At 52.3% G+C, this 71465-nt stretch overlaps 1 protein-coding gene across 1 annotated transcript; it reads right to left on the bottom strand.

Annotated features, from left to right (window-relative positions):
• Positions 1-25077: 25077 nt before the first annotated feature.
• Positions 25078-63917, bottom strand: Mn1 (MN1 proto-oncogene, transcriptional regulator). Its single transcript, XM_021162757.2, has 2 exons — positions 60162-63917; positions 25078-27453 (listed from the first exon to the last, which is right to left on the bottom strand). The coding sequence occupies exons 1-2, from the start codon at positions 63892-63894 to the stop codon at positions 27278-27280; spliced, it is 3909 nt and encodes a 1302-aa protein (XP_021018416.1). The 5' UTR covers positions 63895-63917; the 3' UTR covers positions 25078-27277.
• Positions 63918-71465: the final 7548 nt, after the last annotated feature.

Raw genomic sequence — 71465 nt, 5'->3', positions numbered from 1 at the left:
AGACTCGTCAGTATGCTGGTGTGCACCTGTCATCTCAGCACTCGGGAGGCTGGGGCAGGAGGATCAAGCCAACCTAGGTTACATGGTAAGACTCTGTCTCAAAACAAAACAAAACAAAATTTGAGGTCCCCTCCTCTACACACACACACACATTGTCATGAGTTGTGGGCATGCGAGTGGCTGCCATATCTTCGTAACAAAGACAAGAGTTGTTCCATGCTCTGTTCTGGGTGAGCAAGCTTGTTCTGGAGTGTTCTTATCAGATGTTCTGACTCTGACACATGGTGTCTACACCAGACTTCTCCTACACAAATTCCTGGGTTTGCTATGGGAGCTTCCCTCTGTTGTGTGCCTGCTGATCTTGGCCTCTCTCCTCCTCTGTGTGGGTGTCCTTACTGTGCATCATAGCAGCCGGCATTTCCCTTTCACACTCTTCAGCTCTGCACACAGGAATCCATCACTTGATTCCTGGCATCTCCTATAGAAATACCCAGCTAAAATATCCTTGGCTTCCTGCATCTCCTGTAGGAATACCCAGCTAAAATATCCTCTCCCTCCTGAGACCTCTTCCAGCCCCATGTGCATCTCTGACTCTGTTCTGTCATCCTGAGCCTTCCCACACTGGACTGGAAGGTTCCTGTGAGTGAGGATTGGATGTCTTCTACTAACCAGTGTGCTAGCCATCAGTAACAGGCAGCCATCTGGAGCTTGGGCTGGCTAAATAACAGGATCACCATGCCGAACTCCCAGGCCTGAGGAGAGACACTTGGAGAACTGTGGGAAGACCCATGGGATGAGAGCAATGCCCAGCTCTCCCTTGCGGCTGATCTGGAGGCACCACAGTGTCAGCCCCTTCCAGAGCATCACAGGAAAAAGCAGAAAGTTGAAGGGAAACCGATAGACATTTATTCCCTGCAGCTCAAAGTCCCCTTCTCCTCCTATTCCCAACCCCGTCCTGTGAAGGGAGCTGACCCTGCTAGGTTATCACTCTAGCTGGTCAATAGACTAAAAGAACCTGTTTCCTAGCCAAAGAAGATGTCTGTGTAGAGGCCACAAGGCTCCACCCATAGGAAAGGGCTTTTGTTACCTCTCAGGACCCTGTGGTCTCACTTGCAGGCCGGTCCCCAACTCAGCAGTCATTAATGGAGCTGCTAGTGAGTCCAATGCAGAAGAAAGCAGAACACACCCAGCTGTGCCCAGTGCAGGGAACAGCCGCTGGATTTTGGTGGATTCTGTGGAATAGCCAGTACATCCATACATCAGCCTGGAGGACCTCCTGCAGGTGACCCTGAGCTCAGAGCAGAAGAGGAGCCAGGGACAAAGAAAGGTACAGAGAAGCATAGGAAGGGAGCTGAGTAAAAAGCAACTGGCTCTCTCTGTGTCCTTTTGTTTGGTTTTAAATCAGGGCCTCACTATGTGGCCCTGGCCAGCCTCAAACTTTCGATCCTTCTACCTCTGTGCATGAGTGCTGGGACTTTCACGCCAAGCCAGACACGGGTGGATATATCTGGATTAGGGTGTGGATTGGGGTCCTCTGTCCTTCTTCCTCCATCTTCCCTGGCTCGTGCCTGGTTCAGCAACGGGTGCAACTGAGCACATTCTTTCTCCCCACATCTGCCTCCAGGTTCAAGAACAAGCAGGCCGGAGCTCAGAAAAGCTTAGAGAGTAAAAGGTCATCCAAGGTCACGCAGGCAGCCCAAGTTCTCTGCCTCCCCAGGAGTCCTTTGCTTCCCCTCCCAGGTCCACGGACCAACGCCTCATGGGAAGGAGGGTAGGCAGCCTCGCTCTGTACTGGCCCATATATAACCCTTCTTGCGCACCTTCCCCACATTAATAAATGGGGAACCGAGGGCTCATAAATCCCGGGGCTGCCAATGTCCCCGAGACCGGCTCTTTCTCCGGCCACGCACTAGTACTTTTTACAACCCATTAATTAGTCCCTCTAATAAAGTTTGACAAAATGATAACTTGCCCATGAAAAGCGTAATAAATACATTTTCCCTAACTTTCGACCATTCGAGCATGGCCACCTCATAAACCCTCTGCTACGGTTCACTGCCTGATTGTCTCTGTATTTCTCCATCAGTGCAGAAGTTGGGGGCCTGGGGTGTATCGGACCCAAGATAGCCCTGAAGGAGGATACCCAGGACCTCCAGGGAAACAGCCAAGGTCAGCACCTCCCTGCTCACGGACTGTTAATGGCTCCCCCAAATGCCAATCTACCTCCTGGCACTGACTTTAGTCCCGAGCTAAAACAGGAGCCTGAAGGATCCATTTCTGGGCATCATGATGTCTTTAGATCCATTCCCTTAAAGAGTGTTTTTATGAGGAAGTGTAGTATCATTGAAGAAAAATAGAGAGGGCACACAACACGCCCAAATAAAGGGGGACGTAGATTCATGGGAACGTGGCCCATGGCGACGTGACCCATGGGGGCGAGTTTCTGTAGGGCGTGGCTTGGCGGCGCATGGCCCAGTGGGGGTGTGGCTCCGTGGGGCACGGCCCCAGTGGGGGCGTAGCTTGTGGCGGTGTAGGCCAGTGGGTAGAGCTCTTGCCTGTATGCCTGCAACCCTGAGTTCAATCTCCAGTACTGCATAAACCTGGCACAGTGGTGCATGGAAAGGCAGAAGCAGGAGGACCGGAAGTGCAAGATCCTCCTGGACTACACAGTGAGTTAGAGGTCAGCCTGGGCTACATGAACCCCCTACCCTCCAAAAAAGAACAAAAGGAAGGAGAAACGGAGACCTTACAGAAGATGGGAGAAGTGTGCTAGTAGGCCTGACACTGCCCCGGCCTGTGCACTGTCCTGCTGAGCTGAGCCTAACGCTACCCCTCTCCTTGTCCTGTCAGAAGCCGTTAAAGATAGCAGCGCCAAGCTGACCTTGTAGACCAGCATCTGGAACCGGGTCCTAGGAGGGATTTCTTGTGAGTGACCTGTGTGGGTCTGGGGTGGGATCTGGTTGTAGGAGGGGCATAGGGTTAGCCTACTGCACTTCACTGCAGACCAGATGGACCCAAGCCCCTCCTACTTTACGTAGATGCCTGAAGACTATGGAAAGAGAGTACTACAGGTGAATTCAAATGGAAGTCTTGCTCATCTCCTTGCACACAGGAACACCCAGAACCCACTCCCTGCCCCATGAAGAGACAGAGATGCCAGCCAACAGAAGCAGGGCTCTGGGCACAAGCTAGCTTGCTGTCCCTGTTATTTTCAGCAGAAGTGTGAGCTCCCTTCAGCAACACTGGCATCAACCCCCCACAGGCCTGGGGACCCATCTCTTTGAAAGAATTTATGGCCATAATTTAGGAGTGAATTATGCCGGCTGGCACGGGGGGCAATGAGAATTGCCGGTCACATTAAACCCACCCCAGACACCCTTCAGCGCTGGAGCTGCCCTTTTAGAGCCTGTAAATAGAATAGCATGAAGCAGGCCCGAGGCTGTTCCCATGAGAAGGCCACTCTCTGAGGAGTTGGGATAGATCTGAGGTCTATCCTGGTGCCAGCAGCTCCACAGACACAGGTAGAAAGAAAGAAAAAAAAAAAAAAAAACCCAAGTCCAACCCAGACCCACAAATTTGCAGCCAGAGATGTGTGGCCGGCCACAGGCAAGTTAGGGTCACTCAGACTGCGGTGATGAAGACCCAGAGTGGGGATTTGAAAATCAAGGGAAGATTGTGGTGCACACTGGTGTCCCAGACATCAGCTGAGAACCCCTCTCCTTGGCCACAGAGCACGCACCCACCCACCGGGCCTGACAGAGGGCAGGATAGCCCCTCCCCCAGGAGCCTCTGGAATGATGCTGATGTGTGCTGTCTCCTGACCTGCCCACTTCCCAAAGGCTCTGCCTCTGAATGTCAGCGGCTGGGTTTCTCCTGAGGACTTGGGGTTCGTATTCAAACCATAGCCTGGCGAAATCCATGCAAGCCAACCCCATCACTCATCACCCACTCTGCCCCCACCACGTGTACACGGACTCCCATTTGCTGACTCCTAGAAATGTGCTTCCCAGGTCTCTACATGGTGTCACGAATCCACACCCATGCATGTGTGCACACACACATACATACACATGCATGCATGCACACACTCACTCGTGTGCACATCCCCATGAATACATATACATATGTCTGCACACACAAACTCACACATGTACACACACACACAGGCCACACACACTCACATACACACATGCACACAAACACATGCACACACTCGAATTATGCACACAGACTCATACGTACAGTCACACACATGTGCACACACCCATACATGCATATACATGTACACCCACATGCACACACAGTAACATGCACACATACATAGGCTCATAATAATATACACACATGTGTGTGTACTTGCACAAACTCACATATATACGCACACACTTGCATACACATTCACACATACATATATACACACAACCTCATGCACAGCCCTGCTCTGGTCTTTCTTGTCTCACTACTGATAAGTTTATGTCACTTGAGAAAGTTTCCTCTTGCATATTCATTCAGAGAACATATACCAACCAAGGTGGGGCCGGTACCAGGAGCTCTACAGGTGCCAGGGTTTGGAGGCAGGAACTGATAGAGGCCATGGAGGGGTGCTGCTTACTGGCTTGCTCACAATGGCTTGCTCAACCTGCTTTCTTATAGAACCCAGGACCACCAGCTCAGGGATGGCCCTGTCCACAACCGGGATGGCCACAACTACAATGGGCTGGACTCAAATTTATCCATCATTAAGTAAGAAAAGCACCGTGGTTGGTTTTTATTTTTTTCTCAGTTGAAGTTTCCTTTTCCCAAATGACTCTACCTTGTGTCAAGATGACATAAAACTTGCCAGGACAGGTGGCCCTGGCTGAGAGCTGGGCAGCGTGACTCTGGCTGTGTCTCAGAACCGTCCACCATGAATGGGAGCTGAAGAGCCACAGACAAGCATCAGTCACAGCTCTTTAGGCTGCCAAGTCCAAGGTCTAAGCCCCAGCAGTCCCAGGTGCTGCCAGTTCCTCAAAGCTGCTGGCCTAGTGTCCCTGCGTGTCAGAAGGGTCAAAGGTGCGCTTAGACACCAGTTCCCCTCAGAGGCTGGCCATCCCAACCTTGTCACCTCCAAAGGCTCCATCTCTTGATGCTGTCACTGTCCACTGTGTCCACATATAGCAGCATTTATCTATAGCCTGCTGAAGTGGATGTGGGTGCCTGTAAGGGTAGGGGTATAGCTCTCAGCAGAACTGTGTAGCCATGAGGGTCCTGCTAGAGGACAGTTGGGTCTCTATGCACATAGATACAGATGTCCTATGCTTCCTTACAGAAGGGCCACCCCTCAACATCCACCATGGTCAGTGTCACCAATGTGAAAGGACACGGGTGGCTTCCCTACAGAGCTTACAGAGCCTGTGTGCAGAAGATGAAAGGGAACACATGCATCCAGAGCGGGCAGGAACAAGCCCCAGTGTGTGTGCATGCTGAGCTATGCTGAGCCTGGGGCTGCTTGTTACTGAAACACAGCACATCCTTCACTGACTGATACAGAGATTGTGAGTCCAGAGAGTGAGGAGAAGAGGGAGCAGGAGGAAGAGAATAAATCAGAGCCTAAGCGAAATGTCCTGTACCGTGCTGTGTGGGGATGTTTGTTACTGAGCACATCCCAGCCTGTGCTAACTGATGTAGGAGTGTGAGTCTCTGTGGCTGAGGGAGGTGTGAAGGTAAGTGTTAGTGTGCATGTGCATGAGAGTGTGTGTGAGGATGTGAGTGGAGGTAAGAGGAGTCTGAGGAAGGGATTGGGAGCTTCAAGTGGACCCTTGTCCCAAGCCTGATGTTTCCAGGGCCCTGGATGGTGATTGTGCTGGGCAAATACACACACACGCAGATGCACACACACTGGAGACACATATGCACACGCACACAGGAGACACACACAACTGGAGACACACAACACACTGGAGACATGTATGCACATACACACATGCACACTGGAGATACACACTGGAGACACACATACACTGATGACATACACCAAAGGCACATATGCACACGCACACACACATGTACACACATGAATGCACACACACACCAGAGAGACACACATAGGAGACACATATGCACATGCACACATGTGCACACACACACTGGAGATACACATACACTGATGACATACACCAAAGGCACATATGCACACGCACACATGTGCACACACACACTGGAGATACACATTGGAGACATACACATAGGAGACACATATGGACATGCACACATGTGCACACACACACACAACTGGAGACACATATGCACATGCACACATGTGCACACATGCACACTGGAGATACATACTGGAGACATACACACTGGAGACACACCATCTGAAGACACACACCAGAGGCACATATGCACATGCACACACACATACACATACCAGAAACACAAACATAGGAGGCACATATGCACATGCGCACACACACTGGAGACACATACGCATGCATGCACATACACACGTTCACACACACATACCACACACACGTTCACACACACATACCACACACATGTTCACACACACTAAACAACACTGGCAAGCCTCTCCTCACATCTCTTGGCCTCTCCCCCCTGCCCACACCACCTCCCTATCTACCACATGATCTCCACCTGGTTGGTCAGCTGCAATACCTGTAACCCACCATACACATCACACACACACCCAGACTTTTCTCTCTGGTCACCAGAATGTTCTTCCTAAACCTCAGTAGGGCCCTGTAGAAGAAGCCCCCTGGGGATGACAGGCCAGCACCCTGGGGACTGGGAATTGTGTAAGGATTTGAAAGACAGAGCCAGCAGCTTTTGTTGCTGATCTCTGTTGAGAATTCTCCTGTCCACCTGTCCATCCTCCTTTGGAAGGGGGCTTGACTGTCACTGATAAACTCAGAGAGTCACCATGGAAACCAAGGGAGGTAAGGATAGGAAAACACATGAAACCTGATGAAGCAGGGACCAACAGAACTCGGTTGGAGGCAAGGCGCCCAGGCACTGGGTTAGGGGCCCTGTGCTCTCTGTTGCTCAGGGTTCTAAGCTCTGCCAGGGTGGGCACGCTGGCACGCAGAGTTGTGGCCAGTAATACTTTGTTTGGCTCTGTGTTTGTCTGTTCAGGTTTTGAGATAGGATCTCACTGTGTAGCCCAGGCTGGCCTCCAACTAGAGCTCTGGGTTCTAGAATAACAAAGACCACCTTGGCAAGCATTTCATAATTGCATTTATGAAGCTATATTTATCACCCCCTGGGTGGCTTGAGAAATGTCAAGGGTCAATTACCACCCCTGGTACAATTCTCACTTGACCCCGGAGTCTTCCTACTTTACCTCAAAATTCACAGCACAGGAAGAAGGAAAACAGCCAGCCCCTCCACAGTTCCTGACCCGGGACTGAAAGGGTTAATCTCCAAAGGCCTGTGCGCTGAGGTATAGACTGGTTTTCTTTTACTCCCTGATCCCCCAACACATTTACTGGATGCTAGGTGTGGGAAGTCATCTAGAGTGGGTTGAAATATTGGGAGACTGCGCATGGCTCTCAGGCCCACCCACCCACTCTACATAAGAAGCATGAAGACCTCCTTCAGATTTGGGTGTCCAAGGGAATCCTGAATCCAACTCCATGCAGGCAAGGTGACACTCCAATCCCTAGATAGTTCCCTTGCCCCACATGCCCGACCCTGCACTCATGTCAGACATTGCCAATTGATCCCTGAATGCTTTTTCAGGAAGCACTGGTTCCAGGCCCAAATTCTCAGGCCAACATTCCAGAGAACCACTCTCTTGGCACTCTCCATCCACAGAGGAAACAGAGGTGACTTTGGTCTGTTTTATAGAAGAGAAAGGTAGGATGCTCTGTCCTGGGGAGCCCATGAGGCCTGACGTGACTGACAGCTCCGGGAGAGTCCTGCTGCAGCAGGTGGGCTGGGGTGCCATGGGGCGCAGCTAGGCAGCTGGCACAGAACACCCCGTATCCCCTGCCCTTGCCGACTGGGCTCTGCCCACTGGCTTCCCACAGCTGCTCTTTTGAAAGCCTTGTATGGGAAGCTGTGGATACGGCTCCCTGTTCCCTCTTCAGGCCATTGTCCCTCCCTGGCGCCAGCCATGCCCCCACCCCCTTGGTTGCTTAATTAACAATATTACTAATGCCAAGAGGGAAGTCACAGATCCTCTATGGGACAGCTCCAGATCTGAGGATGAGCCGAGCCACAGGCCTCCAGGAAGCAGGGCTGGTGCCAGATGATGTCCCCTCCCCATTTCAAGAGCCCTGGTCTCTGCCAGCACTCAGCTGGTTTCCTTGGCCCCTCCTCCTAGGCTGCCATTGAGGCCAAGAAGACTTATCTGACAGATCTGGCTGGAGGCACCAGTGTGGAGGTTGGCCCATTCATACCTGTCTGAGGAATAGAGACAGGTTAAATGTTATGAAGAGGAATGACAGAACCACCCCTTGGTGGACTCAGAACCCAATGATCCCATGCTACAGCCACATGGGAGGAGCAGGACCTGGGCTGTGTGTCCAGTGCTCTGTGAGCGTGGAACAACCCACTTCTGTCTCTGTGTTTTAGAGTCTCCTGGGAGCGGGGATGTTGTCTGTTCCCTGCTCTGATACAGCACAAGCCATGCCCAGACTGAGCAGCCTAAAACCTACAGTCTGCAGCCACACAGAACTCTACACCCCAGAGTCAAGGTAAAGGGACGTGGGCTCCTGTAGGGGGAGCCTTGATGTTCTATGAGGCAGTGAGGATGGTTTATACTGTTGAGGGAATATTCAGAAAACACAACTTGCTGTATTCTTCAAAACAATGGCGAGGGGAGTCAATTATCACTCCCATTTGATCAATGTTGCTCAGAGAGGTTAGGACATTTACCCAAAGTCACAGAGTGAAGTGCCTGAAAAAAAAAAAAAACCCACAGGAGTCTGGCTTCACTACTCCATTGTCTTCAGACTTATTCTGTAGCCATAACATCTCCTCCACTAACATAACATTAGTCTCCACTGTGGACTAAGCTCAGGGTCCACTGAAGGCTGAGCTAACACAGTCTCCACTCCAGCCCCAGGCAACAAGGAATAGCAAAGTGACAGGTCCTGCTCTGCTCCCAGGTTCTATCTGGAATTCAAAGTTCCAAGAAGTGACTGAAAGTCCAGTGAAAGACTTCCCTGAGTCCATCCATTCCTGTGAGAAGGGAGATTGGTCCCTCACCCAGTGGGTCAGCATTTTTCTCTCAGGTCCTAGGGTCTGTTGTCTTGTTTCCTGGTGGCATCAACCCCACCCTAGCCCCAGGTCTGCCTGGAGATGTTTAAGACAATAACAGACAGTGAAGAGAGTGGTGGGTCTAAGCCAGGTGACCATCAGACAGGGCCAAGAGCAGGAACGGCAGGGCCAGCAAGAAGAACAGAGCTGGGGAGAGGGAAGGGGGCTCATACTGAGGAGGAAGGAGGGTATCAACTTCAAAAATACTGTGGTCAAGTTTTGTCTGTGTGTGCACACGCATGTGTGCATGTGTGTATATAAGTGTGTACCTGCATGTGTGTGTGAGTGTGCATGCATATATGTGTGTGTGTATGTGTGTGTATATATATATGTATATGTATACATACATACATACATACACACATACATACATATGGAGAGTGAGAGAGAGAGGCCAATCTCCTCCTCTTTTCCCTCTTCCTCCTCCTCTTCCTCTTCCTTCTCTTCTTCCTCCTCCTTCTCCTCTTGCTCATCTTCCTCCTCCTCCTCCTCCTCTTTCTCTTCCTTCTCTTCCTCCTTCTCCTTTTTGAGGAAGGTTCTCTCACTGGCTAGGCTGACTGGCCAACAAGGCCCAAGGGCCCTCCTCTCTGGTGCTGGGATTACAGCTCACACAAACAGCTTTTAAAATGTGTGTTCCAGGGATCAAAGTCATGCCCTCTCTCTTGCAAGGCAGCAGATCTGACCTTTTAAACAGAAGTGCCTCAGCCAGGGTGTGACAGCAGGCCTGGGGACAGGCAGGATTATGAGGTTCAGCCACTAAAGCAGAGGGAGATGTCTGTGCATGCCCTCTGAGGACAATGTCCCCAAGGTTCTGGCTGGGCTACTAAGAGGTCAGTCGGTTCTTGCTGGAACCCAGGGTTCCTGTCCTGAAGAAATTCCCACCAAGGAACTCAGAGGAACTCCAGGGAAGGTGGGTGACTTGGGGGAGGGAGGCAACATCACTCTGCCTGATCGTCATTCCTGAGCCTGCCATGCTCCTTCTTGGTGACTATGACATGAGCATGCTTTAACTATAAAAAGCAGAGTTAAAAATAGCTGGCTTGACGTGAGGCCCAGGGAAGAGAGAGACTCCCCCGCTCCACGCGCAGGAGTGACGTGGAGTCACCCAAGCTTCCAGAACTGTCACTGCTGCCTCCTCCTCCTAGCTGCAAGGACCTCAGCTTCATGGGTTTGCTGACACCCTGCTCAGAAGCCTTTCTACCACTTCATCACCTCCGAGAGACAGCATGGCCGCAGTGTCTCCCAGCTGCCATCTCCCTTCCCGGATGGCTTCTCCAGGCTACTGAAAGCATGCCCGAGAGTCAGGGTGGCAGTCCAGGGGACACTTATTCAAATTCTATATCTATGTTCTTGTTCAAATTCTATCCCTCTTTCTTTCTTGCTGCGTGATCTTGAATGACCTCTCCGTGGTGTCTCCATTTCCACATTGATGAAAAGCAGGGTCTAGAATACAGGAAAGATGAACGGCTTGTTCCGGAACATCACCTGCCAACCTGGTTCTGGAACAGCTCTGTACCTGTCATGTAGGTCCAGTGAGCACCCACTGCCCACAGCGAGATACTCAGCAGAGAGGGGAGTCAATGGGGAACAGCCAAGTGCCTTAAGGCTTGTTGATTGATGATCCATTTAGTATGATAAAACACATGACTCAATTCCTGTACACCTCTCGGTGAGGGACTGTGGGGCGGGGGGGGGCCCTGGGACAGCGTCCCTCAATGGTACAGAAGAGTAACCTAGAACATTAGGGTGACAAACACCCCTGCCAGAAGCAGGCGTGGGGACAAAGATGGTCTCGCAGGTACTTCACTGTGACTTCTGCAAATACCACACAGGAGCATATGGCTGAGGCTGACTCTCTCTCTCTCTCTCTCTCTCTCTCTCCCTCTCTCTCCCTCTCCTTGTTGTAACAGATCTGAATGCAAAGCGATACCACATCCTCAGAGCGCCCAGGGCTAGGCACACTTTGTAGCTGAGCTGGGCATCAGTCAGGAAGTCCTGCAGAGCAGAACTGGACTGCATCTCCTACCCAGGGTGATGCTATTGCTAGGTGACCTGAGCAGAGTGGCTGTAGCACTAGGGACCATGATCCTGTCCCATCTGCCTCCACCCCCAGAAAGTCCTTGCTTGGAGATGGCAGAGGGTCTGGCATGCAGTGTGTCACCTCACTGCACACAAATCGCATGGCTGAGCCAGGCAGAAGAGTACCCAGAATGCCACGCCCCGGGGGGGGGGGAACCCATGTGACTATTTACAAGGGTCCTCATGGTGAAACCATCCCAGGTTGAAATATTGGAAGGAGTGCAGCCATTGCGGGAAGCCCCGGACCGTCCCTCTTTATGGTCTGTCTGAAGAGACTAGACTGGCACAGAGCTGATGACATGATCCTTGTGAGCTGAGACCTGCAAACAACCTTGGTGTCTGTCAACTGAAGATTGCAAAATGACAACGTGATGCTGTACAGCTGGAATACTTCTCAGCCATTACAAAGAAAAAAAAATGACATCCTGTCATCAGAAAGCCTCACAGGTGGAGGTGGGATCCCGTATTAGATGGAGTAAGTCAGGCCCAGAGAGAGACACATCATGTGGCCTCCCTCATGTGTTCAAGGTCAAGGACATTGATCTCCCAGAAGCTGGGGATAAAACACTGACCACCAAAGATGAAAGAGCAAGGAGAGGTGGAGACACACAGCTTGTTTGGAGGGGTGATTCCATGCCTTACTAATCTCCACGTATGTTCAGTCTCCATGTGTGTGTGCATCAGCTAAAAATATAATCCCAGCTCTGATGGTAGCACGCATGTAATCCTAGCTCTGATGGTAGCACACATGTAACCTCAGCTCTGATGATAGTACACATGTACTCCCAGCTCTAATGGTAGCACACATGTAATCCCAGCTCTGATGGTAGTACACATGTAATCCCAGCTCTGATGGTAGCACACATGTGCCACTCATCTCTCAAAGCACAAAGTTAAAAAAAAAAAAATCTGCAATCAAGCTCTGATCATTTGAGGGACATCTTCTCCAAGCCACAGCAAGCAGAAGAGACACTATTGGAGTAGACTCTGAGCCCCTCACCCAGTGACTTCTGGTCCTACATGCTACCCTAGGAAAGGAGAGTGAGTGTCCCCAGCCTCCCAGAAAGAAGTGACTGACAACCCAAAACCCAGGACAAGCAAAAGAGAGAAACATAGGTTTGGTCCCCCACCCACTCACCCAACAGTATTGAGATTTCCATCCAAGGATCCCAGACAGCTGGAAACCAGCATTACATTAGGACACTGTCATCTGAACCCCTCTTCTGGAGTACCGAGGCTCACACTGCTATGTACGATCTGTGGAGGAGCCCACACCTCTAATAGCATGTCAGTAACCAGAGAGGTCAGGGCCTGGGACCCAGAAAATCGAGACTCCAGTTACCCTATGCAAGGACTCCAGGGCAAAGAGGAGCTTCCTGCATCCACAACAGACTCCTAAGCGCTGCTTCTGTGCCCTCGAGGGACTTGAGACCACGGTGGCAGCTGGATCCAGTGCTCAGGAGGGTGGATGCTGGGGGCTCCCCAGGATGCCTGGGCCTCCCCACTAAGCAGATGAATGGGAACACAGGTATCTAATTCTGTGCCCTGCAGGGCCTGACCACACACACACACACACACACACACACACACACTGTCCTCTCTGCCATCTTTACCTGAAGCGCTCAGCCAGGCGCAGAGCTATAGTCATGAGATATCAGGTGACTGCAGTGCTTTGCAAACATGGACTGTACTCTATGAGGAAGGTCTGTCTGTCAGGACACCACTGGATCACCACTCCACTGGCCACTGGGAGGGATACCTGTGTTTGGCTCACACTCTATGGATACGGTTCCTCAAGGCAGGGCAGCATCTTGGTGAGGAAGCTGAGAGACGAATGCTGGCCCTCACTTTCTCCTTTGTGTGTCCTGTACTGAAGATTTGTTTTCTTTAAAAAAAACGCAGTTATGTTATGTGAGTATGTTTTTCCTTTAATCCCAGGTGCTGCTTCAGATTGTCCACAGGCACTAACTGATTTGTCCTGTGCTCCAGGAGGGGTGCGATTCTGCCAGCTAAAGATAGTTTACATGTTGGAATTCTGGAGACTCTCGAGAGGGTATAAATGCCAGAGCTGAGAGACTGAGGGGGCTGCTGCTGCTGCTGCTGGTGGTGGTGGTTCCTGCTTCTGCATTTGCTGTTTGCCAGATTGCAACATGTTGCTAGTTGCAGGAATCTGATGCAGGAAGTAGTCAAATGTATGACTACAGAGTTCAGCCTTGGACCACAGCCCTTGGGCTGCTGCTCTCTACCTTCTGGGTGTGCTTCCCAGTTAACCCAATCTAGAAACTTCCTCGAAGACATACTCAGAGGCTTGTGGCTCTGACGAATCTAGATCCCACCAAATTGAGGATTTATAGTGACATCCCAATCACTACATAGTTCAGGCCTCCAGCTGTCTGTCCTGCCTCCAGCTGTCTGTCCTGCCTCAGCTGTCTGTCCTGCTTCCAGCTGTCTGTCCTGCTTCCAGCTGTCTGTCCTGCTTCTACTGTCTGTCCTGCCTCCAACTGTCTATCTTGCCTCTACTGTCTGTCCTGCCTCTATTGTCTGTCCTGCCTCCAGTTGTCTGTCCTGCCTCCAGCTGTCTGTCCTACCTCTGTTGTCTGTCCTACCTCCAACGATCTATCCTGCTTCTGCTGTCTGTCCTGCCTCTGTTATCTATCCTACCTCCAGCTGTCTGTCCTACCTCTGTTGTCTGTCCTACCTCCAACGATCTATCCTGCTTCTGCTGTCTGTCCTGCCTCTGCTACCTGAGTGCTGAGATTACAGGTGTGAGCTATCAGTCACGATCATTTATTTGATTTGTGGGCCAAAAGTTCATGTCACAGTGGCTGTGCATACTCAGCCACCATCTCCCATGGGCCTGACCCCCACTTCCTCACCTCTTAGAAACAACCCCAGTTAAACTTTTCCCAAGAAAATCCGTGCAGTCTTGCTGGACACTGAGCATCCCCAAACAAAATGTGTTGATTTAGCTCACAGTTCTCCTCCCCTGCCGTGGGGCTGGTGACTCAAACGTGTGTGGTAGACGTTGACCTTTGGCAGTGAAGTATTCTGAAAATGAGCAGAGACTACAGGCCCTCAAAGGTCCTGCTTGGAACTGGAACAAGCCCACTTCTACCACATGTGTTTGGCTAACACACAACCAAGCCAGCACAACAGACTTGCCCCCCTACCCCCACCCCCACCCTTTATCTCCTAACCCCTTCTCTCCAGATATCACACTGGAACTTAACCTTAAGTGTTGTTAACTGGGACTTAATCTTAAGTCCCAGTGGGATATCTGGAGAGAGGGGGTTAGGAGATAAAGGTGATGAAGTCATAACCGGTGGGCCCTGATAAAATTTGGCTGTGGCCTTAAGAAAAAGATCCCTCTTCCCCCCTTTCCTCTGCCCTTTCTTCCCTCCTCCCTTCCTCCTCCTCCCCCCCTCCTCCCCCCACCCCCTTCCCTTTCCATTTTCATCTCTTCGGTGTTCAAGAACCACAGTAAGAAAATGGCTGCCTGCCAGATGGTGATGGCTCACACCTTTAATCCCAGCACTCGGGAGGCAGAGGCAGTCAGATCTCTGTGAGTTCAAGGCCAGCTTGGACTATATAGTAAGTTCCAAGACAGCCAGGGCTACACAGAGAAACCCTGTCTCGAAAAGCAAAGAAAGAAAGAGGAGGAGGAGGAGGAGGAGGAGGAGGGGGAGGAGGAAGAGGAAGAGGAGGAAGAGGAGGAGGAGGGAGGAAGGGGGGAGGAAGAAGAGGAAGAGGAGGAGGAGGAAGGGGAGGAGGAGGAGGAGGAGGAGGAGGAAGGCGGTGGAGGTGGCAGAAGCCGAAGTACGCTGCAATGTGCAAGCTGCTGAAAGCTGGAAGGGAGTCCTCATCAGAAGCTCACTAATGAGTAGCTATCCTCCAAGTCAAGCAACACTGTCTTAGGGAATTCATCTCGAGGAATTGCCCCCTAACTAAAAGTCATCCCAGGTGGGCTGCTTGATGGTTTATGCCCATCTTAGCATAGAGAATGAGGTCCTCACCTGGGTATCCAGCTGCTCTGCCACTGGCCAATGCTTGGGAGGAAAGACTGTGGGTCAGAGAGGCTCCTTCTTGTGCTACCAGGGTAAGCCCTCTCTGTTGAGTAAACACTTTCCAGTGTAGCCGGCTTGGGGAGGAGCTCCTGCATTCCTGTAGGTAACCCCTCACCTTTGGTCGTGGGGAAGTTCAATAAACTCATTGGTTACCCAGAGGGAACTTTGGCGGACTCCATTTGTCACTGAACCCTGGGAGGAGTGGGTAGATGTTTTACTTCTCCCTCAAGGAAAGAATTTTAGCAACACCCACTGTGTGACTTTTAGCAACACCCACTGTGTGACATCTTTGTTGTTCTTGGGTTTTCTGTGGTTTGGGGGTTATTTTGTTTGGGGTTTGGTTTTGTTTGTCTGTTTTTTTCTGGTTGGTTTTCTTTTTTGTTTAGCTTTGTTTTATGAACCAATGAGTTCCACTGGGGTTGCTAAAAGAAGCCCGAACAGCTTGCTGGTGGCTCCACACTGAAGAAAATGCCTCCCTTCAGCTTCTGTTAGCCTCAGCAAGGGCAGGGCTTCCCCTTGATCTTGGGGGTGCAGCCCTCCGCCCCCAGTCAAAGGAGAGGCTTTTGTGTTGTCTACACCTCCTTGCGGGTGTCATGACTGATTGTGCCTCGATTCGAGGAACAGAAAGTCAGCCCGGTGCCGCACAGAGGAGCCAAAAGCCAAAGCGTAAAGAGGCGGGACAGTGGCCTTTCAGTCCACCTACATTGCAGAAGTCACACACACCAGCTATGAGAGATAACACCGGAGGGTAGGCTCTGTGTCTTCTAACCATTTGGCCTTTGGCAAGTCACTCAGCTCTCAAGCCAAATGGGGATTAAAAAGAGTGTCTGCTTCAGGAAGCCCCAAGGAGCTACAAGAAATGGAAGTGGCCAATGTTCCTGAGGTGAGGATCCCATTAATATTTGGGTACCAGGGACTCCAGAAAACTCACGGCAGAGGTGGCTTTGGTAAAAATGACTGCCAGGAGACCTGGAGTGAATGTCCAACAGCAGTGTGCCTCTGTATGTTTGTGAGACAGAAGGTGACAAATACCCTCTCCAGAGCTACTGGGGGGGGGGGTAAAAGACCCCAGAGCAATGGCTTTCAACCTGTGGGTCTCGACCCCTCATGGGGGGAGGGTGGCTGTACTGTGAGGCACTGTAGTAAAGGGTCAAGGCGTGAGAAAGGTTGAGAACCGCTGCCCCAGAGGCTCAGCTACTGTTGTGTCGTGTGGAGTGGTTCTGATGAGCAGCAGGTACTGATGTTGACTCTGGCTTCGAGAGACAAGGAGAAGCCCGAGCCACCAAGGTGCCATGGGTCCATCATCCACACCATCACCACCAGCAGCACGGCCACCATCATCACAATCACCATCATAATCGTCACCACCATCATCACCATCACCACCATCATCTCCATCAGCATCACCACCGTCATCACCAGCACCAGCACCAGCATCACCAATGGCCATACACAGAGCCTGACTGGCAGACTGACACTGGTCACTTTATCTCAAAGCCACCCTTCCTTAGGCAGGGACACTGGAGGACTCTTTCCTGACTCTGTCACTATTCCCTCTGTCTGCCAAACCGTTGCTCCTGCTCACCGTGTCCCTGCCACCCATACAGTGGATTCCCATACATCATGTGATGCTAAGACTCCCCTGAGGATCTCCTCCGACTTCTCACCCTACACAAGGACTTCCTTCTCAGACACACCTACTCCCCGGGTCTCCAGGACGAGATTCCACTGTGGTCTTCCAGCTCCCGTAGGTGCTGCCTGCAGAAGGGAACCCAGCTGGCTTCTTCACCCATAGCTATGCCCCGCTCCGGAAGGCCTGCAGTGGCTTGGGTGTGTTCACATAAGGGAGCCGAGCAAAAGAGACCTTAGCACAGGCTGGAGGTGCCTTCCCAGTGGCACAGGAAGAACCAGATGGCCTCAGGTTCCCTTGGGAATTAGGAAATAATTATCACAGAGGTTGGGGTGTGGCAATCTCCTGTGGGAGAGCCATTGTTGTCCACACGCAAGGCCCTCGGTTCCATCCCCAGCGCCACAAAAAGCAAGGCTGCACACAAAATCCCTCCTGTCTGTCCCACGAGGCGGCGGAGGGCGACCTCCCTTTCAGGACCCGCTTCCCAGGGGGCCACGTGACAGGGACAGGCCTCTTGGAAGAGACTCCTGCCCCCACTGAGCAAGGAAGCCTGCACTTTCAGGGCCTTTGCCTTTTATGGCTGCCGTGACATCATTTCTCCTTCTCCAGCAGACATTCCCATGCGGATCCGCCCCCACCCCTTCCTGTCGGTTGGGAGGACCTATTTCCTGGACCAGACAATGGCTGCTTGTGTGCACAGACCTTTAGCTGGGGAACAGCAGCCGGCACGGCCGGACCTGTGCTCCCTCGGCCCAGAGCTGGGGACCGGAGCAGCCCTGCTCAGGGACACGCTGCTGTCCCCGCCCCACCCATGCAAGGCTCTTGGGAAGACAGAAGCAGACTTTCCAAGCACGCCACGTGCAGGCAGTCCTGGGGCCTGTAGTCGGTGCCGGCACAACCTCCTTCCACTCCTCCCTTCGTGGGAGCCCAGCCCTGGAGCGCCTGATGTGGAGAGTTACAGTTAAGAGACTGTTTGGAGTCTCAGAAGAGACTTTGGAGTTTTAAACAGTGTTGAGGTTGTGAAAGACTATGGGGACTTTTGTAGTTAAATGCATTTTGCATTATGTTATGGCTGCAAACCCACAGGGCAGCCAGGGAGAGAAGCGTGCTGTTTCTGGAGAATTGCTCCCAAGGGCTGGTGGATTTGAATGTTTGGTCCCCAGTTGGCAGAGCTGTTTGAGAAGGATTAGGAGGTGTGGTCTTGCTGGAGGAGGTGTGGTCTTGCTGGAGGAGGTGTGTTATTGGGAGTTGGCTTTGAGCTTTCAGAAGCCCATACCACCAGGCTTCGAGTCTCTATGTCTGTCTATCTCTCTGTCTCTCTGTCTGTCTCTGCCTCTCTGTCTTTCTGTCTCTGTGTGTCTCTGTGTCTCTGTGTCTGTCTCTCCCTCTCCCTCTCCCCCTCCCCCTCTCCCTCTTTCTTTGTCTCTCTGACTCTGTCTCTCCCTCCCTCCTCTCCCTCCCTCCCTCCCTGCTCATGAATCTGATCTAAGCTCCCAGCTATACTGCTCCAGCAACATGTTTACCTGCCTCCTGCCATGCTCCCCACCACCATGACAGTCACCCTCTGAAATTAAGCAGGACTTCAATTAAATGCTTTCTTTTATAAGCTGCCCTGGTCATGGTGCCTCTTCACAGCATTAGAACAGTAACTATTACTATCGAGAGTAGTAGTATTTGTCCCAGATAACTACACATTGAAAACCTGGATCAACAGTGACTAGGTAAACAGACTGTGGTATGTCCATACAGTGAAATACTACTCAGCAATAAAAAGGCAGCAATTATTGTGGATAGGACAACCTTAAAGCATTATACAGAGGAGTAGGCATAGTTGGGTGTTCCTGTCAATGTCCATGCCATTAAAGGTCCCAGAGTAGATTCAGCTGCTCTGCATTGCACAGTGTTGGAGGGGATCTATCCAGGGATAGTTGGGAAAGAACTTTGTAGAGAGCTCATCCCCATGGAGGTCTGGGCTACAAAGGTGTTTGTGAAAGTAACAAATTAGACACTTAGGATCTGTGTGCTCTGTTTTGTGTAAGTCATACTCCAGCTTTTAACTCTGACTTTTCTTCTCAGTGCTGGGATTGAACTCAAGCATGTGCTCTCCTGAGGAGCTATGTGCCCAGTCAAGACTCAGATCTAAAATGTGACAAGGGTCACCACTGGGATTAACAACAAACAAAGGTTAATAATCAGACTCAGGGTGAAGGTGATTACCATGCGAGCCTGGACAACCTGACTGATCTCCAGAACCCATGTAAAGGTGGAAGGAGAGAAATGACTTCTTAGGGTTTTCCTCTGAGTGTCACATGTAAACCACATGTACACCACACTTGTATCACATGCGTATCACATGTAAAGGTGGAAGGGGATAAACACCTCCTTAGAGCTTTCCTGTGACTGTCACATGCACGTCACATGTACATCACATTGTACATCACATGTACATCACATGTAAAGGTGGAAGTCGAGAAATGACTCCTTACTATTCTCCTCTGATCCCCACATGTGCACATTCCAAGTACATCAGGTGTATATCACACACATACACACACACATCACTTGCACACTACATGCATATCACATATACATCACAGCACTCTCAACATCCCTATACACAGCACACTCACAAACAACAACAACAACAACTATATATGTGTGTGTGTGTGTATATATATATATATATATATATATATATATATATATATATATTCCATGCCTATAATCCCAGCTCTCAGGAGTTGAGGCAGGAGGACTGTGAGTTCAAAAACATCCTGGCCTATACAAAAATAATAACCAGACAACTCTTTCCGAGACTCAGATGCCACAGCACCACAGAGAGAGAAGTTAGCTCTTTATCAGAAATATATTGGCTAATATGTACATTTTTTTATTGGAAGTATATACCAAGATGAAAACTTGTTCAAAAATAGTTGTTACAGAATTCATCACGGTCCGAAGGGTAAAACAGCTCCAAGTTTTGTGAACAGATGAGTGGATAAACACACTGTGGTATAGCTATGCAATGGAATAGCATTTAACCATGCGAGGAGAAAATATTGCCCCGCTCGCTCCAAGGGACACATCATGCCGAATGAAGCCAGACAGGCACAAAAGGCCATGTGGCACATGGTTCTCTGGGACTAGAGCAGGGATGTCACAGGGACAGAAAGATTAGTTGGGGCATGTAGGGGTGGTTGCTCAGGGGCCCCTGGTCTTTGGTGGTGAATCATTTCTCCAAGGAACAGCACTGTGAATGCCCTGGGGCCCCCGCCTGTTCTCCTCACAACCAGCAAACTGCTAATTTTATTTCATACAGCAGATGTTCTCTCAACAAGAAAATACTGTCCTGGCCTTCTCAGGACAGCTCCTGAGGCCATTGTGGCTGCAGACCTATCTAGTCCTGCTCATGACTCGGTCCTGAATCTCTGGCCTTCCTAGGCTCCGTGTGTTGCTGGAGCTGCAGGTGAAACCAGGTTACCCAGGATCATGAGGTGGGACCCCCACAGTTGCATTAGTGGCTTTTTAGACAGAGGAAAACCCAGCCTGACACTTTGCAGTGACCCCCAGCCTTGCTCACTACCTGTGAGCATGACCCCCTGACATTGACCTTCCAGCTTTTTAGTAAGAGATAATGGATGGAGACACACAGGACTACAGCTGAAAATCAAGAACCGCCACCTTTGTACTCTCTGTTTCATAGATGGGGGATGGGATGTTGAATTCCTCTCCCGCACAGCAGCAAAGGGAACTAAACCTCACATCAATCCTCCAGCCTTCCCTGTTCGGGGGTGAAAACCCACTGTGTGATAGTCAGAAGGCTTCTTGTTTAGTGAACACCTACTAAGTGCAGAGCACACATGGTTAAGGAGCACTGGAGAAGCATACCTTCCCCAAGGCTGAAGCTAAAGGAAGTGAAGTTCAGAGAGGTGAGGTGATTTGCCCAGGAGCGCTCAGCAGAGCCCATCGAGAAGGCCAAGTATCCTGAGAGCCCACCAAGCTATTTTCTCTAAGAGGACTGTCCCCAGAGACCATGAGCTCAGCGGCAGGCCCTGTTCTGAGCCTGTGTGGGTTGCAGTTTATCCAACCCCCACGTGTTTCCTTCTCTGATGCGTGACACTGTGCATAGGTGAGAATTTAAGAGGCATTTGGTGTCCTGAGGAAGTCAGCCCAGGGAACGGACTTTCTCTTTCTGCAGCCTGTGTTGGGTGTTCCAAGAATGGATGGATTTCGGAGGCTGGGTTAATCCCACAGTGAAGCAAATTCAGCCTTTCCCCTCTCTTGTTCTTCCTCGCCTTCCTCATTCCTCCTTTCCTCCCTCCTTCTTTCCCTCTTCCCTCCCCAATTCTCCCCCTCCCTCCATCGCCTCCTCCCCATCCTCCCCTCCCCCTCTCTCATATCTCTTCCCCTTCCCACCCCCCTCCCCCATCCTCCCCTCCCTCTCCCCCTCTCTCCATACCCACTTCCCTCTCCTGTCCACCCTCCTTTCCCAACCATTGTATGCAGCGTCCACACCTAGACAGCAGATGCAACTGAACCCTCTTGGACTTCCAGCTTCCAAACCTCTTTGCTTTAGAAAATTCAAAGGTTTGACTATGTTGTTATAACCATTAGAAGCAGACAGACACGGCAGTGAAAGAAACCACCCTACCACAGTTTAATTGAGAAAGAAAAAGATGAAATTATTTTATTATGTTATTTCAACTTTATGGGTTAAAAAAAAAAAACCTCAATTTTAATTAGCGAGATACTTAATATCTTTTCTTTTTCCTGGCCTTTTCCTTTCTGTTCCTGAAAGCTAAGCACATTTTAAACTTAGAGAAGATCTCGGCTTGAACAGGAACGTCTCAGCATCCAGAGTCAACACTGGAATGGGCATGCAGCAGCCTCCCACAACCCACCCCCACCCCACGCTGCACACTCCTGCCTCAGTCCCAGCACAGAACGGGGACTGACAGGAACTTGTGAGTCCTGGTGCCGTTCAGGCTGAGCATTTCCTGTCCCAGAGGGCAGTTAGCTTTTTGTCTGTGTCCCCTTCTGTTGCCATGATAAGATAGTCTAACCAAAAGCAACTTAGAGGAGAAAAGGGTTTGCTTGGCTTACAGACAGGCCACGGTCCCGCTGTCTTAGTTACCTTTCTATTGCTGGAATAGAACACCATAACCAATAACTCACAAAGCATTTAATTTGGGGCTCATGGTCCCAGAGGGTGTGTCCATGACCACCATGGAAGGAAGTATGGCAGCAGGCAGGCAAGGCACTGAAGAAGTAGTGAGAGCTTTCATATGAATCATTGGTAGAGGGCAGAGGGCAAGGCAGAGAGAGAGAGACAGAGACAGAGATAGAGAGACAGACAGAGACTGAGAGACAGAGACAGAGACAGACAAAGAAACAGAGACAAAGAAACAGAGACAAACAGAGACAGACAGAGAAACAGATAGAGAACGAGAGAGAGAGAGAGAGAGAGAGAGAGAGAGAGAGAGAGAGAGAGAGAGAGAGAGAGAGAGAAAGGGAGAATGACTGGGCTTTTGAAGCCTCAAAGCCCACCTCCAGTGACACATTTCCTCCAACAAGGCCACACCTCCTAATCCCCACCAGATAGTTCCACCAACTTAGGACCAAGCATTTCAAATATAGGAGCCACGATTGCCCCAACACCATCTTTGAAGGAAGTCAGGACAGGAACTCAGAGGAGCCATGAAGAAGGCTGTGGACCAGCTTGTGCCCAGCTTTCTCATTGGCTCCTGCTCAGCTTGCTTAGGTATACACCTAAGACCCACCGCCTAGGGTGGTACCCCCCACAGTGGCTGTGCGCTCCCCCATCAATCACCAATCTAGAAAACGCCCCACAGGCTTACCTCCAAACCAACCTAATGGAGGCGATTTTTCAGTTGTTCCTCCCTCTTCTCCGGTGACTCTAGGTTGTCACGTTGAACTACCTAGAACCCAGAGTTCCTCTTCCCCTCATAAAAGACAAGCAAACAGAAGCACAGAGGGCAGGCGCTGGGCTGTGACACACCTACTCGTCCTGGACTCTGCATCTCTCTCCCCTGCTACTGCAGAGTCTCCCCAAGCCCTGACTGGAGTGGGGCAGGACCCCTGGACACCATCTGCCCCTCACCCCCAGACTGTCAGGGTGGGGTGGAGGAGGGAGCCAGTCTGAGGCAGTGTGGGTTGGGGGCTCCCCTGCCAGAATGGGAAGGCTAGGCTATGAGTGGCACCCCTGCCTGCAGCCAAGTCCCTGAGCCGGCACTCTCCAGAGCAGCCCCTCTCTCTGTTGTCTGTGTCTGGGGTTCCCACCCTGGTAATGTGCTTCCCAGGCCATTGGCAGAATGATTCCCAGAAGACCACTCCAGGCTGGACACAAGCACTCTTCACATCTGTGCCCTTCCCCAGGTCCTGACCATGATCGTCAAACAGTGACACTCTGGAACGGGCCTTTTAAAGGTTAAAGGATCTTTAAGCTGAAGACAGAGGGTCTGTCCTTGAACTACTGAGGTAAGACGCTATGATCTTGATAAAGATAACATCACGCCCCCCGCCCCCAAAAATCTGAACCATCAAGGTCAATTTATCTGGTGAGAAAAGTAGGATGAACTCCTACTCATCCTTCAAAACCCTATCTGGACATGCCCAACTAGAGGAAGACGCTTATACCAGTATTGTGGCTTGACTTGCCACTTTAAACTCTCAGTTAACTCCCCACATTCCCTTCCTAGACCTGGATAATTTATGGACAGGGAGGCCATGGTGTCTGTTTTAACAGGACTTGATGCAGCTTTGTAAGCTGAACCCTTGGTCCCATCTGGCACAAGTGGCCATGGAAACTCAAGGAGACAACATTGGTCTGGGGCATGCCTCCTAGGACCCCACCTCTGGCTTGTGGGTACTTGATAGTCACCTGGTCACAGCAGGAGAAATAAACTGGCTGGGTTCAAATACAACCCTGATGTCCTCATGCTCCTGGTGTCCTCTGTAAGGAGGTTCGGGTCTCCCATCTGCCATCACCCTGCATCTGGCTCTGTGCCCACAGACCAGCTTTGTGGGGTCAGTAGTGAGCGCTCTGGGTGCACTGTACCATGGAGGAGAGTGGGGCTCAGGGAGAACCAGGTGAGGCCCAAAGCATTGTGGGAAACAGCATTCTTTGCCCCTGAGAGAGCAGCATGGAAGGCCATGCCTATCTGGACATCAGCTAGGTAGAATAACCAGGTGGAGGGAGGGGCAGTAGAGTTACATGTGGTGGGGAGCATGCCTCTGAGCTCCCCATGAAGTATCCAGTGTCACTGCTGACCGTGGCAGGCTAGGAGACAAGTACGGGCACGTGACTGTGTGTAGTTCAAGGTCAGGGTCTGACTCCAGCCAGCAAGTCGACATCAGCAAGCCCTTCTAGGTTTCTACTGGCACATTTCATGGCCCATACTATAGGGGACAGGTCACTAAAAATGCAAAAGGGAGAAGGGTCATCTCTGTCACACCACAGAGCTGTACCTGGAATTCTGGGACACAGAAGATGGCAGGAGACCCTCAAATTGGATAGTATCTGCATCCCTGGAACATGGGGGGTGGATTTCAGGGTCTCCATCCACTCCAACATTCCATGGAGCATAAAACACCCACGGGGGAATGGGACATGGCTCAGTGAATTTAGTGTATCTTGCACAAGGGTGAGGATTAGAGTCAGGTGTGATGACCATCTGTAAGTCCCGGGCTCAGAAGATGAGGCAGCATCCTCAGAGCAACCTGGCTAGCCATACTAACCAAACTGGTGAGAGCAGGTGTGAACATGCATGTGCACACACATATGAACATGCATGTATACATGCATGTGAACACACAGGCCCATGTGAACACAGATGCCCACATGTGAATACACATGTGCACACGTGTGTGAACACACAAAAACACACAGGCCCATTTACACACATGTGAACACATACGTGAACACGCATATGCACACGCAGGCACACCACACATAACTCATATACACAAAGGAAGAATCCTATGGAAAGAAACAAGCCCCACCCACAAACATGCCCCAGACACCGTTAACGTTGTATTTATTGTTATTTAAGCTGCTCAGCAAAACATATACACGTATATACAGTATGCGTGAATACGGAAGACTCAACTTTACATATTTAAAAAAAAAAAGAAAGAAAGAAAAATACCACTCAGTTTCATGAGCTATTGTCAGTCACTGTCTTCCAACCAAGCATTCAGAAATGGTTTTAAGAGTCAAAAAAAGCTTACAGGCTCGCGCACCGCACCGCAGGGTTAAGGGTTCATATTATACATGTGCAATAGCGATTTCCTTCTCTCTACTGGAGTTGGCTGCGGACTGATTACAGTGTTCCCAGGCTCCTGCGTTTCGGGCGTGGTTTTCTTCTACTTTTATTCTTCCCGCTAAACCAAATTTAATGACACAATGATGTCCTTTTGCTTAAGGCTATTTTAAAAGCTGCTCCACCCCGGGGTCGTGGGGAGTGAGAACAGATAACACTGGACACTGAACGGTGAGTTGATACTGGGAAGTTTGCTGACAGCCATTAGCACACTCATCCCCAGCCTTAAGCACTGAAAACTGTCATTCTTATTTGGGGACTGAAAGGCTGGCACTCTCAGACAGCTACACATCACCAATTCTGAGAGACCAAAGCCTGGAGGATGGTCCTGTGGCCCGTGGAGGAGAGAAGCCATCCCTTCACTGCTTTGGGCACAGAACAGAGGGCCCTTCCTGCTCCACCAGCCCATGCCACCTGTGTCTGCCCTCTGAGCCCCATCACAATGCCCAGGCAACAAGTGCAGATCCTGGGGGCTCAGGACTTAGCCACGAGGAGGAGGAGAGGGCTTGAGGGAGATAGTCAGCTTTTGGCAAGGGGCTCCCACAGTTGAAAGTCCCTTGACACAAACAATACGGGTATCTGGAGAGAGCCAAGCCTTCGGACCTCTTGCTAAGAAAGGGAAGGGTGTCTGTCAAGTTCAGGTGGGGCTCAGAAAGGAGTAATTGAAGAGACACACTAACAACAAAGACCGAGCTGGCTCTGGCCTGACTGACCCTCCCAGAGATGCAGGGCCCTACAGCATAGCAGTGGGCCACATAGGTTGGCGGGGTACAGACCACACCCTAAGCTGTTGTCCACATCAGCTCAGCAATCTCTGCTCCCCTCCACTTAGGCAGAAGCGTCTCTCCCAGGGGGACACAGTGGGCAGGGCTCTGCTTTTAAATCAGAATGAAACCAAATCCAAAGGGCAGGAGACATCCTACAAAGGGACCGTGAGTCTCAGGGACAGGCATCACAAAGCCACTCAATTTACTCTCCTCCCCTCCAGGATCTGTGCAGAACCGAAGAGTGTCTCAGCCTGAGTTTGGCTCCCTCAATCCCAGGGATGGAATCACTTAGGGATGCTATGCTAGGTGGAACTGAGGCACCCTGGCTGTCATCTGGGAGAACAGGGCCAGCAAGTCCCTTAGACAACTGGCAGACCCTCCCTTGTGCCCTTTGAGGGTCACAAGGCCACAGAGAAGGCAGAGGGAGCAACAGTAGCCTCAGTGAAGGAGAAGGTGCCCACGACACCAGCATCCAGCTCACAACCCAGAAAGGACCAGAGGGACTGCTTGCTCCTAGTGAGAGGAATGGAAGCTTAGTGAATGCTAAGGGCCAATCAGGAAAAGACCTCTCTCTGCAAGTTCTCAGGGAGCAGAGAAAACTCCCCCGTGCCTGAAGGCGCCTCCAGCTGCTCCATGTCACCAGTTGATGCTGGCATGACCCTGCTACATCCACCCGGGGAGTGCTCCAGGACACAATCTTCCAAGATCTCCATGGGGATGAACAAACAGAAAAGAGGGAGGGAAAAGAATTTAAAAAGGGGGGGGGGTTCCAGGTACCCCTGTCCAGGCTTAAACAAAGCAAGAGCCTTCTAGAACACACGCCGAGTACAGGAAATGGGGGTTCTCTAGCAGGAAAAAGGTTTGCGTCCGCCAGCACAGCATTTGCTGCGGAGGATGACACAGGTGTGTCACGGTGTGGCACACATGGTTTCTTTAAGATAACTTTTTGAGGTTCCTTTGATCACCTTCTCCGGCCCCTTTCAATGAACCCTTTCCATTCTGAGTGCCACTAAGAAAGTACCAACCTAAACCCAAAAAGAAAAAAAAAAAAAGAAAAAAAAATATCGTAAAGAGTCTGCTCAGCCACGGAGGCCCCTCGTGGTGATGGTTAGGGCATCGACTCCCGTGGGCTCAAGTCAGGGCGGCCACAAATGTCCCGAATCGGTTGGAGATATCAGAGTGCAGAGACCGCCAGGTGGGTACGGAGGTGCGGGCCTTGGGGTCACCATCTGTGCAGTGGACAGTCAGGCACTGCAGGTGGCTGCCGGGCTGGGTGGCTGAGGCCTTGTTGGTGGGGTGGTCATGGGCTGTGGAGAAAGAAAACACACGTTAGTGGCCACTGGAAGACCATGCAGGGGTGACAGCAGGGAGGTAGGGGTTGGTGAGAGGTAGCATCTGGCCTTCTCCCATGGCTGGAGAGGTCCTCAGAAGTTTGGGCTGTGAAGATGATGTAAAAAAAAAAAAGCGCAACCACAATACACAGCACAGCATCCAGGTCTGTCACCCTCTGGGAAGCAGGGGATGATGGGATGACATCATGGTTTGTCCATCTCTGGTGGACAAAGACTAACCAGACACCAGGAGAGCGAGAAGCCCATCTAAAAAGCATACCGGAGGGCACACAGGGCTTTATAGAGACTCAGAAGAAGTGAGGTGTGTCTATTCCTTTAGACAGACACCTGCTGTGGGCCTACTACGCGCTTGTAACTTCCTTAGTAGATGACCTCCCAGCACACCCCAGGAGCTAAGAGTGGTCACCTCACTTTATATAGCTAAGAAAACTGAGATCCAGAGAGGGGAATGGTCTGCCTCGGGGGACATGGCTGACAGAACGGAGGAGGGGGTCAGAGGGGACAAGTGATGCCGAGGCCAGACTTCTCTGTGGCCACATCTCTATAGCTTCTTTTCATCCAGAGGCTTCTGTCTCTCCTTAGGGTACAGGGAGTGGGCTCAGAAGACATGACTTGGAGAGTGGACTGGCAAGGGAGAAGCCTATGGGGCACCCATCAATTTCTTTCACCCTCCCAGTCCTGCACTTCACTGACAAGGCATCTGTGGCCCAGAGAGGAATGGAAACTTTCCTGAACACATACAGCTCTAACTGAAACCCCGGTTCTCCTACAAAGGAGCGTAAATAGAGTTCTCTGAAAATGGATGATCCAGACACGCAGGCCTCAGGGGCTTCACCTATCTAGGCTATGACTGTCCTCTGGGATTCGTATAAACTGTAAAGTGCCTCGAAGTGCTCTAGGGAACAGACAGGGTTCAGCTCCCAGACTGTGTCCGCCATCACTATGGAAAGGCCAGTGGTTGAGGTGGTTCGTGGGCTCTCACTCAGCTGGGTCACACAGAACCAGACTACCACAGGTCACAGCTGTCTCTGGGTAGATATGGCCCCCAAGGAACAGGCATTGAACAGCCACTACCTTGTTAGTAGGAGTTAGGCCAAAGCCCTTCTCCTCTGCTTGAAGTAGAGATTGGAAACTTTCTGAGCACACTGACAAGCAACTCTGGGCCCTGCTCTACTATGTTTGAATGACAGTTTCCCAATCTCCTTTTCCATTGGCTCAACATACCCTACCTGAGGCTACCCTTCTGCCAGGAAGGCTCAGAGAGCTAGGTTTGAATACGGATTAATGGTGAATTCCGTAGACAGGCAGAAGGATGACATTTGGGTGGGGGCCCAACTCAGATTAAGGGTGCACACCCAGATACTGAACTCCTTGACATGCTCACCCTCATCAATACGGCAGAAGCTGCCCACCCACCCCACCCAGTACCTAGGATTAAGAGCCTAGCCCTAACGCGCAAAGTAAAAAAGTCTCTGAGTGCTAAGCTCCATCCCCTGGGCCAGGCAAGCCTTAGGGCTTAGGGCCCCACTCTAGGACATCCGGACCTGCAATGTGGGGAGAGTAATGGAATCTGCCCTCACTCATTCAGTCAAGAAGCACTTATCTGAGACCTGATCCTCCCAAGTGACACTAAGCAACACCACCCTGTGATCGCCTAAGGTGGCTCAGAGGCGGCATTTCCACTACCCTGTGACAGCTCTACGGCTTCCTCTCCCAGGTTCCTGTGATGGCCTGGTATAGAGAGGTCCCAGGTAGGGTTGCTTGGCATGACCTTGGGAAGATCAGAAGGGAGCCACCCAGAAAGAAGCCTGTGAAATCCCTCATTTCCTAAATCTTTGTCAGGTGGTCTGCCCACCACCTGAGTCTTCACTCCTCTCGGAAAAGAAAATGAAGTTTCAGGAGTAGGTTATGGGTTGGTTTTTTGCTGGTGGACCCATATCCAGTACACCTCAAGATGGCAGAGACAGAGGCTCAGCCCTTAGCACATGCAGGCCCCAGCTTGTCCTGCAATCCTTACTCTGCTTGAGCCCATGCAGGCCCTGCTCCCAGAAGAATCCCTGCTTCCTGCCCCAGGTTGGATTATTCCAGAGTGGACTATCCCACAAGGGGACAGGTCATCTGCTCAGAAGACTCATGAAGTCATGCCTGCATCCATGATGTACACACACAGAGAGAGAGAGAGAGAGAGAGAGAGAGAGAGAGAGAGAGAGAGAGAGAGAGAGAGAACCTCTCATCAAAGCAGGGATGCACCACGGGGGCTCAGGGCAGAAAGACCTCCACCCAGCTCTGACTGCAAGCCCCAGGACGATGATAGGAAATAGGGGTGTCCCCCCCCATTTCTTAAGCATGTGTGACTAGCAGGCTCAAAGAAAGCCACTCACCGGTCACTCTCTGCTTTTGTCCCCTGCCTGACACTTGTTAAGCTGTGTCTGGATCTCAAAGTCAGGCCTTTGCTGCACCTGAGGTAGAATCCAGGACCCTCTAATCCCATCCCCCAACAAGCCAGCAAAGCAATGTTCTGCCTCCATTTTTGCAAGAAGCACCTGTAGCTCAGAGAGGGTGAGGGTCTGGCCTGATGGCACACAGCGTGGGTACAGAACTCCCCAGTCTCAGCAGGGACCTTACGAGGCAGTCAACCCCAGCCTAGTGTCTACACACGGTCCTGTCAGGAGAGAATGTTGTCCTTCAGCTCTTGACTATGCAAGCACGACTGCAGCCATCCTACCTAGAGTCTTTACTGTGGGGATACCCATCATGCCTTAGGATGGTGGCCCTTCAGGCTGTCAACTCACGGATGAAAAAAATCTACCCCAAAGAAGCTGTTCAAGTCTCAGCTTGTCCCAGCCAGGAAGACTCTGAGTCCCTAAGCCTCAGGAGGTGGGCACACCCAGGCCGCCATTTCAGCAATCCAGAGGTAACACGGTCCCCTCACCAAGCCCCCAGGGTAGAGGGGGACCTGGTATCCCTGGGTTACACACTGCTGGCAGATGCCACAGGTTGGCTTTCTCTTTTTAGGCTGGGGTTTGTGATAGGTGAGGAACCCTCACACCTAGGCTGCTGGCCTATCTGCAGTACCTGTTTCTCCATTTGCTACTGGAGGGGCCATGCTAGGAGAGGCAGGTTCCCACAGCAGAAGGGCAGGCCTCATGCGTGTGTATAGGTGAGGTCTGACAGGGTCCACCCAGAGGGGAGGGGCACCATTGTCTCTAAATATCCTGTGCATGCACCTCACTGACGGTGGCATCCCAGGGCCCAAAGCTGACTGGCCAGGAGAGTTTGAACAGCTCTCATGAGAAATGAGATAGATTTCTCATGCCCACAGCCAGGATCGAGGCTGGCTCCGGGTGTCCCCTGTAAGACCTCCAAGGCCCTTCCTCCTCGAACACGATCGCCACAGACCCCACACACGGTCATCATTCCCGATGGCTTTGCCTCACGGCACTGGGGTCAGAGCTAGTCTCACTCACCCACTGTAGCCACAAGACCCCTGTGGGCTTCTGTTTGCCAGGCTTCTGGCCACAGAAACAGAGGAAGCAGTGCAGCCTGGCCAATGGGTAGACGCCTGATGTCGCCTTGCTTCTCCTGTGGGTCCAACAGCAATGGCAGCCAGCACCTGTGCACTGGGATATTTGTGCGTGTCTCATCTTTGGGCTTTCAGACCCTGGAGTCAAGTAAATGGGAGGGAGCAGAGAAACCAGGACTGGGAAGGGTCTAACTTGGCTTGAGAGGCTACTGGAGCCAACTGCCCACTGGTTGCCTGTCTCCTTCCCTCCTTCCTCTACTATCCCTTCCTCCCTCCTCCTCCCTTCCTCCCTCCTCCTCTATCCCTTGCTCCCTCCTCCTCTATCCCTTCCTCCCTCCTCCTCTATCCCTTCCTCCCTCCTCCTCTATTCCCTTCCTCCCTCCTCCTCTATCCCTTCCTCCCTCCTCCTCTATCCCTTCCTCCCTCCTCCTCTATCCCTTCCTCCCTCCTCCTNTCCCTTCCTCCCTCCTCCTCTATCCCTTCCTCCCTCCTCCTCTATCCCTTCCTCTCTCCTCCTCTATCCCTTCCTCCCTCCTCCTCTATCCCTTCCTCCCTCCTCCTCTATCCCTTCCTCCCTCCTCCTCTATCCCTTGCTCCCTCCTCCTCCCTTCCTCTCTCCTCCTCTATCTCTTCCTCCCTCCTCCTCTATCCCTTGCTCCCTCCTCCTCCCTTCCTCTCTCCTCCTCTATCCCTTCCTCCCTCCTCCTCTATCCCTTGCTCCCTCCTCCTCCCTTCCTCTCTCCTCCTCTATCTCTTCCTCCCTCTTCCTCCCCCCTCCTTCTCTCTCCCTTTCTCCCTCTTCCATTCTTCCCTTCTTCTCCTTTCCTCCCTCTTCCTCCCCCTCCTCTCCCATTCACCCCTCCTCCTCCTCTCCTCCCTCCTCCTCTGTCCTTCCTTCACCCTTCCCCCCTCACCCTCTATCCCTTCCTCCCTCTCCTCTTCTATTCATCCCTCCTCTATCCTTTTCTCCCTCCTCCTCTATCCTCTCTCCTCCTCTATCTCCTCCTCCCTCCCCATTCCTTCCTCTCCCCCTTCCTTCCTCTTCCCTTCTCTCCCCCCACCCCGCCCCATGACTCATTCTCTCCTTTGCTTTGGGTGCTTCCGCCCTGTCCTTTCCTTCTTCCTCTAGGCTGGCACAGCAGTTCTGGCTGTCCCTGTTGTGCACAGAATCTCCAGCCAGGATCCCATCTGGGGCCCATGTTCAGGCACCAACAACCTTGTTGGCAGCCTCATGCCTCGGTGGCTCTCCAGAAACCATTCTGAGTCCTGGGATGAGGATTCTGGTCTGGCCTTCTGTTCTTTGCCTATCAGAGGGCTAGCCAAGATGGGAGACATGAATGGGATCCAGCTACTGTGCAGATCAAGAGTGGGCACAGAGGGGAAGGGTGTGATCCTACCTCTGAGTGCATTCACCAATCCTCCAAAAGGCCCAGGGCCTGCACGTGCTACTCAACAGCCCAGGATTTGGGGGTACCAGGCCCAGAATAGCGGTACTTTCATCTCTGTGAGGGCTCCCTACGGCCAGCTTGAGGCTGAGCTGGTATTTTTATCTTGTGGCTTATGTAAGAGGGAGTGTGGGCCTGAAAACCAGCTAATGCCGCCCCCAACATCCACCTCACCCAATTCCCACAAAGGGAAGCATGTTTTGAATTTCCTTTATTTGGACCCAGGAGGGGTAGAGGAAAAGATGCTGTCTCCTGTGACTTCTGGCCTTTGCTGGGGCAGAGCTGCTGGGTTTTAGGGTTGGGTGACCGACCTCCTTTCCTTGAGACTGCCCACACCAGCTCCAGCCTGCAGCCATTTTGCTCTCTCTGAATCTACTGTGCACAGGCCTGGATAGACCTCTCTCCTACTCAAACCTTCCATAGCTCCCCAGTCCCCAGGACTGAACCCTGACTTTACAGCCTCCTGGTCACACTTGCTGCTTGGCCTCTGGAGTGGGTCATTTTTCTGTGTTTCTCCTTCTGTGTGCAGTCCCTACACAAAGCCTTGTCCCAGCCACATCCACACTGCCTGGAGCACCCTCCCTCTGCACCCCTGCTGACTCCTACCATCCTGTCCAGCTGTCAGATCCACAGGGGGGTACATGACCCCAGGCCCTGCTGGCACACACAAAGGGAGGCAGTTGTACGTCCAGGCTCCTCCCCACAGGCTGCCAAGATCAAACACCTGGAAACACAGGCTCAGGTGGATGAATTCCTGACAGCAGGGCCTGACAGGGATGATGTCACCCAGTTCCATAGGCAATAACACCGGCCTCTCAGGCTTGCTGAAGAGCAGGAAAGGCTACACTGTTCAAGGCTTAAAGTCCTGTGGAAGGGCCATCAAGTGTGTGTCTGTGTGTGTGTATATGCATGCATATGTGTGTATGCATGTTGCTATGTGTACAAGTATTTGCATACACAGGTGCACATGTGCCTGTGTGTATCTGTGTATACATATGTGTGTAGGTGTAGACGTGTGCTTGTGTGTGTATGTGTGTGTGTGTATTCGTGTGTGCATTTGTGTGAGAGCACATATGTGCACACATATCCCTGTGTGTGCATGGGAGGGTGCCTATGTGTGTGTATGTGTGTGCACATATGCATTTGTGTGTGTGCATGCATGTGTGCACATGTACCTGTGTGTGCATGTGTTTGTGTGTGTACATGTGTATGTGTGCATGTGTGTATGCCTACCCATGCACCTGGGTGTCTGAGTGCCTGAGTGTATGTTTGTGTGTGTGTGTGTGTGTGCATGTATGTATACATGTGTGCAGCATGTAGAAGCCAGAGTCCACAAAAGTGTTTTCCTCTGTAATTCTTAGGTTTTGAGACAGGACCCCTCACTGAGACTGAAGCTCACCAGTTTGGCTATTCTGACTGTCCAGCCCCAAGGACCCTCCTGTCTTTACTCCCCGAGTGCAGTGATTATAAGTACACGCTACCATGTCTGACTTTAACATGGGTGCTGGGGATACAAGCCCAGGTCCCCATCCCTGCATTCCACTCTACCGACTGAACCATCTCCTCTGCCCTCAACTCTCTTTACCACAGTGCTAAGGTTTGTCTCCATGAACTTGCTTCTGGACAGGGTGGGGCATGGCTGTCAACACTCAGAGGCTGAGCCACGAGGACCACCTGTGCATGGAAGACCCCATCTCCACAGTCTGGGTGGAGTTTCAGGAGACAGCCCACAGCTCACCCCTCTTGCTCCTGGCACACAGCAAAAACCTCTTAGGTATCTATCTGCTCAATGTCTTCATGCTACCCTGCCCATTGTGTGGCCTTGTGTGGCAGGTGGGTGTCCAGCCTTCCTTTTTATAGGAGGGAGTGCTATACAGTCCTTCTGTGTAGCCCAGGCTATCCTAAACTTACAGTTCTACCTCAACATCCTGAGTGTGGGCCATGGCATGCACCCCATGCCAGCTGTAGTTGGTACGGTTACTTTCATAGGCTCTGGAGCCACCTAGGACCCAAGCCTCCAGGATGCCTGTGAAGATGGCCTGGACTGAGCTGATTACAGAAGAAAGACCTGTCATAAATACAGGTAGCTCCATCACATGGGCTGTGCTCCAGGACCAAACAAAAGGGAGAACGTGAGCTAAGTACCACGTCCATCTCTCCCTCTCCCTGGTCTTGGTGTGATGTGATCACCCAACACCATGTCTCCCCACCATGACAGACTGCATCCCTGGGCTGTGAGCCTGAACAAAACCCCCTTCCTTAAACCTCTTCTGCCCGGGTTTCTTACCCCAGCAACAGGACAGCTAGCTAGGGTACTGACCAAGTCACAGTTCTCCAGTTCCTTGGGAGTGAGTCCATCTTACAGGCAAAGGTTGGGGCAGGACTGAGGCCCCCAAAGCAAGAGACAGAGGCCTACGTGGCATCTCACATGGACCAAGACAGGCAGCACCTGACCTCAGCTACCTGCCCACTGCCATGTGTGGCCTCAGCTCTCTCCCTATGATGTCCAATTCCAGTGTCATATTACAGAGAAAAAGGAGGGACATTAACCACATCTCTGTACCGCCTGCCACAGGTGGTAAGAGCCACAGGCTCGGCTTACCTTGGATCACCGAAACAGCCAGGGCACAGAGGGGCCAAATATACAGCCTATTTCACAGCTATGGACAATGAGTCCAGGGAGACTAAACTCACAGTACTACAGCCACAGAGCTGAGGAGCAGTACAGCCAGCCACACCTACACTGTCTGGTATGCAGTTATTTGCAGAGATAAAATGTCCCAGTAGGTGTGGGTGATAAGGATTATGGCCCCAGTACCTCCCTCATGGGTCTCTCCTGATTCTCTATTTCCACCACCTTCCTCTGGTCAATACCCTCCTTGCTCTCTAGGAAGGATGCTCAGATTCACACAGTGAGCTAAGAATTACCCAAGGTAGACGGACACAGGGCCCCTTGGAAGCTGTCTCACGAACACCGCTCCATGCAGCTACGCCCTTTGTCACGGTCCCAAAAGAAAATCCTGCAAGCCCTTCAGTCCCAGCACAGGGCCGGGCTGGATAAAAGCCTCGCTGAAGATCAGGAGTCCATGAGCCCAGCTTTCAGGGCCCAGAAAAGTGAGGGAGGCCATTGTGGGGACTCTGGGCAAACAATTCGCATTGCCTTGAGACAATGGTAGCTGTCAGTCAGATGGGCCCTTAGGGGAGGAAAGGGCAAAGCTGGGAGGGAAGGCTGTGGGAGAGGGAACATGGGGACACAAGGGACACTGTCCACAGGCTGGGCATCCTCTCTCCAGGCTGAAGCAACTCTGATGACCCTCCTCTGGGAGACCCTGGCCTGAAACATGCCCAGTGGTCTCTTGGCTGACCTGACTCTTGGGGACTTAGCTCCTCCAGCCACAAGTTCCCACCAAAGCCTCCAGTCCTCACCCAGGATGCAGGACAGAAAGAGCATGGTCCCAAAGGCCAGCCTCATGAGTGTTGGGTGAGCTGTCACCCGTGACCGCTCCTGCTGCCTGCTGCCTGCTGCCTGGAGATGAATGGCCCTGACTTTAATTGTACTTTTGTACAGTGAATAGAGACTGAATGCTGGGTCGCCTCACACATGACGCTAAACCTCTCTGAGCTCTAAAGGCCTCAAGTACTCTGCTCTGCCAGGATGTGGTAACTTCAACAGTAAGTGTGGGTACAGAGTGGGTGACGTGAGCATATGTGTGTGCATACATGTGGTGTGGTTTGTATGTGATGTGTGTATGTGTGTGTGTGTGCATGTGATGTGATATGTGTGTATATGGTGTGTATGTGTGTGTGCATGGTGTGTGTGTGGTGTATTGTGGTATGTGATATGTATGTGTGCACGTGTGAGTATGTGGTATGTAATGTGTGTGTGGTATGTGATGTGTATATTGTGCATGAATGTGTGTATGCTTTGTGATATGTGTAAATATGGTATGTACGTGTGTGTGCATGGTATGTGTGTAAAAGAGAGTGTGTATTTATTGTATGTGTGGTATGTGATGTGTGTGTGTGGTATATGATGTGTGTGTGCATGTGTATGTGGTATGAAATGTGTGTGTGTATGTGTGTGGTGTGTGTGTATATGTGTGTGGTATGTAATGTGTGTGTGTACTTTATGATGTGTGTATGTGTTTGTGCGTGGTATGAATGTGTGTGTGTGGTATGTATGTATGGTGTATATGATGTATATAGAAGTGTGTGTGTGTGTTATGTATGTGGGGGGGTTATATCTGGTGGGGGTGGGGGAGTGGCCATGTGTTGGGTATACATGTCAGGAGTACCTGCAGGTGTGTGCTCCTGTAAGCATACTTATGGAACCAGAGGACAATGTCCATGTCCTGGGCCATGGCTCTCTGCTTTGTTCCCTTGAGGCAGGGTCTCTTACTGGACTTGGAGCTAAAGCAGCCAGCAGCAAGCCACATCTATCCCCCTGCCTCCACTCTGCATGCTGCTAGAGTTGCAATCTTGCTCTCCAGCTGGTGCTGAGCCTTGAACTTGGGTCCTCACGTTTCACACATCAGGTTTCTGTATTCACTGAGGGTCTCCCTGGCCCAACAATATTCTGTCCATCAGGACAAACAAGCCTTTTTTTCCAAGTGACTCTCACAGTGGTCCTGTGGAGATCCTCATAGGACAGAGAGACATGTACAACACAGTGTGCTGGGGTCTAGGCTCTGAGGTCACTCCAACCCATGCCCTGTCCTCAGAGCTTGCAGCCAGAGAAGAGATTTTGTCACATGCCAGTAAATAGTGAAAGGCTGTGCTGTGGGCTGTGCCATGGGCTGTGCCGTGGGCTGTGGCATGAGCTGTGCTGTGGGCTATGGCATGAGCTGTGCTGTGGGCTATGCCATGCGCCGTGCCATGGGCTATCCCATGGGCTATGCTGTAGGCTGGGCTGTGAGCTGTGCTGTGGGCTGGGCTGTGGGCTATGCTATGGGCTATGCTGTGGGCTGTGCTGCGGGCTGTGCTGTGGGCCATGCCATGGGCTGTGCTGTGGGCTGTGCCATGGGCTGGGCTGTGAGCTATACCATGGGCTGTGCTGTGGGCTGTGCTGTGGCCTTGGCAAGAGCCAGGTCTCAGTGAGGACTCAGAGTTGGGGGAGGTGTATGGGCAGATTTAAGGCCGAGCACAGAATTTTTCAGGAGAGGAAGAGATACTTCTGATGCCGTGTGGGGGAGGGGGACTCCTTTTGAACAACAAAGAGCCTCATACAGCCCTGGACATCCAGAACCCTGCCTGGACTCTGATTTAGGCTTGGGGTTGTAGGGGTAAGGAGAGCAAGCTGCAAGGCCCAGTGGGCTCAGTCTTGGGGTATCCAGGAAGGAGTTTGGTCCTCCTGAAAGCAATGGGGAGCCCAGGAGGAATCAGTGTAAGGGCAGGGTGTTATAAATGTGTCAAGGTGGGTAAGAGCTTGCACCTTCCTTACCCAGGTCTTGGCACAGGACTCCTGACTTGGAAGAACACACAGTTCCTGGTGTCTTTCAACCCTGAGCAAGCTGGAGATCAAAGCCACTGTCACAACACCTGAATGGCACTCTGAAAAACTCTTGCCTAACTAGGATAACCAGGAACCCTGGATGGCGTCCAAGTCACACCTACAGCTTGGGTCCCCAGACCCAGGTGGCCTCACCTCATCCTGCCACACACCCCCTGCACCTATGCCTCCCCTCTGTACAACAGACAGACAGACAGACGCAGTGATCATAGCCTGCATCTCACATCAAGGAGTCCTCACTGAAGTTATAAGGTCCTGGAAGGGAAATACTAAGATCTTCCCCACAGTGCATGGGTAGGGTCAGGTGGGTCCTGCTGCTAAGACTCAGTTTCCCTGTGTGTTCTGTGAGATCAGAGACACAGGCACAGGGCTGCTATGACACCACCCATGCAGATATTTCATGACAGGCAGCAATTGTGGCTAGCAGCACCCCAGTCTAGACCTCAACACCACTGAGGGCCCTGTCTTGTCTCCTGATCTCGTAACAGAGACATTTACTCCAGGCTAGCCATAGAGAAGTTTAGCCCAGGTAAGACTTAAAGATGCTTACCCCAGGCTAGTCACAGAGATGCTTACCCCAGGCTAGCTAACCTTGGCTCACTCCTACAAGTAAAGTTTTATTAGCATGTGGGCTTCCTTGCGGCTATTTTCAAGTCATTGTGACCTGAGTCTGGGCTTTGCAGACAAACAATAGCTAACCAAAAAAATCTGGGCACACCATTACCCAGGTCAAACAAACCACTGTGTTGTATAATCCACAAATATTAACTGGCCCCTGGGCAGAGAAAGTTTGCCAACCTTCAAACCTGAGGCTCAAGTTTATACAAGGAGGAAGGCATCAATACATGCTCTAGACACATAAGGATATCACACCATAAGGCTTAGGAGGTCTCTGTAACCTTTTCTCTTAGCTGACCGGACACCTTCTTACCTCCAACGGAAAAAATAAACCAATGAACTAGAGTTGCACTAAAAAAGGACTTTGAATTAAAAACAAAAACAAGACAAAAAAAAAAATCAGTCCAGTCATCTCCACAGAAGAAAGATAAATTTTCTGAGATGGAGCAAGCCAGGCACATCAGGCCAGAGAAGCATCCTGGAAGCTGAGCCTCAAACTACCAAAGACAGAGATGGGATAGCCTGGGAGAGGATGCCCAGGCTAGCTGCAAGTCTCCTGATGCAAGGCTGAGTGGTTGCCCAGGCTAACTGCAAGTCTCTCAAGGTTGACTGATGTCTTTTTGAAACAGGGTCTCATACAGCCCTGGCTAGCCTTGAACTCCTGTCCACCTCCCCAGGACTGGGACTACATCTGTGAATGGCCAGGCTGCTTCTGCTGTATTAAGACTCAAACCCAGGGTTTCCCTCACGCACGCAAGGCTGGCACTCTGCTGACTGAGCCACATGCACAGCCCCCAGCTGATCCTCCTGGCAGCCTGTGGGAACCAAGGCCACATGACTGAGAGTGACAGGCTAGATTCAAACACAGGACTGTATGTGTCCAGAGTCCACATCATGTTAACCAGCTGCTGGACTTAGAAGGGGCCGCTGCTTACATCCATCCCAGCAGTGAGGACAGACATCTCTGGACGCTATGTGGGGAGATCAGCCCCCAGGTCCCACCTCCCGAGGCTTCCATGAGAGCCCACCTCTGAGTCTCTGGAAAGAGGAGTGCCCAGTCTGATGCCCTTCTCACTAGGCTTTCCTCTCCCATTACAGAAAACCAGGTGCCAAGTCTGCCAGAACCTGGCTGTGTGACCTCAGGGGCTTGCCTGTTTCTTGGCTGCTATCCCTTCAGTGATTGGAAGGCGAGAGTCAGCTGACAGAAGCATGACCTGCAGAAGCCCCTGGTGGGTGTTTCCCACCCCCAACCGCCCTGTGGACTGCTGGGAAATGTTCCTTAATCTCTCCCTTGAGGGTGGGAGAAGGCTTTGAAGGATTGAGCTGCTGGTGACTGGCTTAGCTCTGAGAGTTCCCACTGGGCTTGTAACACCCAAATACAGCTTCTGGCATAACCTGGGAAGGTAGGGTGTGGACTCCTGGAGCAGCAGAGGCCTCCACGGGAGGAGGCAGGTGCAGGGGTGGAGGCCAGGGACTGAGTCAGCGTGGCCTCACCTCCTGTCAGATTCCCCCAACAAGGCTCATTTGGTAATACCCATACTCCACCTCAGGAGCAGTTTTCTCTGTTTGGCTTATGTCTCTAGGACACATGAGCTGGACTGGAGCCCAGAGCTTCTTCTCCCAGGGCAGAGGTCAAAGCTCCTTGTCCCTGTGACCTTCCAAAGCAGACAGAAAAAGACCCTAGAAGACAGGGCTGGTAGGGGCTGTATAGCATAGAAGTCAAGGCCAGGCCTTTTAGGTCATGGCACAAGCATGACCGGCTCCATCAAAGGACACTCTACGGGCATGGTCATGGCCTTCACAGTCCTCTGTCACCAAGGAGCACAGCAGTATGAGCTTGTGCTCTCTCTCGCTCTCTCCCTTCCTCTCCCTCTCCCTCCAGCTTTAGCAATACTGCTCTATGCCCCTTGTGGTAGCCAGTGCCCCCTCTACTGTAACAGAGCTCCCCAATTTCTCATACTGGTCCATATAACCCAACAGTGGGATTTCTATATACCAAGGGCCCTGTCTTCTGCTGGATGGACTGGCTCGGGTATTGCACACAGTAGGTCTTATAATTTGCCAGGTCCCATCAAAGCCCCACAGTCAGGAAGCCTTGCCATCGCTCTGAGCCTCCAAGACAATATGACTAGGAACCTGCAGAAGACTGATGATGGCTGAAGACACAGAACTTCCTGAGGGCCTACTGTGCTCCCCCAGGCTCACAGATGGGGTGCTCTCTCACGCTCACAGTCAGGTGCTCCCCCAGGCTCACAGTCGGGGACACCCACACCCTTCCCAGAACCCCGCACACATCAACAGCCTTGCCTCAGAGCCTGGATCCTAGAACGTTCTCCTGGGCTGTAGATCCAGAGAGGGAGAAGAGAGAGCGCAGGCTAGACCTGGCCATCGCTGGCAGGTGGTAGCCATGTCCTCTGCTCTGAGAAGGCCCCCCTGCCCACCCTGCCTGGCTACAGCATGGATCTCGGGGAAGATATAGCATGGATCTCGGGGAAGATATCTGAGTTCTGAGCGATATTTAAGTTGACCTCAGACAGGCGCATGGGTCCCCAGCTCTGGGGGAGAGGTCGGCATGGGAGGTCAACGGGGGAGGGATGTGGGAAGGTTGGCAGTGCATCGGTAGAGCTAACTTTCCCAGCCGTGTTCACTCCCACGTGCCTTGTGTAGACTGCGGGGTCAGCGAGAACTCTGCACACACAATGTGCACACAGTGTCTGCACATACAGTGTCTGCACACACAGTGTCTGCACATACAGCATCCACACATACAGTATCTACATATGCAGTGTCTGCACAGTGTCCACACAGTGTCTGCACACACAGTGTCTGCACACACAGTGTCTGCACATACAGTGTCTGCACACACAGTGTCTACACATATAGTGTCTACACATGCAGTGTCTCCAGCAAACTGTCTAGAGGCCAGAGTCAGGGCGTCCCAATGTTACCCACCTCTCATCCCCGAACACGCGCACCATCGTCCCTGACTCCTCTAAATTAAATGAGATTTAGACACGAGACTCCACCCAGTCAGTCCTTTACAACCGACCAGGCTAGACCAGGCTGTCCCATGGAAGCCACAGCCACGAGGCCGGGATAAATTGCTATAAACCATCCATAAACCATCCCAGTCGGCCGAGGGCTGGCTTGTGACAAGTGTCTCTCCTGACAAGAAGTCTCGCCTCACGGTGTTGTTTCAGGGTCACAGGACACCCTTAGGGTCAAAGGACATCTTTGGAGTCACTGGACCTGGCTCAGGGTTCAGCCCCACATGGGTACCAGCTGCCATGACAGTCCATCTCAGTTAATACTTGGTGCTGAACATGTGACCTCACCGAGCCCCAGAACCACAAGCCACAGAGCCAAAGTTGGCTCACAGGAAGTGTACACATCACATGCTGAACCAGGCTGAGGCAGGAGGAGGAAGACCAGCCTGGGCTACATATTGACCTAAAGTCAGTCCAGGTTATCCCTCTGAAAACAACGAACCTCACAGCCCCCTCCCCCGTGAAAGCCCTGGGTGGTAAAATCACTCAGTGGAATCTTAGAGATGCAGGGGCTGAAGGGTGGTGATGGCGGTGGAGACGGTGGTGATGATGATGATGGTGACTGTGATGATGATGATGGTGATAGTAATGTTTATGGTGATGTCAGAAATAATAATAGCAGATGTCTCGCTAGCTGTCACCCTCATCACCCTCATCACCATCACCACTATCATCATCACTGTCACGTAAGCTCGGGCTTCCCAACTACTCTGGGCCCAGTCCAGGGCCAGACTGGAAATCATGAGACTGAGGAAGGCCTGGCTTTCCCAGCCTGCCCAAAGAGGCCTCACACAACGGTGGAGCCCAAACGAGACCCCAAATAGACTGCCCTGCCCAAGCTGCAGACCCCTTCCGGCCCTGCCAGAGCTCCATGGTGGAAGCAGAAGGAAAAGGGAACCCTTGGAAACCTTGGTCCCAGAGCCGCTTCCCAAGGCCAGGGACACTCATCCCAGGGAATCGCTGAGCAACTGAAGAGGGAGGGAGAAAGGACAGGAAACCGTGTCCAGCAGTGGGCGGAGGACCAGAAACCACGTGGGAGGGACCGGAAACCACATTGGGGGTGGGAGGCTGGGGTCTGATTCTGCCAATGCAAATCTTCCCAGGCTGCACTGGGCTATGGATTGTGTCCTGGAACAGCTCGGGCTAGCCTTGTTCATGCCATGCTTTACCCAGTTCAGTGGGGAAAAAGTGGTTTACATGGGGCTCCATAGGATTCGAACCCAGGCTCCCAGACACCATTCTAGTTCTTCCCATGCCTCAGTGCAGGCCTTGAATGGATGGGAAACTAAGGCTAAGCGTGTGCGGTAGCAACTACCCGTAGCCCAGGATGGATAACCCTACCAGGGCCTTCTTCCCCTAAGACTTGACACTACCATCTTCACAGTGCTCAGATGGGGAAACTGAGGTCTGGAGACAACACACACCCATAATTACAGACAGACCAGTCGCCCTGGCAGCTCTCCACCCGGAAACCCCACCCACCTCTGATTTGGTGACCTCTGCGGGCCAGAGCTTTGTGTTACCCTAGGCTAGCCTAGGTCAGCCTGTTCGTCTGTAAAATGGGTCTCGGTTATGAGGACATTGAGAGTAACTATATGCCTGCAGCCCCGCACTGCGTGCTCATAGCCCCGTTAGGTGACTGCACTGCGTGCTCATAGCCCCGTTAGGTGACTACAGAATAGCTAAGTCCTGCTTATGGGATTCGGTGGTGTGAGTGGCAGGGCGTGGGGGGGCGGGGCATGTGAGGTAGTAGTGTGTGGGCGTGACTATGAGCGGGGTATTGCTGTGGGGCGGGGCCTGCTGGGTGGGCGTGGTATGTGGGCAGAGCGTGCAAAGAGATTTGAGGACTGAGACCTAGGGAAGCCGCACCCAACTCCACCCAGCCTATCTGATGCTGGGAGGCTGAGCCCAGTACTGCCTGCCAGACCTCAGTTTCCCTACCGGGATAGCCTGCAGTGAGGACTGACCTCCGTCACCTGAGCCTGGCCAGCCTGCCGGTTTGAAACAGTGAATGAGGCCTAGCCTGTGCTACAAAATCATGTTTGAGTGGTGGCCACCATCAGTACCTGCAGGAAGGGAAAACCTTCCACTAAGGCAAGCCGCCATTTCCACAGTTCAGGCTTGACTCAGTGTCCAAGGATAAGGAGGGCGGGAGGGGATCCCGCATCCCAGAGTCCGGGGCAGGGGCAGGGATGAGCTCTCTTCCAGCACACTCAGAACAGCCAAGGCTTACCCCCACCCCCATCCCTACCCCTACCCCTAGCCTCAGCTCCACCACAGGGGTGCTAGCATTCTGTTTGAAAGCGAAGAGAAGGCATCACAGAGGAGACAGGGCTTTCTGGAGAAGGGAAGAGGCCCGCAGAACGAAGACCAGCTCTAGCTTTCCTCCCGCAGAGCTCCGCCCAAGCAAACCTAAGACAGATCTGGGCTCAGGCATCCCCAGGATCAGCTGGAGCTGGCGTGCTTTGGACTAATTAACCCTGACAGGGTCCTTGGCCCTCATCTTCCCGGGCAGAGGTGGTGGCTACTCTGAGGTTGAAACTGAGCTGCCTCATGCTGGGGGGTGCTCGGGCCACTTGAGGCCACCTTTATTTGGAGACAGAGATGATGATGTATTTAATGTGATTTCTGCCAGGACCCCCTCCCCGATTAAAAACTGTGGGTCCTTGCTTGTCTTCAAATGCAGCCAGGCAAGCCTGGTCACATAGATTTCTAACCCGACCCTGTTAAATGATAATAAAAACCAAGAGAATGCACAGGGAAGCCTAACAAGGTGGAAGGCTGCCTAGCAGGACCAGGGCAGGCAGGGGACAGTGCCTAAAGCAACATTATGACCTTTTAACACGGTTCCTCGTGTTGGGGTCACCCCCAGTCATAAAATTATTTCCCTTGCTACTTCATAACTGTGAGTTTGCTACTGTTATGAATCGTAACGTAAATATCTGAGAGGCAGGATATCTGATATGTGACCCCTGTGAAAAAGGTCACTTGTCCCCCGAAGGGCTCTCAACCCACAGGTTGAGAACAGCTGGCCTAGAGAAAGGTGTGGGGGAGCCTCAGTCCCTGGGATGTGCATCACTGTGCTCGGGCTGTTCTTTCTTGACACTGTACCGTTCCAGGCTCCTCAATAGCCTTGATCTCTCCAAGTCACCAGGACAATCAAAATGACACAAGCCTGGCTATCTGGAGTACATATTCATGGGGACAGGGGAGGGTGAAAGAACATGCTGGTGTGGCTTCTAAAGAAGGGAGAGCATCCATCTCTGGTCAGCTCAGCCCCAGCCTTGAGAGTGTGAGTTTGAGGCAAGCCTGGGCTATGTCTCAGAAAAGGGAAGACTTACATGGTGCCTCTCCCATCCCATCTTGGTGACCGGGATGGGTGACAAGCAGCAAAGATGGGCTTGTGACTAAGAGCCGTCTGGCTTGTGTCTTCACTGCCCACACCCGCATACTGCCAGCAATGCCTGTGAGATGTTCTTAGCAACCTCCAGGGGATCTTTTACAGCAGTTCCCTCACATTAGCAAGGGGCAGGTTCTCCAAAGCCCACACAAGCAGAGATCGAAGAAGCAGCTGCACGGAGCAGGGGCTTTAAAAACAAATGGATTTGGGCCAGCAAAATGGCTCAGCGGGTGAAGCCACTGGCCGTGATCCCTGACGGCCTAAGTTCAATCCCCAGGACACATAGTTGAGGGGGAGAACTGACCTCGACGAGTTGTCCTCCGACCTCCAGGTATACACTGTGAAATGTGCACGCATATTTACACAAGTAATAAGTGAACAAAAACTAATAACTCATACCTCAACAAATGCACTTTTGTACTGGCTTACACTGGAAAACACACAGCCAACCTCGGAAGCCCCACACCCCAGCCCTGGGATTATCACAACCCCAAACTACAGACTAATCTCTCCCTTGGTCCTGGCCAAGGTCACTATGCAGGATCTCTGGCTCCCCTGTCTCTCTGCAACATCCCTCAATGCCTGCAGGTCCCCGATTCTACCTATCAATGATGTAAACCACGCCTCCATCAAAGCCTATAACAGCTATGTGGAAAATCCCAGAAATCCCACCATAGTCATTGTGGTCCTGAAGCCAGTAAGAAGCTGAAGGTGAGACATGGCGTATCACAGGAGATGTGGGGGGGGGGGGGGAAGGTTAAGTGGACAGGCTAAAATGGAGATTCCCTCCCAGGCAGAGGCGGATGGATGATCTTGGAGCGGCACTCCTGTGCCCTCCCCTAAGCATGGCTCAGAAGAGCCGGTGTGAGTCTGCCTACCATCCCTCCTAGATGAATGCTCTTGGGCAGCTCATGATCTACTGCTGAGCCTCGATTTCTCTATCTGTAGACTGAGGTTTAGGCCACAGGTTCACAGTCCTTTGCCAGACACAGAGAGAGAAGCTTCTAGAAGGTGGAAGCCAAGGGCAGCCACCTGGGTGGAGCCTGTGCCTTCCTGCTGGTGACCTCCCTGGGTCTCAGGAACAATGGCTGAGGGACGGAACAGAAGAGGCCAGCACCCCGGACCAGCACATAAATCCTACCTTTCCCTGAGCAGAGGACACCAGACTTCCCGGGTGAGGCATGCTAGACTACCTTGGTGCCCCAGCTCCCCTCCCTCTCCCTAATCAATATCCTAGCTTGGAAGGAAGAAAATGTTCTGGATACCTTGGATTCAAATAAGCCCCAGTTAACTGGAAATCTACGGTGACACGGGCTCTCACCTTCCAGAGTCCAAAACCTCCCAGCTCCCATCACGCCCACAATGAAATACTGCTGCCCCAGCCATCTCTAAACTCTCTGGACTGTACTACTTTGAGCCTGCACTGTTGGACTTGGCTGACTTGGAGACTTGGGAATCCGTGTTACAGATCCAGAAAGTCTGTGGATGAAGCATCAGCTCCAGTGCTTACACCATGGGTATCAGCAGCTTTGATCTGATATCCCAGAATGCCACAGTCCACTCCTTCTCACCATCCAGAACTCAGCATGTGTCTCCATCTCCAGCAGACCTCCCTGTAATATACAGTGTGCCTATTCCTCCTCATTTCCAGGCTGGTTCATCCCGAGACTCTGTCTGGTTTTGCTGTCAGTGGCCTATCTCCTTCCCTAAAAGGCAGACTGCACTGGATAGAGGCTGTCCCTGTGGTTCCCTGTGGCCCCACTGCATGGTGAGGGCTTGGTGTGTACCTGTTGAATGATCTGAGGTTTATCCTGTACCCAGGCCACTCTTTGCTGTCCGGGGGTATTTCAGCTTCTTGGGCACTACTGATGTGTATTGCTGGATGAGTTTTGGTTTTTGTTGTTATTATTGTTGTTGTAGAAAGGGGCCACACCGCATGCATAGTGGAACATTTAACAGCCTGCCAGTCCTCTATCCAGTAGACTCCAGAAGGAGCTGGACTCAGGGTGACAACCAGAGCTGTATCTAGATGCTGCCAAAATTCCCCTGGGAGATGTCTCCCTGAGGTCACCACAGCCCAGATGGCAGCCATGAATGCTGGGGTTCATAACTGTGTTGAGGGTAGAGAACCATCTCTTCCCTCCAAAATCAGTACTCCAAACTCTCTGCCACCTCTCCGCTGCTCAGCCAATACCCACCCTTGAGAAGATCACAGGAGTCCACCTGTCTACAGGGGAAGGAACCAGTGATCAGGGAGGCGGAGCTCCTGCCCAAGGTCACACAGCACAGGGGGATCCAACGCAGGCCTCCCCTTTCCTTACACCCATCAGCAGCAGCAGAGAGAGACCTCAGTCTGTCAACACTCTGCCTCCCCCTCCCTCCCCAATCACTCTCCCTGTTCAGCCCCGTTCTGCAGGTTGCTGAGGCCCCACCTGAGGTGCTAGACACTGGAGTTTTTCGGGTGTAGTGTCAGCTCCCAGACTGTTTATGGCTGGCTCTGGCTCCTTGCCCAGAACTGGGAGGCTAGGGTCGGGGGTAACTCATGAATTCCTCCATCTCGGGGGAGGGGAGAATGTGTGACCATTACACACACCAGGGACTGCTTCCCAGTCGGGTATTGCTGTCAGGAGGAAGAAAAACACCTCCCTGCATCCAGCTGCTAGCGACCAGCAGTGCTTGACAGTGCCTGACAGCACCGCCAGCCCGCCGATGCCTGCATGAGGTCTGTCCAACAGGCTCAAACAAGAGGGTCTGTACACAGCTTGTCTCCCCACCCTCCAGCCTGATGGCGAGGCGGAATCCTTATTGCAGGGATGACACTGTGATGTGCCTCGGTTTCCCCGACCCCTCGGATCGGACAAACAGTGAAAACACTGCTTTGCGTATGCCTTACATCTCTGAAGGCGATCGGCAGAGCAGGCCGTCAATAAAGGCTGGAGCTGTGCTCGGGGCTCCCAAAGGCTGGCTCACTGAGGTAGAACTATTACTAGCCTCAATAGAAGCACAGAGACTAAGTAAAGTACCCAAGGGCACACAGTAGGAAGAAGAGCTGATAGGGTCTGAACCCAGGTCTGGCTTCAGAGCTTATGCCTCTGCAAGGTTACCTAACACTATACAGTCTTCACAGGACTTCTATGGGCCAACATTCCACATCAGAGACACCAGTCAGAGAGTGAGGAAGAGGATGTCAGATGCCACACAGCTCAGAAAAAGCCTGAGAGCTGGGCCTGAAGCACAGTCTCTCCTCTGGAGGGATGAGCGCCATCATAGCCTCCCCAGTATCCAGACCAATCTTTGAGTGTGAGCACAGCATGGGTTGAAAGGTCCTGGGGGGGAGGGGGTAGTGCGTCCTAGGGCAGTCTAGAAAGGTTTGGAAATTTCTGGTTTGAAACCTGGCTTTGGTCCATACAAAACTTAGCTGTATGAGATTCTGTGTGTCCGTAGTCCCCCGTCCCCCCACCCCCACCCCGGTGAAAAAAGAAAAGGCCTCAGACAGGCTCACTGGAAGCTATGCTGTGTGAGCTTATCTGAGTTGCCTGGCCTCTCTGGGAAGTTCTCTCAGCGGGGAGATGTCTTAGAACAGGGCCATTAAAGACAAGCATTAAGTTTCTCCCATCTTAGAGCATTCGCTTTAACCCTGTTTCACGCATGGAGACAACACAGAGCTGTGTTCTGGGGTTCTGTCGTGTTCTTCAGTGGCAGCGATGCCTCCCACCCTGATCACCTGAGGAGTAAGGCAAACCCACCAGCCAATCCCAGGGAAGCCGAGACAAGCACAAAACACTTTTGGCTGCGTGCTGTTGTCTCTCCTGTACCTGATCTCCTGCCCAGAACAGTCATTCAGGCAGACACTGCTGGACCTGGCCCCCTAGTGCAGCCCCTTGCTGTGAACCCAGGACAAAGCAGGTCCTTCCCCCAGCTGTCACCTCTAAAGGAGCTGGCCTGCAGGCAGGCAGACACAATCAGAGAGAATCATGGAAACTCCCCACGCTGGAGAGGTGAGGCCACTTTCAAGGGAAGGGCCAGGGCCCAGGGGCTAATTGCTCAATGCATCAAAAACACCCCAAGCCTACAGCAAGAAAAAAGGAAGGAAACGCACCGGGGCAGATGCAGCCCTCTGCCTGTCTCGGCCTACACATGCATGGTCAGTCCCTGGGCTCCCCTGCAGCCAGCCACAGGGAGCTGGGGTGCCGGCTACATCTGCCCGCTCCCAAACACACCCATCCATCCTACCCCCAAGTTCAAATGAAACTTGCTCCTGTTTGGGAGAAGAATTTCATTAGGGGGAAAAAATATAATATGAAAATACCCATTTAGAAGGAATATGCTATTAATTCTTAGTACTACATGCAGAAGGGGAAAATTGCATTTTTATCTAAATGGTTTTTCTGCATAAGCCATTTACAATGTACTTTGCTTCTTGTAATAGGCCCTGCTAACCATTAGTGCCGGGACACCCAGGCTGAGAGCTGAGATCACCCTCAAATTACTGTAACCCCTCAAATGCTATTCAGAGGGGGGACTCAGCAAAAGGGTCGGGATCCTTTTTTTTTTTTTAAAGGAAGAAACAAAATATTGCTGAGCAGGAGAGAAATCAGAGGAAGACAGGAGGCCATAGTTAAAACCAAAATCAAATGCCCCTCTCACCAGCTGCCACACCAAATCCCCATTGAGTTTTGGTTGTGTGGTTCCAACCATCCAACCAACCCTGCCTGTGCAGGATCCACGCAGTACGGCACGACCTCGTCAAACAAGCAAATAAGGGTAAGACGGAATTCAGAACATCAAAACAAACTATTTTTAAACACGGAGCAAAAACAGCAAGGTGAGGTGGCAAGACGGCTGTTTCCCACTAAACCTCGTTTCTCTAGCTGTGGAAGCCTACAGCATGCAGACAGTAGCACCTAATGCCACACAGAGGTTCCTCCTGGCAGTTCTGAACCCTGCTACTCGGAACAACGGAAAGCTCACCAGAAGTGGGGTCGGCAGCGGGGCCACCTCTGGCTTCGTGTTCGTCCCCCACGCCATCTCGTGTCAAGTTGGCTCAAACTTCAAAAACAGCACTTTTTTTTCTTTTTCTCTTTTCTCAAAGTGTCTTTTTTTTTTTTTAATCTCCAGTTTTCTCCTTTGGATTCCCAAAATAACTACTGAATACCAAGTATGGGAAGCTAAATTAATTCATTAAAAAGAAGCAAGGCTGTGGCAGAGGCAGGGCGTGGGGCTCCCTCACTATCGTGCCTCTGGCTGCCGTCTTCTGGCACGTCCTGGCCCATAAATTCTTATTACCAACCAGGAGCTCAAAATGTCATAGTCACAGTTAAGAAAAGTAACCCCTGTGCCCCCACCCTGCCAAAGTACCCCAAACAAGGGAGATGGGGCGCTGTAATTACAGGAAATAACTTCGGTTTTAAGGGTTAGATAAAGACCCTCTCCAAATTTAAAGCCAGACACCAATGTCCATTAGAGTTTAACAGACCCACATAAAAAAAGAAATCGTGTCCTCATCCTTCCAAACGCCCGCTTCCTTGGAGCCTCAAGTTCACTGAAGGTTGGTACAGTGCCAAAAAACACCCAGACTGGGTCTGGCTGTGCAAAGACGAGGCCTCGGAGGGAAACATGGGAGAGTCAAAGCAAGGGGGGGGTGTCCAGGGGGGCCGTCTCAGGAAGATGTTTGCTCAAGAATTGTCATCACCTAATTGAGCTTTATGGTGGCAGTAGCTTCAGAAAGTGGAGTTTTCAAGCACCACCTCAGAGACAGGCACGGATGAGGAGCCCACAGACAAAGAGGAGCAGTGGTTGAAGCGCCCACCGTCAACGTGACACGTGCACCCTGTGGAGACTGTGTTCAGAAGGACTCTGGGTCAGTCTGCCATCTCCTTCCTTCCTTCTGGCTTAAGAGGCCCCGGCATGGTTTCCCTTCCTTCTTTGGAAGTGCACCCACACATTTCTGAAGTTACACACACACACACAGAGGCCCACATACCACCATTCCTACCGCTCATTACAGTGAGAGATGAGCAGGGTGCCCCAAACCACTGTGAGATGCCCCAGGCTTGGGGGTCATGACACTTTTCTCCCAGGCTTTTAGGAATTAATGCTCACGAACATCCCAGAGTCCCAGGATGGGGGCATCAGAAGAGGCTGTGTTCTATGCCTACCTCCAAGGCCCCCAGGTAGTGGGTACAACAGAATAGCTACCATTTCTCTAAAAGTGTACAGCTAAAGGTCACTGTCCCCTCTTCCTGGCCTGTGACGGGATGGGGGCGTGGAGGTCCTTTTCTGTGACCAATGACTGGATTCCTTCACTAATGCATGCATGTACGCGTGCGTGTGGACATGTGTGCGCCCGTGCGTGTGTGCGCAGACCCCTCTAACTTCACACGTGCTCACGAATGCATCTCGCACTTCAAATACAAAATACATGCTCGAACACTAAACAGAGCCAAATAATACTGAAACACACGAGGAACTTCACCGGCCCTCTCCCAGAGGCCCAGCAGTATAGCCAGTTCAGCGAAACCTGAGCATACGGAGATCAGTGAGCCTCCACCTCACACCGAATGGGGGCCAGAACTTTGTCTGAGCTTTGAGGAGCGAAAATTATCTTTCCATTTCCTAGTAAGAGTTCTCAGGCCTTAGCTCAGAAGGACACACATGCATGTACATACACACACATGCACACACACACACACACACACAGAGAGAGAGAGAGAGAGAGAGAGAGATCCCGAATCATTTAGATATATCTGGAGCGTAAGGATCAGGCAATCACTCCCCTTCAAAAAAAAAAAAAAAAGCCAAATCCTGGCCTTTCTCTCAGCCACTAGCAAGCTATGCAACAGAGATAAAATGATAAGCAGTTTCAGCCGGCCAGGCCTTTCACCGGGGTGTGAGGGTTTCTGGTCCCTTTGGTGTGGCCCCTTCCTATACCTGCTTTACCCCCAAGTCAGGAAATCTCCCTTCTGCTAAATTCCCTCTCGCCTCACCATTCAGAAAAAAAGGATAAAAATATCTCCTGAGTGGGAGGTCAGTGGGAGCTGTGACAGGCCTGCGCCTGCCTCAGGGACTGAGGAAGGGAAGGCCAGCCCACAGGTCTCCAGGGGAAAAGCCACTCCCCATCCCATTGTCCCTGACTACTGACAGACCACGGCACATCCTCTCATCTCATTGCATCTGTAGGACATCTCTGAGGGGGATATTTCTGTGGTGTGGCTCAAGCCACCGGAGGCTGAGAACCACACAAAAGTGGTTCCCGACTGCAAACAGACCCTCCAAGCAAGACCTTCCATATCTGTGCCCCTCCACATCCACGGCCCTGTAGGGAAAGTTCAGCCCTGTCGTTCCTGATGGGTAGGTACTTCAGTCACTATACCCTTGCCTCTATCCGGGAGGTGGAAATGACTCCTGCTGTTAGAAATTATTTTCCACACCTAAATCTTGAGGCGCAGTAAATAACACTGTGCTCTTAGGGTGCACTTCAGTCTGACCATCCCTCTGCGGCCCCCACTCCTCCCACTGTAAGAAAATATGCTATATACCACAGTCTTTCAAACTGGGAAAAGCTTTCTCCTCACCCCCGCACCCCCCCCTCTGTCTCAGCACCCCACAGCCTTAAAGCAGTTAAGAGTTTCAAACAGGAGAGGACCCACTAACTTCTAGCAGAATCTCAGCTCTGGCTAGCTTCCTCCCAAGGATGATCGGGGGTCTCTGCAGCCTCACCCACCCGCTCAGATCTAAGAGATCTTCGCAAGTATCTTATTCCTGGTGCCCACTGTCAATCATCTAACAAAGCTGGGTCCCAAGATCCAAGGACGCCATGGTAACTGGGAAAGGTCCTAGGCCCTGTGTCCTGAATGACTAGAGAACTCTGTGTGTGTGTGTGTGTGTGTGTGTGTGTGTGTGTGTGTGTGTGTGTGTGGGGGGGGGGGGGAGACCAAATGAGCACATGCATGGAAGAATTCATTAATTATCACCTCACGTTCCACGAACTCCCAAACCCAACCAGGAAAGCTAGACAAAGCACACTAGGGTCCCCAACTCCACAACAGACTCATGGTCCCATTCACTCCATGTGAAGCCCAAGGCATCAGAAAAAACAGAACATCCTGTCTGTCAGCCCCAGGAAAATGCTTTTCCCATGCCTCAGGGTCAAAAAAGAAAAAACCTTTCAGCCCAAAGACTCCTTAAATACCTATCAGCACATTAGAAGAAAAAGTAATTTTAAATCTTGGAGCTCAAATACGGAGTGCAGGGAGGAGGGAAAGGACAAGAGGCTTGGGACTCCCTCGGAGTCAGTTAACAGTTCCCCCAGGTCATCTGCTATCTGAGGGGACTTGGGGCAGGTTCTGGAGCACAATTCTCCACGTGTCTTTAAAGCAGCGAGCTTTACAAAGACCCTCAAAGGCAACTTGGCCCCAGTATGCTTTTCCGACCCAGTTTATCTCACCCAGAGCAAGTGTCAGCCCAGGTAGATGAGACCACAAACCCGAAACCGATGTCTGACAGCCATCTGAGTCCTAGGGGATGAGAGTTCTGCGAAGAGTCCAGAACTCTCCATGGGGAAGTCAAAGATGAAAAGGAAGATGGAGATTTCTAGCCACACAGCTCATCCCCAAACTGGAGGGGACACGGCACAGCAGACGCGCTGAACCTCCGTGGTTTAAGGGTAAGACTGTCAGGAGACAGCTTCTGCTGCCCACGACGTGGTCTGCACTAGCCTAAACTGCCTGGGTGTTTTTAACCCTCCTCCTTCAGAGCAGTTCATTTCATATAAGATGTCTCTTCCGGGACACTAAGAAAGAGCCAGCGATTGAAAAGGAATGTGCTAAGACCTCCATTGCCTTCTGTTTAAAGTGCATTTGGGTCCCTTCGATGATGTATAAATCGTGGAAGGATTCACAGGCAATCGCTATAAAGTTCTTTCTGATCTAGCTCCACAAGGGAACGGGGATAACACAGACCACCCAGCTTCCTCAGCCCTGAACGCTGTGACTAGGTCCAAGCCCCACTTTGTATATAGGGTATTTACCAATAAGGCTGCTAGGTCCAAGCTGAAATGACTGAAGAACTGCAAGATTCGGGTGGTGCCTCCTGGACCTGGGACCCCTGTAGGGCAAACACTATGGCAGACTCTCTCTACTGGCCTCCAAAACTTCAAGCCCACTGATTAAAATACAGTCAAGAAAACGGAGCAAGCCTCAGCTCCCTCTGGACACTTATACCCCAAGAAAATGATGGCTTTCAAACCCGTTCCTCACCCAAGAAGAGTAAACTCAATTCCCTACTTCTGGGCACATCTCTGTAGAGGCTTCGTTGCACTCACACTCAACAGAACAATCAGTTGTCCCCAAACTGGACTGCCATGCAGTTGCCCCCCACATGAGACTGGGTATTATATGCAGGCCCTTGGAAGATGGCAGGAAATGCCTGCCACCTTGGACTGGCAACCCATCCAGACAGATGCGCCAGATCCCAGCAGTTGCTTGAGCTTAGAGCCCCATTCTGAGCTTTGCAGTCTCCCCAACAGCTGGATGTTGGCGATGTGAAGGGCTGCATTTGGACACAGAGGGTCCCAGAGAGCTGAACCATGACTAATTTGAAAGCCCGGCATCATCTCTGCCACATCATTGGCACCAAAGAATTATAATAAAAGACTGGAATTTCCATAAACAACCCGCAGCATCCGATGCCCACATTTAGGGGAGGGGGAATCACCAACTCAAAGGTTTCTCCCCTCATAGGAAACCAGACCTGGCTGAACTTGGCTGGGAAGACATTTCCACACCACATGGTCACACACAAAACCCAGCTAACAGTGGCTGTGTCTACTGCTGAGACAGTGCAGTTGGAAGCCACCACAGGCCAGAGTAGCCCGAAAGCCAGGGGCTTTGTCATCAGGACCTTCAAAACCAATGGTTCTGGCATTTGTGTCCGTTCCATCCCGTTATGGAATCAGAACCTGTCTGTGGCCTCTGAGATGTAGATTAGCTCACTTCTGGGACGGCAGACAAGAAGCCACAGACCTGGGGGTGGGGTGGGGTGGGGGTGGGGGGACACTTGGCTACGCGCACACATCTATATGTGGGGAGAAGTGGTCCAGGACTTTCCTTTGCTTTTCATCCTGAGACCAGACAGAGGACTTGAATACCATTTGGGCTACACGCTCTCCAACAAGCCCCTGGACTATTTATTCCGGCTGCAGCATGTATGAAGAGGCCAGGGAACTCCAAACGCTGCTCCATCACACATGGAGGGAATCTATCAACCTGTCTGCCATGAGCAATCAAATCCCACACTCAACTCTATCTACCAAAGATAATATCCTACCAAACCTACCTCACCAGACAGACCCTGACTGAAGGTGAGGAAGCCGGGCTCTGCCAGCGCCTCCTGGGCAAAGAACAAACAGAGAATTAGCCAAATAGGCATGCTGGTTACAGGAAAACACGCTAGCTGAGGACCCTTGGGCAAGGGAGGAGTTGGCGGTTCCTCCTGTTGCCTGCCTGTCCCCAGACATTTGATCCCATTATACAAAGCTGCAGGCTTTTCATCTCTAAAATTAGCCAAACAGAGGTAAATACAGTATTCCTAACTGACAGTATTTATCTCCTAAATGGGTTTGGCAAGGCAGATTGCTCCCTGGGCAAGGAACACAATCCAATGTTATTGTCACTTGAGTGGAAAGAAACGGGCCACTAGTGATTTGCTGGATTCCACCGTGTTGAAGAGTCCCTGATCCCCTTCATCCAGCCCCTCCACCCAGAGGAGATTTTCAGCCTTCTCATTCACCTGGCCCTCTAGCACTGTGTATTAAAGGCGCATATTTTATATCGGGAGAGGAGGATCGAGCAGCTTGTTGGCAAGGGCAGCTGTATTCTCAGGACCTATTAAGATTCTTTGTAGAAATTTAAATACCTCTGTCAGGCAAACAAAATCATATCAGGAATCATAGAATTTCATTGCTAGAAAGAGAAATGAGATTAAGCCACCCACGCGCCTTTCCTAGAGCCCTCAATAAAACAGGAGCGCATTTCAACAGCCTCTCACTTCCGGTCTGAAGGGGCCCCACAAGAAATCTAAATGAATTTATATGAGAGAAAGCCATCATGAGGAAGGCTTTTCAATCAGCCTAGGTTGTGTGCAACTATAAGCAAATGGCGCCTCCTGGAATGTACTGACCCTTAAAATAAAAATAATAAATAAATTTAAATATATATATATATATATATATATATATATATCAGAAACGTGCAGAAAGAGGGTCTATGGCAAGAAGTTCAACTCTACTGAGCGCTGGCCCCTTAAAAAGCCGTTGTCCTTTATTAATATTTAGTAGAAATGTATAATTGCAGATGTGTGCTACTTGGGGTTTTATGTCGGGAGGCGGGCAAGGAAGACAGGTTTATTACAGCCATGAAATATTAAACAAGCGTAGAAGAACAGTAGTTATAGGCCTTCCACTAGCCAGGGAGTGGGCAGCCGGAGCACTGGCTGCACAAAGCGGGCCCCTATCAATTTACAGTACCCTTGCTTAGCACCTGAGGAGCCCGGGTGGGTTCACCTTCCTAAGGCTCAGAAGGCATCCAGACTGTGCTGGGTAATACTTCGGAGGAAAAGCAACTCAATGCCGGCTGACTTTCCCAGGGAAGTTCCGAATGAGACTTCAAATTTCTGTCTCTAGTGCAGGAAGATTAGACAAATGGTGCCCCCAAGCCAGGGCTTAGCCAGGGCAAGCCTTCCCTTCTCAAGTCCACCCTACGTCCAACAAAATCTAGAGTTCCACTCCCGCCTGCCTGGTTATTTCTCAGCCCTGCTTGTGTTCCTAGGGGAACACAGAGGAGCATGAAATTCCAAAAATGTCTCCGGAGTCTCTGTAAAAACACGCAATTTCCAAAGGATTGGGGAACCGGACAAGGTTTGGGTGCGAATGCATGCAGAGGCGGTTGCAACCTCACCGTGTGTAGAAGACCCTCTGACCACAGGGTCTGACATTCAGAGCTGCCAGCAGAAAGAGGAAAGTTCAGTGGGAACAGACTCCGTACGGAGGGAGGATAATTCCCGTCTTGATAATCATGCAGAGCAAAGGGAGAGGGAAACGGATTTTTTCCCCACGTCAGTACCCATGGCCTATCTCCTATCGGTTTCCCTTCCTTTGAGTCTTGAAATACCCCATTTCTACAATATTCCACATAGGTAGAGGTCTGGCTAACTATCTAAACTCTGTGTTGTCTTTGCTGACATAACAGAAGCCTGAATCACCTCAAAATCAGGTTGGCTCACCCTGACCTTTCCTCCACTCCAACTCCGTGGAAGAAGCCTCACGCGCGGGCATGGCGTTTCCTTACGGAAAGTTATTTGTCCCGCTGGCAGAGAAGTAAGAACCAAGTCATCTAGAGAAGCTTTGTTGGTCTCATCACCCCATGACCTTCTGGTCCAGACTTTTAAAGAACTGCAATGGACCAGTCAAGTTTGCTCTTCTCCCAAGGACCGTCTACAGCCCAAAGAAGCAGCAGGACACATACATGGCTGCGGCTCCCTACTTGTGATGTCCCTGAGACTTCTCCAGCAGGGATCACTTTGTAAAACAATGACTTAGTATTTTGTCATCTGAGCAGAGAATTTCAGAAACTGAGTTAATATTTAATCACATTAGTGCTGGCGTGTTTTACAGCAAGACAAAATAAAATATCATTACAGAAATGGCCTTTGCCTCAGAGGGCAGTGGAGGGAAGCCCTTTCTGGGCTGTAAGGTGAAGGCCTCTGGGTATGCCCACTCCAGCTAATGGGGCTACAGGACTTTTAAGAAAAAAAAGAACATTTTTCTCATACTTTTTATTCCCCCTGACTTATTTCAAAGTGGTTCTCTTCACTGGTTTTCAGCTAGGGTTCTCAGAGGCTGACAGAAAGCCGTGTTTATTTATTTATACAACCTGTATGGATGGAACTGTGGGGTGTTATCGTAATGAAAAGTTTAATCATCCTTATTTACTGCCAGTAAGGGAGACAGGGTCTGAGAGACCTTATGAAGCCCCAGCTTGCAGCCCATGCAGCTGCATTTTTAAAAACCTCACTTCCCAGAGCGATCTAGGGTTCTAGCCTTCCTCCATCAGAGTTGGGAACAAAGGAGATCCAGTGGGTGCCCCCTCCCCAGGCTTGGGAGGCAGCCAGCCCTTTGGACACCAAGAACGTCTCTAACTCCTTACACTGGTGGGCTTTCCTCCAGTTTACAGGGAGAATCAACCCAAAAGCAGCTGGCACATGCATCCATAAATGTATGATCCTGGGACACTGAAACAAGCTAAAAAGCATTTCTATATCCACATTTCAGTGCTTCCAGGCTGCGCCTCTCCTGTTCAGAATGAGGCGTGAAGCTACATTTAAAAAAAAAAAATCTCATAAAGCCTCCAACTCTTCTCCATCTACTAAAGTCCTGCCAAAGACTGCAAGGAGAAATACTAACCAGTTTTCTTTATTAATTCTCTAATTTTTTAAAAAAACTTTTCTCACCCCATTTTGGCCAATATGTTCTTAATTGCTGGAGGTAGCAGGCTGGGCCAGAAGTGATAGGGCTGAGTTCTCTGCTAACTGACTATCGATTGTGCTAGATCGAGATGTTATATACAAGAAAATAAGGGGGTGGCAGGATACCCCATCCAACTCCATTTTCAGAGCCAGAGTGGGGAGGGGGAAGCTGAGGGTCCCAAACTAACCAATTTCTGGCCTTGCCTGGAAGTAGTCTGTAGAATGCTGATGCGGGGCTTGGTGTCTGCCGTGCATGCTAAACACCCAGCTTCAAATGAGAGCGCGCGTCTGGGCATCCCAGGCTGGGCAGTAGGGAGGAACAAAGAGAAAAGCAGCCAGGCCACACTCATGAACCAGAAACCTAAGGAAGACGACCCAGACAGAGTTCCAAATCACCCAAACTCTCACCTTCCTTTTCCTTAAATGGGACTATCACATTTTCTTAAAACCTACCCTCCTGAGGATATACTCAAGACATAGTAGACTCTGGGAGGGTGCAACCCGAGCAGAAAACTGAAGAGGAGAGCAGTGAGCAAGGGTACATTTTTGAAAGACGTGGGCACCCTGGTAATAGACTACCTAGCAAAACCTGGAGAAGCTAACTAGGATTTAGAAACAAAGTAAGGACAGGAGAAAAAAACAATGTTACCAATTTTTAAAAGCTACTAGCTATGTTTTTTTTTTGTTGGTGGTGGTGGTTTTGTTTTTTGGGAGGGGGTTGTTTGTTTGTTTGTTTGTTTTTTTGTTTTGTAGAGAAAAAAAAAAGCCCCATTATAACAAAAACTTACTGCAGCCTATTCATCTCTGGATTTAAAAGCGGTTAGCCTGCCCCTGTCCTTACCACCTTAAAGGCCTCCAGGCCTGGAGGAGAAGGGGTGCTCTGAATGCAAATGAGACCTGGGACTGGACATCTGTCACCAACGCCAAGTGAGATAGTGACAAACGAAAGTCCTTTGTGCCTTAGGAATACATAGTCACAACCCCAAACACAAATGATGTCTTGAAGGAGTGCTGTGGTTGCTGCCAAGCAGAACCTAGCCCAGCCTTCATACTCACTGTCAAACAGATACACCTGAGACTGTGGTGGTTGCCTAGAACCCTGGGCAGGTCCCCAGGTGTTTTGCTTTTCCCGGGTGAAACTCTCCAACTTAAACACCCAAAGAGCTATTCTCTAAAAACAAATGTCCAATGAGGCCTGGCCTCCGAGTGACGCTGCCCACACCAGGGCGGGGACTTTGCAAAAGTATTACCACCCAAGCCAACTCCAGCTGAAGGCTAAGGAGGACAGGGTGGCAGCCCCACGGCATTCCAGATGTCCTGGCAGAGAGGGGTCCCAAGCAGAGGGGCAAGGGTCTTGGTGTGAAATAGGAGGGGCCCAGCTTCTCCAAGACCTGAACCCTGAAAAACTCAAAAAATCAGGAGGTAGAAGGCATAACTATAGATGATTCTCCAAAGGGGGGAATCTAAGTTCTTGCCACCAGGAAAGCCAAAATCTACCTGACAGCCCAACAGGGTGCAACCAGAGAGTCTGAGTGGCGATGAAGAAGGCCAGCCTAGGCTAGGGATGGCACCAGAAAACAAGGAAGGCGCATACATATACCTTCTTTGTTGTTGGGGTTCTGGGACTTGGCCTTCTCCCAGGGCGCCAGCGTCTTGTCCTCGTCTCCACCATCCACCAGGGCCTTGTCAGGTGGCATGTACCAGGTAGTGCTGTGTTCTGCCATCAGGGAGTCCAAGTCGATGGTACTCATGGCGCTCTTGACTGCTTCGGAGCAGCAGCTACCCAACTCGCTGTCACCGTTCTGTGCTCCCGAGGCCCCTACAGCACACTCGGCTTTTTTGCTGCCCTTGAGCCCCAGGGGCTGGTCCTCCGAGATGCTAAATTGTTGTCTCTGCAGCTGGATCTGGGCTTGGAGGATCTCCAGGGGATGAATCTCGTCAGGAGGCTGCACACCGCTGCTGCTCGTTGGGGTCCTGACCTGCTCCAGGCCTGGTGTGCCGGGATGTCCGGTGCCCACGCCCCCACCATAGCTGTCAGGGGTTGAGGTAGAGGTAGACAGGATGCCCAGGCCCAGGGCGGAAGCCTTCGGTGTGTGTTCCCCAGCGCCCACCCCTCGAGGAGGGAGTTTCGGTGAGCTGGTCACCAGGGGACTTCGGCTGGCTTTGGCCAGGGCTGTAGTGTTGTCAGAACTGGAGGACACTTCGTCCTCGTTCGCATAACTTGTGCTCACCTCATCAGAGGCGAACTCACCTACGTGCGGGGAACTACCATCTGATTTGGCTGTGCTGTCCAGGGACGCCATGAGGTCCGGCTGGTCCCCAAGGAGCAGCTCGGCTCCTTTGCCCCACGATGGGGACGTGAGGGCCTTCTCATGGGGTGTGGGGCCTCGGGCCTCGTTCACTGAGTTTCCCCCAGCAGCTGAGCCAGGAGCCTGCTGCTGCCCTGGGCTCACCCCTGGTGCGCCCCCACTGTCTGGAGCTGTGGAATATTTGTCGAAGAAGGTCCCGGGGCTCACGTGACCACTGTCCCGTTTTCTGCGTCCCCTTCCCCGGCCACTGCCCCCAGGGACAGGCTTGCCATCGTTACCCGATGTTGATTCCAGGGTGTAATTGGGGGAGAGACTGGTGCCGTCCCCCTGGATGGGAGGGTTGGGCGGTCCTGAGGCTTTGGAGCCACCACCACTGGTCCCGGAAGGGCCTCCGGGTCCAGGGGCCCCAGGAGTAGTCCCTCCGGGGAAGTAATCCGAGCCCGGGTTACCGGCTGCAACCGCGCTGTCGGGCTCGTTCTGGCTCAGTTTCCTCTTCCCCTCGGGTGGGTTCTTCTTGTTGAAAGTCACGTTGAGGTTAGGAGCACCCAGGCTGGCAATCATGTTCTGGCAAGCAGTGGAGAGCGCAGCCAGGCAGCTCTGGCCGAACAGGTTGTCCTTAGAGCTGGGCTTGTTGAAAGACCCCAACGACAGTGCGCCCAGTTTACTGGCCGAGTTGCGCTGGCTGGGTTGGAAATCCGGCTGCGGCGGGTAAGCGCCCCCGCCAGCACCGGAGCTGCCGCTGCCCGCACCCGCGCTCGGGGGCGAATTCACGCCTGGAGCGCTGTGCGGAGTGGCCTGCCGGCTGCCTGAACCGAATGGAAAGCCCGGCTGGCCCCCGAGAGCTGGCGCGGGGAAGTCCGGAGGCGGAGGCCGTCGCTCCGACGGAGCGTTTGGCAGTCCCACACCGGCACCGGGCGACTGCAACTGGCCTAGGCCAGCTAAGCTGCCCCCAAACTGCAGCCCGGGCGAGGCCAGTGCGGGCACGTGGCCTTCTCCAGGCATCCTCAGAGGCTCCTGCAGAGAGCCTCGGAAAAGCACCCCTGAGCCACCCGGAGCAGGGGGAGGCGCCAGAGCAGGGTCGTGCGGGCCGCAGTCAGTCGGCAACCCCGCGCCGCCCATCCTCCGGGGCAGCAGGTCGCCGGGAGGGTGTGGACCCGGGAACCACGCGCTCTCCTGCGCCAGGTGGGGCGCCTGCTGCTCAAAGCCACTCAGGCGCCCGGCACCTGCGCTGCCCCCTTCGCGCTCAAAGTTCGTCTGGGCCAAGCCGCCCACGGAACCTCCGTGGACCAGGCCGCCCTGGCCCACGTCCCCAGGATGGCCTAGCTGGGCCAGGTTGGGCTGTCGCAACCGCTGCTGCTGGTTCCGGGACGCCATCTGTTTAATCATGAGGGCCGCATTCTGGCGTTGCTGTTGTTGCTGCTGCTGTTGCTGCTGCTGTTGCTGCTGCTGTTGCTGCTGCTGTTGTTGTTGCTGCTGCTGCTGCTGCAGGGACTGGTGGTCCGGCCCCGGGTGCTGCAAGGGTGGTCCCGAGGAAAAGCTGTCCGGCACAGGCGGTGTGAACTCGCCTGGGAGGCCTGGGTAGGCAGAGGGAGAGAGTTGGTTGTCTAGGGTACCGTTATGCATGCTGCCATTCCACGAGGCGCAACGGTCCACGCCTGCGCTGCCCGGAAAGTCAAAACGCGGCCTCTTGGCCACGTTCATGTAAGGGGGCGCATCGAAATGCTGCAGCCTCTGGTTGGGCGCCTGCTGAGGAGGGGGATGCTGCATGCTGAAGACAGGCTCAGAATATGGGTGCATGCTCCGGTTCTCTAGCCGATGGATGGGATACTCGAACTGCGCATGTTGACTGGGCAGCATGGGGCCCCCGTCCTGCAGGCTGCCACTGGGTGTGCCAGCCTCACCCTGCTGGGGCCGCGGGAGCGCAGGAGGGCAAGAATTCTGTCGAACCAGAAGCCCCGGTGGCGGCGGCGGCGGCTGCTGCTGCGGGGTCGGCTGCTGCGGGGGTGGTGGGGCCTGCTGGGGAGGCTGCATTAGCGGGTGCCTGGAGCCCACTGCAGGCTCCAGACCCACAGGCATCTTTCGGGCCCCGCCAAACCTCTCAAAGAACACTCCGTGCTGCGGTTGCTGCTGTTGTGGCGGCGGCGGTGGTGGCTGGCCGTGCATTTTGGACAAACCCACCATGCCTGAGGCTCTGGGCATGGCAGAAGCACCCGGGAAAGCGCCCCCGGGAACCTGGCGACCCGCAGCATAATGTGGCAGCTGCCCTTCAGAGTCAGAGGGTGAAAACATGTCAAAATGTCCTGAGGGCGGCTCGCTCGGGTAATTGTATTCCAGGGAATCTACGGCTCCTTGGTTCGTCACCCTCCGGGGCTCCAGGCTGTGAGAATCCGAGCCGCTAGAGGCGGACAGGCCGTGAAAAGAGGCAGCCCGGTTAGGGCTCTGGTCCAGAGGCAGGCACGGGGCAGGCACGGCGTGGCCCGAGGTGCCCGAACTATGGAAGTCCGGGAGGTTTCCTGGCCGCTGCGGGCCGAAGCCCTCCGGCCCCTGGCTCTCCGCCATGTGCTCATAACTCTCTGCGAAGGGAGGCTGGCTGCCCAGGCCGCCCGCTGCACCTCCGTAGCCAAGCAGCCGGCCCCCGTGCAGACATGAGGCACCTGGATCCGGACCACCGAAGTTGCCCCCAAAGTGGGGGTGATGCTGGTGCGGGTGATGGCCTCCGGGATGGCTGTGGTGAGGCTGCTGTCCACCGAAGAAGCCGTGCACAGGCTGCGCCTGCAGCCCCCCTGCGTGCAGCTCGGAGTGGCCGCGCGCATGGAAGCCATAGGGCTCCATGTTCAAGCCCAAGATCGGGGGTTCGCCCAGGGCGCTTATTGCAGGGTCCACGGGACCAGTAGGAGGCCCGGCGTGGAAGGCAGGAGCCTTAAAGTGGGCGTTCATGCTCAGTCCGGCTTCGTTAAAGTTCCCCTCGCCCTGACCAGCGTGCCGGCTGTTGATCTGGGGCTCGAATTGGTCCAGCCCAAACATACTTGGCGGGGGGCGGGGGGCGGGGGGCGGGAGGGGATCAATAGGGCATGACAGCCTGCTCCGCCGCGCGCCTCCGGCCAGGTACTCGCCTCAGCCGAGGTTCCGGCGCTCCGGGACGTTCTGCACCGCGGGGCGCAGCGCTCACTGCCGCCCGGCCGAGCGCGCGGGCGCTGGCTAGGAGCTCTCTCCTCTGCTCTTCGGAACCTCGAAATCGACCCAAGCGGGCCTCTCACGTCTTGCGAGGCCGCGGCGCCTCCTGGAGCCTTGTCGGGGGGCCCATGCCCCGGGCCGATGGCACGGTCGCGGGTGGGTATGCGGAGAGGAGACCTGGAGGCCGACGAGCTGAGACAAAAAGTTAGATAGGGGGGAGGGAAGGGGACGGAAGAGCAGAATGATCACCTCTGGAGTCCGCGGCGCGGCAGCTGGGGCCGTAGCGGAGCCCCTTGGTCCTTCCCCTGCCCCGAGTCCCCGCTCCCGGGCCGCACCGGCTCCCGCAACTCCGGTCGGCCGCGGGCGATCGGCGGCGAAAGCTTCAGCGGCTCGGAAGACGGGCTGCTCCGCTCCTCATCGCCGGTGCTGGCTCCGCAGCAGGAGACGCGGGCGCCGGAGCGGGAACGCAGGCTGCGGGAGACGCGCGGCTCCGCGGCTCGGGCTCGATCGCCGGTCGCCACGCGAGTTCGCGGGAGTCTCGGGCCGCGCGCCGGAGGGGAGGCGTGGGGCCGGCGGTTCCGAAGCTGTGGTTCCCGCCTCTGCACTCCACGGGTCCCCTCGGACCCGGGAATGGGCCGCGCGGGCGAGCAGGGCGCGCGGGGCGGGCGAGGCGCTGCGAGGTCCGGGATTCCGCTCCGCGTCTGCCTCTCGCCGGCGCCGGGAGAAGCAGCAACAAGTTTTGCGTTTCAGCAATCCATTCCAGCCATTACATCTGCACCAATCAGCGCCGCCCGAGCGGGCCCGGGGGCGGGGCTCGCTCTTAAGGTGGTCCCGGGTCCTGGCTGCGCAGGCCCGGCCACCGACCCGCGCTACTCCGGGTCCGGCGCTACGGCGTTGGGGGTGCGCCCCAGGTGCCCCCGACTGGGGAGGGCGCGAGCCGAGGACGACGGCGGGAGCCAGGCTTTGTCCGCCCCCTTCCCATTCACGCTGTTCTCAACTCCCCACCCCCAACCGGAGCCAGCGCGACCTGCCGGGTGGGCAGGGGGCGGGGAGGTGGGCGGTGAGCTGTGCGGGGCGCACAGACAATGGGGTAGCCTGGCAGAGTCCCCGGACGCGCCAGGGAAAGTCGCTAAGGGTCGCCTGTGCTGCAGCCCGGGGCGGCGCCCCAGGGAGCCGGCCCTGGCAAGTTCACGAGGTGATCGCCGAGGGGAAACACGAAGTAAGGTTGTCTCCGCGACCAGAGACTGGCTCGCTCCTTCCCTAGTCTCCCACCGTCCGCGGCTTCCGGTTCTCTGCCGCTGGCTCCACCGGGAAGAAGCCACGCACCCTCGGCCGCTTTGTGGAGCCACTTCGGGTGAGCCCGGCGCGGGAGCGACGAGGCGAGACAATGCGAAACCCTGAGGAGAGCGACGCGCAAAGGGCGCACGGGGAGGGGGCGGGGGTGGGGGCGACACCTTGCTGCGGCCACAAGCGGGCAGGCCCAGGCCCCGAAGGGCGCGAAGTTGGCCTCCTTAAGAGATCAATTAAACTGAAGAGGTCAAAGAACAGAATTGGATTGTGATACTAAAATCAATAAGAGTGATTTAATACCTACCCTATTTCATATGGAATATTTATCCTAATAATCTTACTTAAAATTGTTTAGATCTTTCTACTCCTCACGGAGTAGAGGCTGAAATCTATCTTGCAATTAAAAGTTAGAAGTTGGAGGTGATAGGAGGTGGAGGTGTTTATTCTGTGGACGCGCGCGCACCCAAGCGCCAGCATGCGTGTGCGAGTTTTCCTCGCAAAGTGTAAGTAGGGGAGGAGGGGCGGAAAGGCTTTTAATTTTCCTTGTCATGAAATAAAGCGAGACAATTTTGCTGGCAAGCCAGGATTCTTAAAAGAAGAGGGGAAAAGAAAAAAAAAAACAAAACTTTCGTTGAAGTGCCCCCGATATCGCTATTAAATCTAAATAAAATTAAGCACGGTGTATAAAAATGCCTTTTCCCCCCACAAAAGAAAGTGTTTATCGCCCAAGTCTGTCTAGCGTTTGCTAAATTACGCATGAAATCTGAAATGAAATAAACGTTATAATAAAACCAACCCGGAGCCCTTTTTATTTAAAAACCTCAGATTAAGCACTCCACTGTCGCGGGCATGAGTTAAAAGTTACCGTGTCATTCGCGGCCGATTCATTACTCCCCGGAGCTTCTGAGGAAAGAAACGTTGGAAAATGGGCTCGATTTAGGAAGGGGGGCCAGGAAGCCCCAAGAGACGTCTCAAGAAATCACACACACACACTCACCCAAGACACACTCTCACACACACAAACCCATCCCCCCCACACTCACCCCCACCCCCACACACCCCACCCCCACCCTCACACACTCGAAATAAAAGCTTTCAGGAAGCTGCAACAAGCTCGGGTTTTTCCTGCAGTCTACAGATTTTTTTTTCTTTTGAAATTAAAAATGAAAATTACCCCCACCAAAAAACGGGGCCCATAAATAAGCATTGGGAAGAAGTATTTGTGCAGGGTGGTGGAGTTTTAAAAGGATTTTTCTGCAGGATCAGGTTGTTGGTCTGTGATTAAATATTGATTTTGTGTAATTAGTTTTCATGCGAACTATCCTCTTGCTGATAGCTTAGAGGTTTCAGAACTAGAAAAGAAATGGAATTGGACATGGAAATTATTACTTAGCAAAGTGACAGGGAAGGAAAGCCAGCGAGAAGACAGAGGCTTTGCCTGTGTAGGCACAAAGGAAAGAGCACCCCGTTAGACACCCCCAACTAACCCTCCAGGCCCAGAGGAGGAGACCCCAGGTAGCAGAGCTGGGACACCTGGTCCTGTGCCACTGTCTTGCGGACAGTAGCCTTCTAAGTAGGTTGAGATGGAATGTCTTGTATTCTGGAGGGGAGGGGTGGGGGGGAGGACCTGTTTGGAGCACTAGGGAAGAGATGTTAGGAGCTGGGAAGAAAGACTCACAGGCCTGCTGTCTGGGAAGCACTGGTTTGAGGGTTTGGAGTGTCACTCCATACTCTTTGGTAGAGGGCCCCCACATCTGAAGGGAGGAGGGGTGGGCATATATTTTCCAGGCTCTTTCCCAGAGTCAGCACTTTGGGGTGTGTGTCTCAAAGAGGGTGCTAAAGAGGGTGGATAGGGTCCCCTTCCTTAACACTATAAATGGACTACGCTTACATTTGTCCTTGCCCCAGGAGGCTAGCCTGCACCTGTGTGTTTCTATATATGGCAGATGCATGCATCTTTGGAGGTCACTGTGGGGTGTGTGTGTGTGTGTGTGTGTGTGTGTGTGTGTGTGTGCACTCAAGTGGATGTTGTCTGCTCCCAACCCCACCTCTCTCTGGGTGTGCAACTATGTATCTCTGTGCAGTTGCCTCTGCCCTTTGGGTGCCCTCACCCCTGCCCTTGTGTGTCTGATGTCCTACTGGCAGGAGGATATGCTCTTCTGCCTGGGGCCTCTTGCACCGCAGCGTAAACCCTCTGTGGTGTGGGCACCCCTGTATATGCCTGTGTGTGCACACACCTCTGGAGCTGGCTTCTAAGTTTCTTTCAAACAGACACATTGCCCCCTAGTGCTCAAACGGACTCAGAGCCCCTGCCGGCACCAAGCCAGGAGCTGCAGAGCCTCAGGCATCTAGCTGGGCCTTCTCCTTCCTCTCCCCCTTCCTGTACCCCACCAACACCACCACTACTGAGCATGTTGGCACCAGCAAAGGAAGGAAGGGACACAGATGGGCTGGGGCCCTGAGGCTACTTGGGGGTGCTCTGAGCTGGTAACATGTGAGGAGCTGCCTGGAATGTCCCCTTAGCTGCTCAGAACAGCCTCCAACTGGGGCTGAAGAAGAGCTTCTGAAGTCCACATACAAAAATACACATGCTCAAAATGCACGGCCCTGTGAGCAGAAGACACAGTGCTCGTATTTGCCTATCAGCCCACACGAATCCAAAGGGTGCCTGTCAGCACACGCACAGTAGACAGACAGGAGACAGTCCTAGAGACAGGCCAGTGAGGTGTCCTCTCATCTGGCTGTGTACAGGGGGCTTTCCATCTAAAGTCTGACTTCATCTTCCCGGTGCCTTCAAGGTCCAGACCTAACCTATTTGACAGATGCCTCTCTTGGTCAAGGAATTTGCCCAGAGCAAGGTAATAGCAGATCCCAAATTCCAGTCCACAGACAGTATCCTGGGGCTACTGCCAGGCCTAAGCTAGCATGGCCGCCCTGGATCCTTTCCCAACAAATGTTCTTTCCCTTCCCCGCATCTCCCATGCACTCTAGAGCTTGGACACTTGGCTTTGTCCTCTGTAAGGTCTGGAGGAGCCTGCTTATCCAACATCTTGCCACGGAGTAGCCCCAAGATGAAGTCCTTCGTGGACCTATGGGTTTAACTCTTATCTTCGTGGGCTGTGTTACCTTGGGCAAAATATTACCTTCTCTGAGCTTCTATTTTCTGTTTGGAAAGGGGCATCCATGCCAGAGCATAAGGGTGATTGATCATTGATTGTGTTTGCAAAGCCAACAGACCTCACGTGTGGCTGGGTGAGTAAACCTCCCTCCCAGCCACTATTCTCATTGAGCCTGTGTCTGCCTCTGCATTTGAATGAAAAAAGGCAGAGGAAAACAATGGTCTCACTCAGTCCTGCTCAGTAGCCCAGCTATCAAAGGTGGACTTCTCGGTGGACGCCTTACTGCCCCCTGCCCCTGCTCAGAGCTAGTGTCAATAGAGCAGTCTAGATGGTACCCTGGACAGAAACCTCCAGGCAGCCCCAGTGTGACCAGGAGAGAAGACCAAGGGGCTGACTAGTAGGTGCAAGGGATAAGACCTTCCTGTAGCCACAGGCTGCTGGTTGCTAAGCAACAACAATTCCACCTCTCTACACACGATACCTAATCTCTTCTAAGAGTGTCTCTTCTAGCCGTCCACTGTACGCCAAGGTTCCATCTGGAAACTCAGCAAAAGAAAAGTCAGAAAACAATTTCAACCTTTAGATCAGATCGAAGAAGTCCCTTTTTTTTTAACATGAGAAAGATTCCATCAATAGGGGCTTAAAATACCTGTGATAAGAGGGTAAAGAAGTAGAAAAGGGTTCCCCAAAGCTTTGAAGGGCTTTGAGGGTAGAATAGGAGTATGAGTCTCAGATGAGGCCAAAGGACCTTTTCAGATAAAGAAACTAGCTAGAAGGATATGGGAATTTTCCGGCAGCATTCAGGAGAACAAAAGTGCCAAGACCTGCATCAGGAGACCCTCCAGAGAAGGTGGACACATGTGGGCCTCATGAATACCATGAAAGATCAGAAGCAAATTCCTAGAGACCTGAAAACCATTCCTTTCTTTGCCCTTCAAGGTGGTTCCAGAAGTCATTTTCACCTGGTTTCCTTGGAAACTAGGCCAGGGGGAGAGAGGGAGTCCTGTGTTTGTCCCTAAGCACCCAGCCCAGGACATACCATACTATTTTCACAGACTAAAGTTTCATCTTGTGGCACAAGACTCACTCCCTGGGAAACAGGTCTGCCCACTTGTTCCTGGTAAGAACAGCTTGGGTATGAGAGTCAAAACTGTCAGGTTCAGAGCCACTGTCACTGCCCTGACCAGGCAGCAGCCTAATAAGGTGTCTTCCACTTACAAAGTTGCCTACAAAGGGGAGAGGGAGATACGCAAGAAAGAACCTGGCTCACTGGATAGATGGATGGACAGACAAACAGATAGATAATTAGTTGAGAGAGAGAGAAAGAGAGAGAGAGAGAATAAGAAGATGGATTGGATATATGGATGACAGGTAAACAGGTAATGAAAGAGAAAAGAAACAACAAGGAAACAAAAAGAAACAAAGAAGCAAAAAGAAAGGTGAATAGATAGACAATAGACAGCTGGATGGAGAATGGATAGATGATAATGAATGGTGGATAGATGAAGAATGGATGGGTAGGTGGACAGATGATAGACAAAGGGATGATTGTGATAAACAGGCGATTCGTAGGTAAAGATAGATGGTTAGTTTAGGTAGGCAGGGGATGGACGGGGTCATAGCAGGCAGGGAGACTAGTAGGTCACTGTTAGTATAACCAACAGCCACTGTTGGTTATTAGCAGGCTCCATTGCTCTCCACTTTGTAAACTTTTTAAACTGAGGCACGGATAGGTGAAGCGATGCGCCCGAGCTCACAGAGCAAACGAGCCAGAGTAGCACCTAAGCAGCTGGCACCCAGACCAAGGCTCTCTCTGCTCCACTCTGCTTAGCTCCTTAGGAATCGAAGCTGTTGTCTCAAGGGAACACGGCCTGACGCGCCCTGAAGGCCCTCAGCCTAGAAGGGGACTCTCCACTCTTTTGCTTCTGGGCAGCCTGGCCTTAGTGTGTCAGCATGGAAACCCACTGACTGTGCCCTCAGAAGGAAGGTTATTGGGGCCAGGTGGATCCTGTGCCACTGAAGCCTTCTTGGCACCATAGGCTATTCAACTGCTCAGTACCCAGCCTCTAGGGGTATGGGGACTCCACAGGTGCTTCAGGGCTCGGCTGTGCTGGGTCCTTTGTGCCACACAAGGCAATTCAGCACAGCCCGAAGCTGCCCAGCTGACCGGTGACTGAAGCTCATGTACCAGGCACTGGGGTAGTGCTGCCCTGAGCACACAGAGGCTGAGAGGAGACAACTGGCCAGAGGGGACATCCCAATAGCAGCCAGAGCTAGTCCTTTCTTTGGGGTTTTGTTTTTGTTTGCTTTATCTTTATTTTGTTTTATTATTTGTTTGTTTATTACTTTTTTTTTCTTTTGAAAGAGTCTTGTAACATAGCCCTGACTGGAAACTCACTAGATAAACCATCTGGGCATGAACTCTGATGACCCTCTTACCTCTGCCTCTTGGAATACCAGAGTTACAAGCCTGCACCAGTGCCTGGATGGGACTCTTCTTCTGAGCACATAGACACTTCAGGATTCCCCCTGAATCCTTAGCCCCCGAACCCTGAAAGGTATGGCTACCTGCTCCAGGCCTCATAGATGCCTCAGCTCTGCCCTCCCAGACCATCATCAGATCCCAAAGCCTTGGCTGTATCTCCTTCTGTGTGGATGCTTCTTCCCCAGTTACCAGCCAGCCGGGAGTTTCCATTCTCCAGCCTGTAAGCCAAGTGTGATGAACCCAGCTCCTGTCCCAAAATAACCCACACCAGCCCCACAGGCTGGAATTGAAACCCAACAACTCCAGGGCCTCCCTTAGAGTACCCAATCAGCAACAAAAAATAAAAACGGACCTAGTGCACAAGTGTCACGTGACACATAGTGAGGGAGAAGACAGAATCCTATCTAGCATGGTCTCAAACCACACACACACATACACACTCACACACATCACACACACCACATACACACACATACACTCACACACATCACACACTCACACACACACACATACACACACATACACAC

This window comes from Mus caroli, chromosome 5 (genome assembly GCF_900094665.2).
Source record: "Mus caroli chromosome 5, CAROLI_EIJ_v1.1, whole genome shotgun sequence".
NCBI lineage: Eukaryota > Metazoa > Chordata > Mammalia > Rodentia > Muridae > Mus > Mus caroli.
The sequence above is the reverse complement of the archived record's forward strand: the minus strand, read 5'-3'. Positions and strand labels throughout refer to the sequence as shown.

Coding starts and splice junctions, on each gene's coding strand:
- Mn1 (XM_021162757.2), bottom strand. CDS start 63,894: ATGTTTGGGCTGGACCAATTCGAGCCCCAGATCAACAGCCGGCACGCT. Junction 27,454..60,161: donor GAACCCCAACAACAAAGAAG/GTATATGTATGC, acceptor CTTTCTCCACAG/CCCATGACCACCCCACCAAC.